The sequence below is a fragment of the Phascolarctos cinereus genome, unplaced genomic scaffold, assembly GCF_003287225.1.
Source record: "Phascolarctos cinereus isolate Bilbo 61053 unplaced genomic scaffold, phaCin_HiC Scaffold_726;HRSCAF=1367, whole genome shotgun sequence".
In the NCBI taxonomy this organism is placed as follows: Eukaryota; Metazoa; Chordata; class Mammalia; order Diprotodontia; family Phascolarctidae; genus Phascolarctos; species Phascolarctos cinereus.
In genome coordinates, this window is record NW_027556098.1 from 320496580 (window position 1) to 320568668 (window position 72089).

General features: G+C 40.2%; 1 protein-coding gene across 3 annotated transcripts; it reads right to left on the minus strand.

The window, feature by feature from the left end:
- Positions 1 to 15755: 15755 nt before the first annotated feature.
- On the minus strand, positions 15756 to 59677 carry ALG8 (ALG8 alpha-1,3-glucosyltransferase). Of its 3 annotated transcripts, XM_078156936.1 has the most exons (14): positions 59478 to 59670; positions 57286 to 57364; positions 51830 to 52023; positions 46575 to 46688; positions 42887 to 42950; positions 41319 to 41445; positions 38349 to 38452; positions 37610 to 37681; positions 34532 to 34652; positions 31331 to 31470; positions 23166 to 23305; positions 19271 to 19368; positions 17440 to 17512; positions 15756 to 16490 (listed from the first exon to the last, which is right to left on the minus strand). In XM_078156936.1, the coding sequence occupies exons 1-14, from the start codon at positions 59573 to 59575 to the stop codon at positions 16262 to 16264; spliced, it is 1653 nt and encodes a 550-aa protein (XP_078013062.1). In that variant the 5' UTR covers positions 59576 to 59670; the 3' UTR covers positions 15756 to 16261. The 3 variants fall into 3 exon arrangements, with proteins under 3 accessions (XP_078013062.1, XP_078013063.1, XP_078013064.1); XM_078156937.1 differs by lacking the exon at positions 37610 to 37681 and having other exon boundaries at positions 59478 to 59666; XM_078156938.1 differs by lacking the exon at positions 15756 to 16490 and having other exon boundaries at positions 17440 to 18300; positions 59478 to 59677.
- Between the last annotated feature and the right edge of the window lie 12412 nt (positions 59678 to 72089).

Below are 72089 nucleotides of genomic sequence, written 5' to 3' on the forward strand. Positions count from 1 at the left end.
AAGGTTTACAGAGGTAGAATATAGGCTTAAGGACTATATCTGTGACTTTATGGCTATAGGCCATTCCTGGGTGAGGAAACTCCCTCTCCCAGTGCAGGTCACCACCCTTCCCTATAGTCTTCCCAAGAGTCTTTGAGAGCTGCTTAGAGCACTGAGAAGTGAAGTAACTTGCCCCAAGCCAGTTTGTGTCAGAGGCAGGACTTTATCATGCTGCCTTCAGAGATAGGTGGTATTGTTTGTCCTTCATTCTGATTCTCAAAGAGTACCGATAACTTCACAAGGGTGATGTCTTGACTTGCAAGCATATTGGTTTTCAATGAGGTAGAGCTGTGCAAAGTCATCCACCTCGTTCTCTTTTCCAGAGTCATTGGAACCCAGTGGCAAGACATAGATCAGGGACAACTGGCGATGGCCCCAGATGCAGGGGGAGACCTTGGCCTTTTTAAGCTAGGTCTTTTAAGCTAAAGTCTTTCCCAGGTCTAAGTTTGTCTGACAGAGATAGGCAAGTAGAAAATAAATATGGGGTAATTTGGTGGGAGAAGGTACTGGTAGTTGGTGGGGTGGGGATGGAGAGGGAATTAGGAAAGGGCTCATGGGCTTTGAGCTGAGCTTTGAAGAAAAGTAGAAATGTTAAGAGGAGAGGTGAGCAGGGACTGCATTCAAGGCATGGGGGCAGGGAGGGGACAGCCTGTTCTAAGATACAGAGGCTGGAGATGGAAGGTTGTGGGAGAGCAACAGAAGGAAGGTTAATTAGGCTTAAATGAAGTATGTGTGAAGGAGAATAGTATATAATGAGGCCAGAAGGTAGGTTGGATTCGGGTTTAAATGCTAAACAAAGTAGTTTGTATTCAATCTTAGGGGAAATAGGGAGCCACTGCAGTTTATTGAGCAGAAGAGTGATATGGTCAGACCCAGGCTTTAGGAATAGCACTTTGGGTGTTATGTGGTGGGTAGACTGGTGAGAGGAGATACACAAGGCAGGAAGACCAACCAATTAGAAGATTTACTATAGTCCAGGCAAGAGGTAATGAGAGCTTGAAGTAGGCTGTTGGTCACGTCAATGAAGAGAAAGGGATGGATTTGAGAGATGTTATGGAGGTAGGATCAATGAGACTCAACATTTGATTGGAGATGAGGCAGACTGAACAATAGAGCATGGTGACAAGATTGAGATCCTGAGTAATTGGATGAATGATACTGTCCTCAACAGAAACAGGGAAGTGCAGAAGAGGGCTGTTATTGGGGGGTGGGGAGGATGACGATGAGTTCCGTTTTGGAGTCTGAGATGCCTATGGGACATCCAGGTGGAGGTGCGGGTGATGTGAGCTCAGGAGAGAGAGTAGGGCTGGACATAAAGATTTGGGAATCATCTACAGAGAGATGATCATTGACCCTATGGGAACTGAGTCACTAGGTAAGATGGCAGAGAGGGAAAGCAGAAGCTGGCCCGTGGGTCTGGAGGTATTCCTACTCAATTAGAGTTGAGACTATAATTTTAGTGTCTTCACTTACCAATGAGGGCTCTTTTCACCATGTGATGCTAATTCTTTCATCCTCATTAAAATAACCAGTCTGATTACACATCATTCTCACACAGTCTGTGATCCAGGAAGACCGGACTATGTCTTGTTCCCTTTACATCTCCCCATCTCCTGGGTTAGGGTTAGGGTCAGTGGTGCAATGGATAGAGCACTGGATTGGGAGTCAGGAAGACCTGAGTTCCAATTAAGCTCCTGATACTAACTAGCTGTGTGACCCTGAGCAAGTCACTTCACTTTTGTTTGCCTCAGTTTCCTCAATTATAAAATGGGGATAAGAATAGCACCTACCTTCTAGGATTTTTGTGAGCATCAAAACAGATAATATTTGTAAAGCACTTAGCACAGTGCCTGGCATGTAGTAGGTGCTATATAAATGCTTATTCCCCTTCCTCCATCACTCAAATATTCTTCTTCCTCACCTTCATCCCAAATGCCACTTCTTACAAGAGGCCTTTCCTAATTCCTGAAAGAATTATTTATTTCTTCTATTCATTCATTCATTCTTCTATTTCATTCATTCATTCATTCATTCATTCATTCATTTATTTATTTATCTAACCATTTATTTGTTTGTTTGTTTGTTTGTTTTAGGCAATTGGGGTTAAGCGACTTGCCTAGGGTCACACCACTAGTAAGTGTCAAGTGTTCGGTCTGAGGCCGGATTTGAACGCAAGTCCTCCTGACTTGAGGGCCAGTCCTCTATCCACTGCGCCACCTAGCTGCCCCAAGAATTATTTATTTGAATTAACTTAAAAAAATGAGAATAATTTTCCATTGCAGGTTTAAGGAACACTTCTCCCTTTGGGGTGAAGGAAAGAAAGAGAGAGAGAGAGAGAGAGAGAGAGAGAGAGAGAGAGAGAGAGAGAGAGAGAGAGAGAGAGAGAAACATATCTGAAGAGAAGAGTTGAGAAAGAGGGGCTCTACTTAAAGGAGAAAAGTGACTAGAGAGGAAATACAAAGTTTTCTTCTCCAAACAATTTCTAACCCCAGTCACTGCTACATAAATATAATGCAAAGTAGAATGAGATGGAGACAAATGACAGACCTAGACAACGTATAATAGAAAAATGTAATAACCTCTATTATCTGATTCAGTTCTCCATAATTTGGCTCCAACTTACCTTTCCAGCCTTATCTCATATTACTCTACATTCTACCTAATTAACAGAACTACTAGCCTTCCCCCTACCTTGTATTGCCCTCTCTTAGCTACATGCACTAGCCAAGCCCTCCCCCTACCTCTGCTCCCAGTCCCCCATACCCCACCACTATTTTGCCTTTTGAAATTCATTTCTTCTTTCAAGCTCCAACACAAGAGTAACATTCCCCCAAGAAACCTTCCCTGATCTCCCCAGATGAAAGTGACCGCTCTCTCAATTTTCTTATAATACCTGACCTAGACTTTTTCTTTATTCCTGTTGAAAAGGATGGGATATTTGTTCCTTCCCCCTCACTTTCCTACCTGAGTAACCGGGAAGAGCACCAGATGGAGTATTCATCAGAAAATCCAAAGAGAAAACACAATCATTTTTCTAGCCCATGGAAGAGGAATAGCATTTGGGCTTGGAAGGGGATCTGCAGCTAGGTGTGGAGCTGACATGTGGCTATCTTCCTGGGTGGGGAGCAATGTCAAACCCAACAGGGACAGGGCATGACTGTCCAGGAAGTGAGAATTTTAGCCAACATGTAGCTGGGCCTCTCTGATCCCATGCTGGGTTGCCGACCCAGTGTGGATTTAAGAGGGGACCTGCAGCGAGGTGCCACCATGACATACCTGGTAAATTCAGCTCAGATTTGGTCTGAGGCTATGTAGTAGGGAAAGAGCAGGAACAGAAGAAGTGAGTGCAACTGCAGAGTACTGACCCTAAAGTGAGGTCTCCATTTCAGTCTCCATCCCATCCTGAGGGATCTCGCTAAGTGACAAAGAAAGGATGTTCAGGCCAATTTTGTTGCACTGAAACTGCAGAGCCTTCCAGCTGGCTGATAGGGGCTGGGGCTCAGTGTACTGGAGCTCCAATCAGGTTCAGCTTTACAGTTATATCACCCAAACTCAAACTGGAATCAGGGAATCACAAAGCTCAGACTAAGAGCAGCAACCAGATTTTGCCCTAGATCAGACAACTTAAGGCATACTGAAAGTTTACAGATGCCTAGCATGAGCTGTCTCTCAGATCCTTGAACATAATGCCTGGAGAAAGCACTAATAGGATTCCTGATAATACAAAATAGAATCAAATAAGGCCCTGATATTCTTTCCAGAAGAATGTAGAGTCCAGGCTCCAACACAAAGTCCTAATTCAAGAAGTAAGGCTAGAAGAATGATTAACCAAAAAAAAAAAAAGACTCCCATAATAAACAACTTTTATGGTGCCAGGAACTCCTAAGACATAAACCCAGAAAAGATGGACTGAAAAACATCTACAGGCAAAGCCACAAAAGAAAAATAGCTTGACCATAAGACCAATAAGAATTTCTGAAAGAAATGAAGGAGTCAAAAAAATTTCATAAATGTAATGAACTCTAAAGGAAAGAATTGGAAAAGAAATGAGAGTTTGGAAAGTCTTAGTTGAATTAAGAATTGAATAAATAAGTAGCAGCTTAGTAGAAGATATGCAAAACCTTTCCCTACTAAGTAACCATCATAAGTGTAAATGTGAACATGATGAATTCACCCACAAAATGGAAGCAGTTTAAAAAAGGATTAGAAAGTATAATTCAACAATATGTTGTTTGTAAGAAATATCCTTGAAACAAAGATTCACATATGAAATGCAGTCTCTCTAGACTTGTCACTTCTGTTGCATCTCAGTAACATAACATCAGCTAGGGTCCAAATTTCTCATTTTCTTCTAAGGTGCAACAACATATTCTGAGAAAAATGGCAACTTCCTCGGGATTCACTCAGAGTGACTTAAACGTGTTTCAGTTCTTGGATAAAGATTTATGACTCTGGGTGATATGGGCTTAAAAAAGTTTTATCTACACCTTTCGTTTTTTATACCACAGTTATTTTCCAATATATCTCCACTCCCTTAAAGCCTTATGTTGTAATAAAGAAAAATAGCCAAGACAAGCCAAATGTCAAAATAACTCTGGCAGTATATAGAACATTTCATAACCATGGTCCTCTACCTCTAAATAGAGAGGAAAGAGGCATGTATCTCAGAATTCATCCCAGTGCACAGCTCTAATGTACCATAAAGCATCTCTTAGGCTCATCTTCTCTCCACCATGCCCTGCCCACTAAGCATATGTCCAAATGTTTTCAAAGAGTACTACTGAGATTCAGCTTCCACAAATGCAAATGATAAACATTCGAATGAGCAATCCTAGAAAACTCGTGTGTCAGAGACTCTTCCATGACATAAAGGGCTCATTAACATTTGGGGGCATTTTCTCATTGCACTGGCTCATAATCCCCATGCAGGAAACCTGGCGAACCAGGTGCATAGTAAAACTCTCTTCTTTGAAGTACATAGTAATGCAGAGGAAAGATTTTTTTTCCTCTGGATTTTGTTAGGCAATTTTTTCTTCAATAAACAAACATTTGTTTTCTCTCCTTTCCACTTTTCCCTCCTCCATTGTAAAAAGAAAAACAAAACCCTTGTAAGAAATCTGCATGGTCAAGCAAAATGAACTCCTACACTGAATGTTTAAAAGTGTATGCTTCTCTGTACATCTTGAGCCCATTACTCCTCTGTCAGGAGGGATCAATACAGTGACCCAGAGGTTATCAATGCAGTGATCAATACAATGAGTTCAGAGTTCAATGTAGGGCAGCTAGGTGGTGCAGTGGATAGAGCACCAGCCCTGAAGTCAGGAGGACCTGAGTTCAAATCCGGCCTCAGACCAAACACTTGACACAACCAGCTGTGTGACCCTGGGCAAGTCACTTAACCCAAATGCCTAGAAAAACAAAAAACAAAAGAAATGCAGAGTTCAGTGTAAAATGCCAAAGAAAGCTTCATAAAAAAGGGAAGAAATAGAAATCCTAGAATAAATAACTATTAGTTCTAACAATGTATATAGAGCCTCAAAGTTATCTATAGTACTGAATATAGATTTCTTTGACAGAGTCACAGGTCGTGTCTTAGCCCATTCCTTCCTTTTTGTTCCCTTTTGCTTAGAGGAAAGGGAAATTAAGGAGATGTTTCAGTCTTCTTTTTTCTCCATAAACCTTATGGCACTATAGAATGATCACCTATCATGCTTATCTCAGGCCAGTGCTATTAGTCTTTATATAGAATTCTCTAATCCTTTGATGCCATCTCTCAGTGCAAGATGTGGGAAAAAATATCTTCAAGAATTCTCTTCAGGTTACCATCACTCTTCTTTGCAAGCCTCTTCCCCCTCTTCTCTCCCTCTCCCCCCAACCTTGTTCAGGTTTTCTAGGTTACCAGCCTCAGCTATCACTGTGTATATCCCTTGTGGCAGATATACTTATATTTTCCACCTACTCAAATGGGAAAGTGGTGATGGCAGGAGATGGGGCAAATATCCCAGCTTTTACTATACCATATTTTACCTTGTATTGTTTTTGTATATATCTTATTTCCTTTAATGAATCATAAGCTCTTTGAGGATAGGGACTATATTGTTTTCGATTTTTGTATCTCTAGCACATGAAAAGTGGGTGCTTAACAAATGTATGTCGAATTGGATATGGCAAGTTATGGTTTCTTAGATACTTAGCCTTTGCATTAGTCAGCCATTCTGAAGATGCCAGTAATAATGGGCCTCTCAGAATATATGTTTTCTTTGCTTAAGATCTTTGTTGAAAGGAAGAGTATTGGACTAGAAGACCACTATGCCTATGGAAAATTACTCATTGAAATACTGTAGAATGCTACAGATAGAGGGCACTTTAGAAATTTAGTCCAACCCTGCCCCCTCCCATTTTACATGTAAGGGAATGATCCTTGACAATTCACTTGTTTGGGATAGAAGTTGGCCTTGAGAAAAGCAGTTGCTGAGTTGTCTGCCTTGACAGTTTATTTGTCTGGGATATAGATCTGCTCAGAGTTCTAAGAAAAGCAGGTCCTGAAGTTGTTTTATTCAGAATTCTAAAGCAGCAATTGCCCAACTGAATATGACAAGCTATAGAACATTGGAGTGAATGAGCTCATTATCCTTCAGTGATTTGCATATGAAGAATTTGAGAGCTTTTAGGTTAATAACTAGGGAAATGTAAATATCAGAACTGTTCTGTGATATAGAACAAATGTAATTTACCTGATCATGAACAGAAAATGAAAATTCGGTTACCAACCATAAGACAGAGCTGTTTGCAGAGAACTCAGAGTCTGAATCAATCAATCACACATTTATTAAGCACCTACTATGTGCCTGGCACTATAAGTGCTGAAGATACAAAAAAGAGCAAAAGATAGTGCCTGCCCTCAAAGAGCTTACAATCTAATAAGAGACACAACATGCAAACAGATATACATAAAGCAAGCTATATGCAGGATAAATATGAAATAATTTACAGAGAGAAGGCACTAGAATTAAGAGGGGATGAGGAAGGTTTTCTGTAGAAGGTAAGATTTTAGTTGAGACTTAAAGGAAACCAGGGAGGGAAGTGAATAGTTGAAGCAGAGGAGGGAGAGTGTTCTAGGCATGGGGCACAGCCAGAAAGAATGTCTCGAGCCAAGAAATGGAGTGTCTTTTTTGTGGAATGTCTACAGGCAACTTGTGTCACTGGATCAAAGAGTGTCAGAGAATAAATTGTAAGAAGAGTGGAAAAGTAGATAAGGGCTAGGGTATGAAGGGCTTTGAGTGCCAGAGTGTTTTGTATTTGCTCCTAGAGGCAACAGGGAACCAGTGGAGTTTGCTAAGCCTGGGTGGGCATGGGGGGAGGGACATGATAGGCCCTTGAGTTTTAAGAAACCAAAAAAGAGGTAACCTTCTCCCTGTCATAGTCACTTGTCAAGCAGATTGCTTGCCCAATAAGACTAGTGTAGTCTTTAAGTAGAGAGACTATACTCTAGTATGATTTTCTGCTGAGAAGAAAAAGATACTTCTCTGCATTGTCATCTTTTCCTGCTGAGAGGTAAAGGAGAAGAAGAATCCTGAAAAGTAGCAGAGTTGGAGAGGCGTTTGCCAGCTTTAGGACAAAGGCTGTCACCTTTTCCCAAAAGAGCGTAACAAAATGTCAACTGAAGGTAATGAGCTAAGTCTGAAGCTGGACACACTACATACTGGTTGGTTGGGTGGCTGTTGTCCTTCGTTCTCAAAGAGTCAAGTGTCAATGTGTCCAGCTGTGGCTGATCAGACCAACACGAGCTCGGAATGCTCTTCTACCACAAGACAGGCACAAATTGTCCTTGTGAACATCTGGGGGGGATTCTCTAAATTTGCACATCCTGCATTTCCTTTGAGCTATTTCAATTCTGCTTTGCTCATGGAGCACAGCACCTTCTCTGATGTGGGTGCACCATGCTGAGTGGTCCTGTGCCAATGTCTCCCATGTCACACACTCAATTCAGTTCTTAAGAGAGACCTTGTCCTTATATCGCTTCTTCTGACCACCATGTGAGCACTTGCCCTGTGTGAGCTCTTCATAAAACAGTCTTTTTGGCAAGCCTACATTTTGCATTGGAGCAATGTGGCCAGCCCATTGGAGTTGTGCTCTCTGAAGCAGAGTTTGAATGCTTTGGTGAGACATACCCAGTGAGGTGGTAGTAAAGAACAGTATGAATCAGCTCATCTCAGTGGAAGCATCTGTTCAACATAGAAGCTACAGTCATCAATGGACTCTTGTGGACAGTTCCTTTAACAGAAAGGGGATACTGAAGTTTACAATTCCAGAGCTGAGTTATCCAAGGAGATGCATTTTCCTCACTCACTTCTTTCCCTGCCAGGTTTCTGTGTGTGCCCACTTTTCCCCACAGATACTGAGGGCATTGGTAGGAGAGCATGATCCAGATTCATATGTGGACTGTAATGTATTTAATATTCCTATACATATGCCTTATATGGATACCTGTGATGTGATTATTATTGCTTTTACCTTATTCCTTGTTGTTAAGTGAATGGTTATGTATGATTGCTGTGATGGGTTTAGTTTTTGTAAATGGGGACTGGAGAGTTATGATAGTGACTAGGGCAAGTGCATTTCTTTACAATAGGGCTACTTGGGGCTGCTAGGTGGCGCAGTGGATAGAGCACCGGCCCTGGATTCAAGAGGACCTGAGTTCAAATGCGGCCTCAGACACATAACACTTTACTAGCTGTGTGACCCTGGGCAAGTCACTTAACCCCAATGGCCTCACAAAAAAAAAAAGTAGGTTACAATAGGGCTACTCCTAGGGCCCTGAGAGAGTCTGAGTGGTGATGGGCTCTCTCTGGGAACCTAGACCTGCCAGTGAGTGCAGGTTGGGGAGAGTAAACCATTTCAGAAAGTGAATATGGGGGTCCACAACAGAGGTACCCAATGCAGACAAGAAAACTGAAACCTAGGGGGAAATGACTTGTTCAAGGTCACAGTTTGAGTTAGTAAACAGGGCCGGAACAAGAACCCATTTCTCCTGACTCACAGTCCAATGTTCTTTTTATTGTGCTACATTTGGGTCTTTTTCCTCCTCTATAAAAAAGGGATATTTGTTGCTGTTTAGTCATTTCAGTTATGTCTGACTCTTCATGAATTTTGGGGTTTTCTTGGCAAAGACACTGGAGTGGTTTAATATTTCCTCCTCCAGCTCATTTTACAGATGAGAAACTGAGGCAAACAGGGTTAAGTGACTTGCCCAGGGTCACACAACTGGTAAGTATCTGAGGCCAGATCTGAACTCATGAAGATGAGTCTTCCTGACTCCACTAACACCACCTAGCTTCCCTGCGCTACCGACCTAAGTTGTTAGTTTTTCTTTCAGACATAATTTCACGGGTGTGGAGAACTCCCACTGAGAAAATTCCCCCTATAAGGCAGACTGACAACTGTTCTTTCAGTCTTATATGATTGCCAGTGACACTGAGAGGTTAGGTGATTTGCATAGTTAGAATATCACAGAGGTGGGACTTACAAGTCTTCCTTGACTCTGAGGCTACCGCCCTAATCATGGCAGGCTGCCTCCCTGAATTATCAAGAATACCAAATGACAAAGTATCTAAAGCACTTTGCAACCAAAAAGCACTAAAGGTTAGCTGCTACTATTAATGAAAAAAATTTGTGACCAGTGCACTCTTCCAGGAGCAGAATGGATCAATACTTTTCCAGTCACCACCAACCACAATGGAAGTATGTATTCTTTCAGCTGCTCCGGAGATGTTATAGTGGCCACATCCTGGTCGGTATGATTTTTTTCTTTAATTGATAGTAGACAAGTTTTGGAGATGACAGTGGTGCAGTTCCATTTGGTGCTGAAACATCATTCATAGAGACTGATTTCAAAGTGGAAATCCATTGCACAAGAAATTGGAATTAAAGCATTGTGTTGGGTAGGTAATTAAGTCTGTGATATACACAACACCCTTCACATATACTCTGTTGTAGTACTGCTTGTAACATTTGAAATTGATCCAATCAGGGAAATTTCACAGATGCATTTATCATTCTGCTTATCAACTTGATTGGATAAACCCCACTGACAAGATTTTGGCCAGCTGACAGAACATTTTTACCCTGATAAAGATACTCCATAAGGGTGTGCTGGACAAACTCCAGCAATGCGAACCAATGAACCACAGGTTTTAAGTTGGAAGGGCCTTCAGTGGCCATTTAGACCAACTGACACACAAAAGGAAATACCCAACAAAGAGTCATCAAGCCTTGAGGAAGATTCTGCTGGAAGAACTCCAAGAAGGGAAAACCTCCCAAGGAAGGTCACATAAAGTGCCAGCCCTAGAGTAAGGAGGACTCATCTTGCCAAGTTCAAATCCGGCCTCAGATGCTTGCTAGCTGTATGACCCTGGGCAAGTCACTTCACCCTGGTTGCCTCAGTTCCTCATCTATAAAGTGAGCTGGAGAAGGAAATGGCAAACCACTCCTGTATCTTTGCCAAGAAAACCATTTTCAAATGGGGTCACAAAGAGCCTTGGACATGACTGAATATAACTAAACAACAAGAACAACAATTGCTAGGAAATTTTTCCCATGCCTACATTTGCCTCTTTTACCCATTGTACTGTTATGCTCTCTGGGGCATAACAGAACAAGGCCAGTGCCTCCTCTATGTGATGGTCCTTTGTACACTTGAAAACAGTGACTATGTCTCCTGTGTCTTCTCTTCTCCAAGCTTAATATCCCCACTTCCTTCAATTAATCCTCATAAGACCCGGCCCCTTCATCAGGCCCTCTTGTGCTAGTACATTTTCACTATAATATTCTGTCTGTTCTAAACCAGTGTTAAGATTGGTAGGACAGCTGGAAAGAAGTTTGGCAGAAACTTATTTTAGACCAACACCTCACACCATTTACCAAGATAAGTTCCAAATGGATACATGACCTAGCTGTAAGAGGTCACATTAGAAATATATTAGAGGAGCAAAGAAATCACCTCTCAGAGCTATGAATAGGTAATGAATTCATGAGCAAACACAGGGTAGAGAAGATTACAGATAACAGGGAGGGGGAGGAAGGGAAGAAGCATTTATGCTTCTTCTATGTGGTAGGCATTGTTCTAAGCACTTTACAAATATCTCATCTGATCTTTATAACAACCCTGATAATCATAAAATAGATGATTTTAATAACAAAGTTTAAGTTTTTGCACAAACAAAACCAATACAGTTAAAATTAGAAATGGAACAAGTAACTGGGACAAATCTTTGCATCAGCTTTCTCTGATGAAAGTTCCATTTAAATATGCGTAAAAGACAGATTCAAGGCAGCTAGATGGCACAGTGGATAGAGCACAGGGCCTGAGTCAGGAAGGCTCATCTTCCTGAGTTCAAATGTGGCCTCAGGCACTTACTGGCTATCTGACCCTGGGCAAGTCACTTAACTTTATTTGCCTCAGTTCCTCATCTATAAAATGATTTGGAGAAGGAAACGGCAAACCACTTCAGTATCTTTGCCAAGAACACCTCACAAGGGGTCACAAAGACTCAGACACGACTGAAACACAAGGATAAGAAGGAACAGATTCAAATTTATAAGAACAGCAATTTGCCAACTGATACATGATGAAAGGATATGGACAGGTGGTTTTCATAGGAAGAAATCCAAGCTATTGATAGCCATATGAAAAAATTCTCCAAATCTAATTAAATCCAATACATCCAACCAGAAACAAAAAGAATATGACTATATAAATAAGGAGGAAAATGCACCACTGTGAAAGTGATGGGAATTACCCTAGACTGGCAAAAAAAAAAGAAGGTATAAAAGAATCACGTTTGTATGTGAGAACCAGAAAAATTTTAGCTTCTAGGGTATATCTGAATTCAGGATTGAAAAGTAATGGGAAACATCTACATCATTGAGGAATGAGCTTCAGAGAAAATTGCGTTAGAGATGCCAGCATAAATACAAAGAAGGTTCCACAGTATACTGAAGCTGCAAAGAGGTTGTTGTCTTTTACATTAGCTTGTCCACAGGAGTTAAGCATCTCTGGCTAAATCATCCACAAATCAATCATAATCAGAAAATTTTAGAGCTGGTTGTACATTTTAGAGGTTGTTGCTCATTCTTTGCACAAACACTTTTAGTGACAGAGTATTTGCTGTTTCACAAAGCAATCATGAGAACCACAATGGTTGGAATGTGTGTTGGGGTAGAGGGTTAAATTAATTAAATATATCATTTGCAAGTTTGGAATCATTTTACTGTATTAATGGTGCTGTCTCAACCATAGAATTTCATTTAACATTATTTGGTACTTTCATATGTATAGAACAAGTAGAAACAAGAGATGTGAGAGGGGCAGCTAGGTGATGCAGTAGATAGAGCACCAGCCCTGGATTCAGGAAGGACCTGAGTTCAAATTCGGCCTCAGACACATAACACTTACTAGCTGTGTGACCCTGGGCAAGTCACTTAACCCCACTGCCTAGCCAAAAGAAAAAAAAGACTTGAAAAGAGGCATCAGATACTAAATACTTTTTACTAGGAATTATCCAAGTTGTCTGTGTCTTGGAGCAGCTAGGTGGCACCAGGCCCAAGTCAGGAAGACTCATCTTCCCGGGTCCATTGCTGGAGGATGTCTGTCAGCCTGAAGCTTTACCTCTTGGAGCTGTGCTTCCCAGAGTTGTGCTGAGGCACCAGGAGATTTGGCTGCTGGAGAACACCGTTGCACATGATGGTTTTCCAAGCTGTTGTCTACAGGTTCCCTGGCTTGTACTCAGATGCTCAGGAGTCCTGGTGTTGGCGCTTGCCTGCTCCATCACCCTGGGACTCGGGACCTCCTCCTGGTATGCCAAGGTGGGGGTTTGTTGCTGGCTTGCTGGGACACCTCCTGATCTATACTGCTCCCCTTCCCCAGAAGTGACAGGGGCCTTTCCCACTAATCCCTCAAGCTTCCTGGGCCACAAAATTGCTGTACCCTGTCTTTCTGCTGGTTCAGCTGTTCCAGGGTTTTTCCTGGGTCAATATTTTCTGGGCTTTCAGAGGTCAGTAAGGGAGGGTGAGAGTGACTTCTCACTCCACCATCTCGGCTCCCAGAAGCAGAAGTCCTTCCTGGGTTCAAATGCAGCCTCAGACACTTACTAGCTGTGTGATCCTGGGCAAATCACCTAACCTTGTTTGCCTCAGTTCCTCATCAACACCAAATGGGATCACAAAGATTTGCACACCACTCAAATAACTCAATACTACGTAGCACCATGTCTATGCCACTGGGCAGAAATGAGTCATAACTGCCATGGTTTCTGGAGACACTAGAGTCATCTCTGTGTTGCTTAGGGTTAGAGGTAACACATGAAAACTAAGTAATAGAGGAGGTAGGGCTATGAATGGGGAACAGTGCAGAACTATTAGCATCATGTCAATGGAAGATTGACATGATATCAGCCAAGGACTATAACTCAGATTCATGAGGTCCAAAAGCAGAGGTCATATTGAAGACAGGACAAGATATCAAGGAAACCTAAATCTAGCTGAATGGGGCGCAAACAGTCAACTGAAAGGACAATTTAGTATAACAGAAAGAGCATTAAACTAAGGTAGCCCAGGCAAAAACAGGGTTCTAGTCCCAAGTCTGCCACTAACAGGCTTCAGTTATATCCTCTGTAAAATGAAAGCTTTAAGCTAGAACACGTCAGAGGTCCCGTCCAGCTCAATCAGCAATGAAAGCCGTTATTTGACATACTTCATGCCAACCTTCTGGTGTTGTGGTAGATAAACCTTCATCTTCTTTTGTTCTTTCTCTTTATTTATGTATTTGTAAGGCAATCAGAGTTAAGTGACTTGCCAAGGATCACACAGCTAGTATCACGTGTCTGAGGCCAGATTTGAACTCAGGTCCTCCTGACTCCAGGGCTGGTGCTGTATCCACTGTGCCACTTAGCTGCCCCTTTCTTCTGTTCTTTAAAAAAAAATACTCTCAAATGTAAGGGCCCAGTTTCACTGAGTATGGATGATTTCTTGTTCTAGATTTTGCTCAGCCCTGTAAAGTTCAAAATATAAATTGGAGATGAGCATCCTAATTTAATCATTTTCACTAATTTTTTTTTTCTGGGAGGGGAGAGGAAGAGGAGGAGGAGGAAGGGAAGGCTGAAAGCCATCTGTTCTTTTCAGCAATGACAGGATGAGACATTCATCAATATCTTGTTACTCTTCTCTAACATAAGTTGTAAAACATAATTATAATTTGGCTTTGTCAGAAAAATGAATCCAGATGCAGTTTATGACACAATCATCTTTTTCAGTTGGGTTTTGGCATCTGGGCACTCATTGGCAAAAATGCGACCAACCAAAATAGGCACAGGCCTCTTGCCTGGCAATGTGCATGCTGGTTGACATTTAAGGGGCAGCCATGTGTTCTGGGTAGTTCTCTTCAAATCAAAGTTCAAACTTCTCCAATTGGCAAAATATCCTTCTTTATGCCATCTGTGGCTGGCAGGCAAGAAACTCCTTTGGGACATTTTAATAGGTTTGGGTCCTTGGAAACCTGTGACCTCTTCACATACATACTAGATGAGGTAAAGTTTGGCTATGCTCTTTCAGAGGTTTATGACAGGAAGTGTGGTGGATGGAACGCCAGTCTTAGAAGTCACGCAGACCTGGGTTCAAGGACTGCCTCTGAGATATTAGCTATGTGACCAAGGGCAAGTAGTTAACCTTTCAGGGTCTCAGGGAATTCAACGTCTTATAGGGGAGTTTTGGGTGTGTGTATTGTTTTTACATCAGAAGGGTCCCACATGAATGAAATCACAGATCCAGACTGAAAGGAAAAATCCAAAGACATTCAAAAGCTTCAGGAGGAAGGAATATGAAGGTAGAAAAGAGAGTAGGCAAGACAAAATCACAGAACTTGAGGAAGGGACTATCTACGCCAACAATACACACTACATTCCTAAGTCTTCCAAGTTTCATAGTGGGGACCTACTACGTCTGAAGGCAATCCTTTTTGGGTCCCATGTTGCGCCTAAAGCTGCCTCTATATACTTTCCAACCACTGTTCCTACCTTTGCCCTCTGGGGATAAGGAGAACACGCTGAATCCCTCTTCCATATTCTAGTCCTTCAAATACTTAAAGGCAACAATGAAGTGACACCTCTGCCCCCCATTTCCTATGCTATGGATAACTTTAGTTGTTTTATAGTTGATTCAGACTATTTTAGTCTCTCCTTTGCCAATTAACAGCTGTGTCACCTTGGATAAGTCACTTAACTTCTATAGACTGCCCCCAAATCTCTCATCTGTAAAATGAAGGATTCCTTCCAGCCCCAACATTCTGTGTTCTCAAGTGCTTTTTCGCTCTACTGTTTTATGATTCAATGATCATCGTCAGCAGACTATGTAAATGTTTTGAGAAGACGACTGCTTCTACAATGTGCTCCCTCTGCTGGCAGCATTACCAAAAAGCAAACCACATTTTTGATTTTACATAAGCAGAAAGACAAACTGGACCCGATTTATTTCCTGCCACTCGTCTCCTGGCTAACCAGTTTATTTAAGAAAGCCCCCTTCCCCCACCACATAACCCCTGCCCCATACACACACCCTTCATTTAGATCATGCTATTATTTCACTTAAAAAGACTCCTAGAACAAGGGGTACCCAGTGTGACCAGGCCACCATCTGCTTCTATGTATCCCAATGGGAAACCTAGCTGCCAGCGAGCCAAAAACTTTATTGTAGAAATATAAAGTAGCATTTTATTTACATCTGCCCCCAGCGTGTGGTTGTAATTATGTTTTCTATCCTGACAGAGATTATTTGGTGGGCTATAAATAACTAAGCTGCTTGGATTTGAAACCTATTATTTATCTTGGGCAAGATTTATCTTCAGCATAGCAATCTGCATCTCTCCAACAGACAATTTTTAAGGGTGGCAGGGTTTCTGTTTCATAGCTTCAGAAGGGCAAGTGATTTCTCACCATGGTGACAATCAGGCTGTTGTGGTGGGCAACACCAGTATTTTCTAATTTAAAAAAAAGAAAGGAAAAAAAGCCTCTGTGAATGAAAAACATCAGTGGGTAGTCTGGAAGAATAGTGCAGACATGTTCAAAACAGGGCCCACTGAAATGAATGGCTTCTGCCACCAGCAGCCGTTTTCGAATGCTGGTTAATTTTCCATGAGGTAATTGCCTGGAAGTCATCCAAGCAGTCCCTTTATTCATTGTAGCTTTGCCTTGCCAACAGCAGGGCCAGGCAACATTGAAACAGACAGTCTGAACCAAGCATATGTGATGCCTGCTGCACAATATACTGAAGTCAGGAACAAAGGAATGAAGGGGTACTTTAGCTTCCAGGGGGTGAAAGGAAATACAAGTTCGCAGCAGATTTCCAGGGGCACCAAGCCAATGAGGTAGATGGTTTCCATCCAATTAAGAAGTTTTTCTTGTCTACAGAAAAAAAAAGAAAAGCCTGGTTTAGGGCTGTGAAAATTTAGAGTGAATATTTTTCTGGTTCAAATCTCCAAACTCCATTATATGGAGAAATAAAATAGGAGAAATCTGTGGTGTGATGCAAGGATGACTAGGGTAGGAGCCAGGGCTTCTATTCTAGGCACTTCTGTCCTCTACCAACTTCAGTCAATTACTTCCCCTCTTTCAGCCTCCATTTCCTCTTTTATAAAATAAAAATGTTAGATTAAATCTCTAAGATTCCCTTCCAACTCTGTGGGTCTGTGAAAATAATAATATACATTTATATAACATATTAATGTTTTAAAAAGTACTTCCTCACAACAGCTCTATGAGGTAGGTAAAAATAAGCATTATTGTCCCCATTTTACAGATAAGGATGCTGAGGCTCAGTGAAGGCACTTACTCAGCACCACACGAGTATTGGTGCTGAGACTCTAACCTAGCTTTCCTCACTTCAAGTCTAATGATCTCTATAAAACACCAAGCTGACTCTGGTTTCACATATGGAAAAATAGATGACAGAATAATATTGTCAATAGCAAATCATAAATACTCCTCAGCACTCTCAATTTAATCCCCATATCTCCCAAGCCTGGTTTATTGCAGTTCTGCTGAGATGCTAATAAGGGGGTTGGCTGTGAGCTACAGAGATGGAGAAGTCTAATGACGATCACAGATACTAGATCAGACATAACCACCTCATTTCACAATCACTTACCTACTTCGTGAAATATGCATTTTGATATATATGGGTCAAAGCTAAGCTTATGATTCACTAAAGGAGCATGTCCCTCCAAACTCTCTGCTTCAAAACTGCTCTAATTCATAATGCATTGATTTTGGGAGAGGATAAATTCAATCACCTAAGAAGCAGCATATTTTATAAAAGTAAATGCTATTTCAAATAATTTTTTTTTCAGATTACCTGAACAAAGTTTTCAGCGATGAAAAACTATAAACAGTGAACAGTAGCATGAGTAACACTTTAATCGGGAATTCTAAAAAACAAAAGTACAGATTACATTCATTCATTCATCAATAAATATTTATTAAATGTCTACTGTATATAACATATTGCTACTTTTGGAGAAAAAGTTCAGAAAAGCGAGATCTCTACACTTAAAGAATTTATAATCTAATGGAGAGATAAAACACAAAAACTTAAGCATAATATACAATACACTATTATAAGAGCATTAGAAAGGTAACAAAGCATTATGTGAGGTCTGAAGGGAAAAACCGTAGTAACTGTAGGGAGAGTGAATCAGGACAGGCTTCCTAGAGGAGACAGCATTTGAACTGGGCTTTAAAGGACAGGCAGGAATTCAAAACGGGCATTCCAGGTATAGGTTCTGAGCCAAGGCTAGAAACAGGAAAATACAGGGTATGTTTGGCAGGTGGAGCAGATCCCTTTGGGCTGGAGGGGTCTGGAGGAGAGGGATAAGATAAGGTTGGAAAGTCAAACTACTATCAAACTGTGGGAGTTCTAAATGCTTTTGTTGTTGCTGGTCAGTTGTTTCAGTTGTGACAGACTCTTCATGACCCCATCTGGGGTTTTCTTGGCAGAGACACTGGAGTGGTTGGCTATTTCCTTCTCCAGTGGATCCATTTTGTTAGGCAATCAGAATCAGTGACTTGCCCAGGGTCACAAAGATAAGAAGCGTCTGAGGCCAGATCTTGACTCTGGGCCTGGAGCTCCATTCACTGCGCCACCTAGCTGCCCCCATCTGAATGCTAAGGGAATTTGGACTTTATTCTGGAGACAACAGAAAGCCAGTGAAGGTTCCTAAGTGGAGGAAAGACTAGTTTAGGTGGTTAGATATTTGTTATAATCAATAAAACAATACAATGATGGGAATATTGCTCTAGATATACAGTGATACACTGCAGATAGATATACTGCTAGTTGTACTTTCAGTAACACTACCTCTACAAACATAATTTCATAAGATATTGTGTTAGTATACATTATAAGTATAATTGGAGATAGTCTAAGTAAAATTTGCCATGACTTTGTGATAACTACTCTAGGACATTGCTCTGGATGGTAGCTGGCTCCTTCAGCTGTCACCACAAACCCTCTATTTGATGAATGGAAGAGTGGGGATTCTGTCCAATTAGAAAATGGATGCTGCATAGACATTTTACCTCTGTCCACCCTTGTAAGGAAGAGGATGCAAAAGGACTTTCCAGCATGGCAGAATCTCTTAATTTTTCCACTCTCCTCTTAGTTTTAACTTTTTTAGTTTAAATTTTGATCACCCAGAAATGGAACTTTTGGTTTAATTACCCTCTAGAATGTTGTTTTATCTAAAATATGAGACTATCTCTTGAGTCAAGACGAAGTGAGCTCAAATTCTGACACCACTTGTGTGACCTTAGGCAAATCTATTAACTTCTTTGGGTCTCAGAAGGTTGGAATGAACAGCCCCTGAGATGCCTCCCAGTGCTAGATCTATGATCTTAAAGGAGGGTTTTCATAAAGCACATTTCACATTGCTGGATGGGGGCAATGACTACCATTTTAATTATGCATTTCTATGGAATTACAAGGTCTTAAAGGTTAAAGATAAACTAGAGGGTGTGCTAGCACTGCAGGGAATGAATGATTCACCACTGAAGACAGTAGCCAGACTTCTTTGTAATGCCCGGGGACTGGCCATTTATATTAAGTGAAGACAGAACATGAAGCCAGAAACGAGCCTTACTGCAAAGTGGAGGGTAGCCAAATCACTAGAAGCAGGAAGCCCACTTACCTGGGGCCGTGAAGAGCAATGGGAAGAGGGAATAATGGCCGGCTGTGGTTAGAAGCAGATAAATCGCAGCATCTTGTGGCTTTCCCACAGACAAAAGGCTGGAATAAAAATCCTCATGTTGATTAACTGTCCTGCAAACAATCCCCCAAAACCACTTTTAAAGAACGTGAATAAAGAGTGTTCTACTCAGAGTCTGGTCACGTGGTCTAGGGTCCTGGCCCCACATCGACTAGAGCTAACTCTTAAATTTTCTTAAACTTCTCAGATCTGCATCTCCTTCATCTGTGAAATGAGGATGAAAATGCTTGCCTCACATGGTTGTTGTGAGGAAAGTGCTCTAATCAATGTGAGTTGTTATTACTTTCTGTTGAGTGATGCAAACAGATAACAATTTTTTTCAATTTAAGTGACAAGTTCAGGATAGTAATTTTTCATTTATTCAAACATTTACTGATTGTTGACTGTTTACCACTTCCTGCTCTTTCTCCTCCATGAAGCCTTTTCTGATCTCCTTGGCCAATAACCATCTTTGTTTTTTTAACCTCTCTAATGCACTCATCATATAATGTTGTCTATCACAGCCTCTACTAGAAAGCAGGGATCCCATTTTATTGAAGCTTTGTATTCTCCGTCACCCCCAATCATGCCTAACAGGGGGGTCTGTACACAGCAGGCAGTCAGTAAATGCTTGCTGGGTTGTGCTGTAAGATCTTGTGTCAGGTGGTGGTGGTAGTGGGGATAACTGAGGATGATGCAAAAATGGACTTGCCATCTAGCAAGGGAAGTAAGCCACACGTACAAACATAATATAAGGCGGAGCATAACAGATTCATAAGAGAGTTACAAAGAATTCAGAAAATGCTTTTTGTTGTTGACGTTTCTGGGTAGGGCTACACAGGACTGGGGATAGGCAAGATGACAGGCTAACAGAAAGATAACTGATTTCATGACCACTGTCTATAATGTATACAACAAAGAGAAAGTTTCCCTTCCCCTCCCCACCCCCTATTATCATAGTATCATAGCTCTAGAGCTATAGGGGGCCTTACAGGACATCTACCCCAATCTCCTCATTTTAAAGAAGAGGAAACTGGGCCCCCAAAGATTAAGCAACATTCCAAAGGTCACACAAGCAGTAAGTGATAGGGGTGAGATTTGAACTCATTTCTAGCCCACTAGCAGCTCAGTGCTACTGCTTCCAGGGGAAACTTGATAAATTGATAAAGTCACACTGGCTAATTTAGACCAAGTGGAACAGAATGGAAAGTACATTAAAGTACACAGCCCTTCAATCTTTTGAGATGATCTGTTTTCAGCCAGTTCAGCATGTACAAGATAGACATGACCTTCCCCTCCTCTGAAAGACTGAAGGGGAGAATCTGGAGGTGGGAAGACAAGTCAGGAAGTTATTGCATAGTCTAGGAAAGAAGGCAACAAAGGGCCTGTACTAGGGAATAAAGAGGAGATGGATGACAGACTAACAGACAAATAGGACAAATTGTCTTCAGAATACTGAGAATCAGTAACTCAAGTGAATTTTCAATTCTCATAGATATTATTTATCCATAAAGTACGCATCACTACAGAACCTCTTTACTGTGTCTGAATGTTGTACTCAAAGCTTCTATAATAGAAAGTTGTGGGACAGCTAGGTGGTGCAGTGGACAGAGCACCAGCCCTGGATTCAGGAGGACCTGAGTTCAAATCTGGCCTCAGACACATAACACTTGCGAGCTGTGTGACCCTGGGCAAGTCACTTAACCCCAACGCCTTGCCAAAAAAAAAAAGCTGCCAATGTTTCCTTACGTGCCTCACAGTATTTTGAACATGTACTTAATTTTCCCTTAGTTATGTTATCCACATGCACTCACAGAAAATGCTTCATCCCAGTATAACATTTTACAGTATTCAAAGTACTTTTATATCCGTTATCTTATTTGGTTCCTGAATTTTACAGCTAGTGAAGGGTTAAGCGACTTATCTTAGAAAGCTGATGGCAGAGCTAGAACTAGATTGAAGGCTATCAAATCTTCACTCCCACTTGAAGGAGCAGAGGATGGTTTAGAAATAAACTGGAAAAGGAAGAAGAAGTAGAAAATGGCCTGCACATTTCTGTTGATGAAGGTAACACAAAATACCAGGCACAATGCAGGAAGAATATCCACAGGGATAATCAGAAATCCATAGGAGTTAATATCTAAGAAGATATCTAGGAATAAAAGCCATGGCTTCAAATGCATATAAAAGATCAACAATACTTGTGTTTTAATCTAACAAGATGAATGATCTTTAGACTGGATAAAATAAACTTTGGAAGGATAAGACATAATGGTGAACTGTCAAGTCAACAAGCATTGATTAAATACCTACTCTATGTCACACATATTGTTAAGTGCTGGAGATATAAAAGAAAGCAAAAGTCAGTCCTCATTCACAAGGAGCTCATAGTCTAATGGAGACAGCCTACAAGCAGCCATGTACAAACAAGATCTAGACAAGATAAGTTGGAGATCATTTCAGAGGGATGATACTAAAATGAAGGAGGATCACGAAAGGTTTCTTGTAGAAGGTGAGACTTCTGCTAAGACTTGAAGGAAGACAGGGAGGCCAGGAGTCTGAGATGAAGAGGGAGTTGAAAACTAAGATAAGCTTCTCTGAATGAGCTCAAGCCACCAGAAGCAAGTGAAAAACATTTTAAGGTACTGAAAAAACTGGTAGACATGATTCCTGGGCTTTTACCAGTGACCCCTGAACAATCATGGAGAATAAGAGATACTACAGCATCCAAAAAGGGGAAATATTCTGATTTTCAAAAATGTTTAGAAGAAGGTAAAATCTTCAAACTGTAGGTTAGTGAGATTGATTTCTGATGAAATGGCAAACAGATGAAGAATCAGCATGACTTCAAGAACATTTCATACCAGATTAACCAAATTTCCTTTTCTGTCAGGGTTTCCATACTGGTAGATCAGTCTACAACTTGGTTTCTCCCCTCATACCCCCCCCCATATTAACTGGTGTAAGTATAGCTGGACAAGAATTCATGTGAAATAGATCTGATGGTTTTACCCGCTTGACTGCTTCATATGGGCTAACAGTGGGACCTCGCAGTCAAAAACATCAATGTGATCTTAAAATGCATCAAGACAGGTATAACGTTCAGAAAAAGGGAGCTGGTAATTCCACCATACAGTGCCCTCTGTAAGCTATATCTGGAATATCGTTTTTAATTCTGGTGATCAGATTTTAGGAATGATACGAAATTGGAATCTGCCTAAAGGAGGGTAACTAGGGTGGTAGAAGGTCAGGAAATCATTCCATCTCATTGAAGGCTAGAGAAACTAGTAATGTTTAGCTTAAAGAAGCAATAATCATAGTCAAAAAGTATAAAGAGTTGTCCCCAGGAAGTAGTAGGAAGATTTATTACCGAAGGTCTTCAATCAGTGGCTGTCTAACTACTTGATAGAAATGCTCTTGAGGAGATCCTGTTTAGGAAAGTATCAAACTAAACGCCTTTTGAGTATTCCTCCAACTCAAAGACTTATTGCCTTTCAACCCCTTGCAACACTGTGTGAACTTCTCTTATGATTTATAGTTGTATTCTTATCTTACCCACTGTATTAGGCTGTTAGCTACATGAGGGTAGGGATGTTTTATTCATCAACATGTATCCCCAAAAAATGCCTAGGACAGAATAAAGACTCAATAAATATTTGTTGAATGAATTATTGAATGAACTGTAGATTAACTATTGGGAGAAGTCTGTCTTTGTATGTTCTAAGATATATATTTGGAATAAGCAAATCAAACCAAGGATTATAGTTACATTATGAATTGTGGCAACAACAATATGAATAAAGGGGTGGGTGGTGGAAGAGATGTGAAGTTTGCTTACCTCATTGGAAGAATTGCTAGGAGTATTGCTTTTTCATGAACATGCCATCCAAACATGAAGGAGCTTAGTGCACAAACAATTAGACATCGAAGAAAGCCTCTGGGTCCTTGGGGTTTAAACCAAAGACAGAAAACAGAGGGCTAGAAACAATAGGCAAAAATGAGACTTCAGTATTATTTTCAATAGGCTTTTAAGATACATTTTTCAAGCTGGTTAAATGTTTGCATCATCAATGAGATACTGTATAATTCAGAGACAATCGTCATCCACTAGGAAAACCGATCACAATTTCAACAATTTGTTACCACAGAACCAAAACCAAAACCCCATGCAAGGGAAAAAGGTTTTATTTTATAAGAGCAATATACTTGTCAAAAGTCAATTATAATCCACTATCATTAATGTTTGAGAAGGCTAGTGCCTTTGCCACATGTCCAATTTTATTTATTAAATCCCAGCTGAGCTCAAAGGCTCCTAGGTAGCTTAAAGGAATAATAATATAGGAATTAAAAGTTATAAGGGCAGCTAGGTGGCATAGTGGATAGAGCACCGGCCCTGGATTCAGGAGGACCTGAGTTCAAATCCGGCCTCAGTCACATAACACTTACTAGCTGTGTGACCCTGGGCAAGTCACTTAACCCCATTGCCTAGAAAAAACAAAAAACAAACCAAAAAAAGTTATAACAACTCATTTCTACAGTACATTAAGGTTTACAAAGCACTTTCCTCACAAAAACACTGTAAGGTAGATAATGCCCACTTATGATTCTCCATTTTCTCAATGAGGGAACTGAGAGGTTCAGAAAAGTGCCTTGTCCTTGGTCACATAGCTAGAAAGTGTTGGAGGCAGGGAAGAAACTCTAGAAATTTATAGATTAGTTGGGTAAGAATTACTGAGGACCTATGACATAGGAATACTAGATTTGGAGTCACTAAACCTAGCTTCAAGTCCTAGCCCCGTTATTCACCAGTTATGTGATGTTGGGCAAGTCATAACCTAAATTTTCTTTTCCATTTGGCCAACTGTACTTTCCAAGGAATTGTTGTCTTCAGTGGACTTTGATATCTCCTTCTCCATTTGGCCAATTCTACTTTTTAAGCAGTTTTCCAAACTGCTGGCTTTTTCATAACTTTCTTGCATCACCCTCATTTCTCTTCCCATTTTTTTCTCCTGCCTCTCTTATGATTTTTAAGCTCCTTTTTGAGCTCTTCCGCAAGTTCTTTCTGGGCTTGAGGCCACTTCCCGTTTTTCTCTAGGGTTGTGCCCGTAGCTGTTTTGACACTGCTGTCCTCTTCTGAGTTTGCTCTTGCTCTTCCTTGTCACTGTAACTTTCTATGGTCAGATTCTTTTTTTGTTGTTTTTTGCTCATCTTTTTTTGGGAGGCCTTTTCCCTTCTTTTAAATTTGAGCTCTGCACCAGGGGTGGAAGGGGCACTGCCTCAGGTTTCTTGTGCTAGTGGTTATAGGCCCTGGCTGTTTACCTGGTGCTGCGGTGCTGTTGCCTCGAGGCCCACCAGGGTCCCTTGTGTCTGGTACTGCATTGACAGGGTGGGGTGGGAGTCGGCTGGCGCTGCTAGAGGCCGTAGGGGTCTGGCAGTTTACGTGGTGCCAATCTGGGGTCCTAGTGGTGGTATCTGGCAAATGCTGAGGCCCGGTGGGGTGTTTCTTTGTTTCCCTGTAGCTACATGGAGGTCTGGCCTCTACAGGCTGCCTGTTTGCCTGTGGCTAGGCTGAAGCATGGTGGAGGTGGTGCTGGCTGGTGGCTGACTGTTTGCTTAGGCACCCCTAGGGTTGGCATGCACTTGTTTGCCTGGGGCTATGCTGAAGCACATGGTGGTTCTCTGAGCTGGAGCCTGGCAGTTCCTCTGGCTACGCTAAGGCATGTGAGGGGTCTTGGTGTTGGTGTCTGCCTGCTCCACCAAACTGGGGCTCAGGATCTCCCATGAGTTTGCTGAGGTGGGGCTTGCTGGGACGCTTTCCGTCCTGGACTATGCTCCCCTTTCACTGAGTGAGATGGACCTTTCTTGCCGATCCTCCAAGTTTCCTGGGCTGAAAGATTGTTTCACCCCATCTTTTTTGCTGGTTCTGCTGTTCCAGGATTTGTTTTGGGGCTCTATTTTATGGTTGTTTGGAGGTGAGTATGGGAGGGTTACAGTAATTTATTGCTTACTCCACCATCTTTAGATTATGGTATTTCCCAATTCACAGCCACACTGCATCACCTAAAAAACATTAGTTAAAAATATGGGTCTGTGTTTCAAGAAAAATGCTCTACAATTTCCCAAGTGCGATCCAGCCTGCTCCTTTCCCCCAACTTGACGTGGGCCCAGTTCATTTTCTGTTTGCAGCATGTGGCTAAGATACATGTTCTTTTGGATCAGCTCAAGGGGATGCACCTATACCTCCTAGTCCAGATTAGGGCCCTCTGCCTTCTTTTGATTTCTTTTATGTAGATTGTTAGTATTGACTCCCTAAAAATGGTTATAGAGGTCAGATAAAGATGTTCTTAACACTGTTTGTATTCTGGGGCTTGATGCAATCAGTACAATATCATCTTCCAGTTGAAGACATCCTCACTTATCTTTCACTTGGATTCTAGGCTGAACATCCTCCATAGCAGTGTCAAACAGCTTTGCCTGGGCACATATATCTCCATTTCTTATGCACTGTCTGATATTGATAATCTCAGGATCACTGATTAAAGTTATTTGTTATTTAATCGATCAAAGAATCTTAAATGATCTTAACACATGTATAGGTAACAATCTGTAGACGCAACGTGGTATAGCAAAAAGAACATTGAAGTTGAAGTCAGTGCACACCTGGGTTTGAATTCTACCTCTGACACTTACTAATTATATGACTATGGACAAACCATAGCTTCTCTAAGTCTTTGTTTTCTCATCTGTAAAATGGAGCTAATATTTGTAGAACCTACCTCATGAGGTTACTTGAAAATCAAATGATAGAGTTAATGTAAAGTACTTTGCAGACCTTAAATATACTATGCAAATGTCAGTATTACTATTAAGGCTGCATTTTACTGTACAATTGGTCACATACTTGTAGAATACTAGAAAAATCAATAAATAATAGACCAGTGGGATCTTGTATTTTTCGTACCTTTCAGCTAACTAACTCACTACCCACAGAAGTTATTTCTTCTTTTTTTTTTTTTAAAGGCAACTGGGGTTAAGTGACTTGCTCAGGGTCACAGAGTTATTAGTAAGTGTCAAGTGTTTGGTCTGAGGCCGGATTTGAACTCCGGTACTCCTGACTTCAGGGCTGGTGCTCTATCTTAGCTGCCCCCCAACAGAAGCTATTTCTAAACCTTCTCTCAAGTCTCCCACACTCTCTCTTCTCTTAGGCTGAACACTTTTCCTCTTATTTACTGAGAAAAATTTGATATAAGTTCCCTCTTTTCTCAGTCTATTCATCTTATAATAACGATAGCATTTATGTAGCACTTTAAAGTTTGCAAAGTGCTTTTCATCTATTATCTCATTTAATCCTCAAAAATCCTTTGACATTATCTCCCTCACTCCTTCTTCCCCCACCCCAGTTTCTGACAAAGAAACGGCCCTTCTGCCGTTACCCTTGATCTTATCCTCTCCATCTTCTTCATCAGACTGTATCTTCAATCACCCCCTTCTGCCTCTCTTGAATACTTCCTATTGCCAAAATCTCTCCTCTCCTTAAAAAAACTCCTTCATTAGATTCTGCCAACCCCTATATATCTCCTCCATTTCCCTTTCCCAGGCAGTCTCCATGAAAAAGCTGTCTCCACTTGCTCTCATCTCTCTCATTCCTCAACTCTTTGCAATCTAGTTTCTGACCTAATCATTCAATTGATGATGTGATGTCTCCAAAGTTACTAGAGATCTCTTAAGTAACAAATCTGATCTGTTTTCTTTTTTCATTCTTCTTGACCTATCTGCTGCATTTGACACTGCTGACCACCCACTTTCTCATGTATACTCTTTCCTAGTTTTTGTGACACTGTTCTCTCCTGGTTCTCGTCCTACTCAACTGTCTGCTCCTTAACAGTTTCCTTTCCTGGCTCATTATCCATCTCATGCTCCTTAAACCGTGGGTGTTCACTAAGGTCCTCCTAGACCTCTTGTTTTCTCTGTCTACACTCTCCTTGCACTTCATCGGTCTCCATGAATTTAATTATCATCTGTTTGCGGATAACACCCAGCTCTAAATACTGAACCCCAGTCTCCCCCTTGGCCTTTGGTCTTGTATCACCAAATGCTTACCTGACATCTCAAACTGAAAATCCTGAAGACATCTTAAACTCAGCATGTCCAAAACTGAATTATCTTTTCCCCAAAATATCCCCCTGCTCTAAAGTTCACTATTTCTGTCAAAAATACCACCATCCTGCCAGTCTCCCAGATTAATAACCCAGGTATTATCTTTGACTATTTATTCTCCCATACCTCATATGACCAATGAGTTGTCAAATCTTGCCATTTATACCTCTAAAATCTCTCTCAAATACCACTTTCACATTACTCATACAGGTACCATCTTAGTTCTGGCCCCTATCAACTGGTCTTCTAATTCGCTCTCTATTTGAGTTCACTCAATACGCTGCTGCCAAAGTGATTCAGATCTGGCCATATGATTCCTCTATACAATCAACTTCAGGCTTCCTATTACCTTTAGGATCAAATAAAAACTCCTTTGTTTAATTCGTAAAGCCCTATATAAACTGACCTCAATCTATCTTTCATCATCACTAGGTGTTACTCTCCTCCCCTCCTCTTGATCCTTGACCAACCAGACTGGCCTTTTCTCTGTTCTTGACATGACACCCCATATACTGTTTCCATACTTTCACACTTGCCACCTCCATGACTGGCACACACTTCCTCCTCACCTTTGTCTCAGAGGGTCCTTCTTTTACTTTAAGATACAGAACAAGCATCATCTTTTGAATGAAATTTTTCCTCATTACCCTAACTGCTAGTGTCATCCCTCCCAAACTACCTTACTTTGTATACATTCTCTTTATATTTATATCTCTACATATGTCCTTGTTGTCTCTTTCATTAGAATGGGAGCTCCTTCAGGGTAGGGCTTGTTTCATTCTTTGTACTTGTATTCCTAGCGCTTGTTATGGTGCCTGGCATATAGTAGGAGCTTGATAAATGATTGCTGATTGATTGAATTGTGTAATTGTAAAGGTATGGTCTGCTCAGGAAAATTTTTTAAAAATCATAGTATTCTTTCCTCATATTTTCATCAAGGTTAAACTTCAATAACTTCATTTTCAAATTTTATAGAGATAAATATGGGTTAGTGGGTACTGTCTTCTCAATCATTACTGAGAACTGATCCATTAATGAATTCAAAATGTTGTCACCTTCACTACACACTGCCTTTGCATACAGCTGGTCTTGTCTTGTTACTCCTCCTAATCTTCTTCTTCTTCCTTTTTTTTTTTAAAGGCAATTGGGATTAAGTGACTTGCCCAGGGTCACACAGCTAGTAAGGGTCAAGTGTTTGGTCTGAGGCCGGATTTGAACTCAGGTCCTCCTGACTTCAGGGCCAGTGCTCTATCCACTGTGCCACCTAGCTGACCCTTCTATCTTCATTTTTAAGGGCATTTCCACTTCCATCAATAACTGAGAGGTTATAGCTCAAATACAGAGTTCCTGTTGTCATCAATAAAGATATTAAGTTTGTTATAGACAATGCTAACAGATCTATTAAATTTTTCATCTATTTTCTTTCCAATATATCTTGAAAAGCTCTTGGGATGACCTCATCTTGGTCCTAATACTAAGCTTTCTGAAAACTCTTCTTTCCTCTCTGTGGTTTTTCATTGTCTTATGGGGTGATACTTCCACAAAATTCCTTTATAAAGTTTTAAAATGCCTTTCTGTTCTAGATAGTGGCTGAACTTGGCTGCCATGTCTCCCTGCCTGGCAAAGATATCAAGTGTTTGCTGGCAAAGGAAGCTTCTGGCCTCTTCTGGTCTTTCCATAGCTACTGCTTTATATTTAGTTAAATTTCCATTAGAAATCATGACAATGCCTGGACTCAAAGAGTAGCTATTAATGGTTCAATGTTAATTTGGCAGAAAATCTCTAGTGCAGTGCCCAGGGACCTGTGCTTAGCCCTGTGCTATTTAATATAATCAGTGGCATGGATCAAGGCATAAATGACAAGCTCATCAAATTTGCTGATGACATAAATCTAGGAGGAACAGTAAACAAACTGGATGACAGAATTCAAAAAGATAGTGAAAGGCTAGAAATCAGGCTAAATCTAGTAAGACAAAAGTCACAAATCGCTAAATGTAAGATCTTGCTCTTAGATTCAAAAAATCAGCTTCACAAGTGCAGGACAGCAGAGGCACGATTAAATTCAAGTTTGTCTCAAACTGATGCGGATTTTTTAGCGGGCTGCAGGCTTAATGGGTCAATATGAAAGCCAAAAAAGCCGTGATTTTGAGCTTTGGTGAGAGACACAGCTTCCAGGAATAAGGAAGCGTTAGTCCCTCTGCACCTTACCCTAGTCAGACAACATCTGAAGTAGTGTGTTGTTTTCTGGGCATGCTAGTTTAAGAATAATATTGATAAACTAGAAAGGGTCCAGAAGAGGGTAACCAGGAAGGTGAAAGGCCTTGAGTCCATTTCATTAGTTAATGAAACTGGGGATGTTTAGCTCATAGTGGAGAAGACCCAGGGGGAATATGATAATTGCCATCAAGTAATTAAAGGGGTGTCACACAGAACTGGAATTAGACTAACTCTCTGATGCCAAAGGGCCAATCCAGGAACAAAAGGTGGAAGTTGCAAGGAACCCTTAGGCTTGATATAAGAAAAAACTTTCTAGAGCTGCCTTACAGTGGAAGGGGCTACCTGGGAAGTGGTGTATTCTCTCTTTTTTGAGGTCAGTGGTCTCACTGAACATAAAGAGGTTCTTTAGAAATGACTCCCGTAATTTTCTGTGTGTGGTTTGATTTCCACCATGTCTAGTGCCTTCTGACTTTCTTCTGGAAAAAAAAATATTCAAGAAGCTTTTGTATAATCTACAAACCTTTGGACTCTCTGATTTCTTAATCTTGAAATACACTTTTTAACATTTTTCACTATCTTCCCATATCACCATCTTTGATGGTTTGAAGGGTTTTACTGAATTCTTTGTGAATTCCTCTACTGCTTCTTTTCCTGTGTTAGATTTTAGCACATAAGGCATAACTGCCTTCATGGTGGTCTGTTGGTTATGTTCATCTTGACCACTGTGAGTCTAAAGGACCGAGTGTCTCATGAAATTATGTTTTGTGCTGCGTTTAGGTATAAAACAAAAGCAATTCTTTCAAATACTTTATTTGTCTCTCTAAGGAGACCTCCTTTTACCTTCTGTTTCAATTATAATGAGAATGACAATATTGATGATTCAGTCCTTTATGTAAAATGTCAACAAACTGGTCCTTAGACAAGCATCTCCCAATATGACTATTAGTAATTAAGTTAATGTTTAAAGACAGTCTAAAAACTGTAATTCTAAAAATCCTCTGCCCCCTGCTGTTATTGTTATTGCAGACATGGAAGGATGCTCCATACGACTGCGGACTATTTTAATTTTTTTTCTTTGTTTCATGAGTGTCATGGCCAAAGAATTCATCACCTAGTGGCTAGTCTATTGGAGACGAACCTCTCTGTACACAGATAAGCTGGTCCCCATGCAGCAGACACAGTCTGTTACTAGGACCATGCCCACAGCCTTTCCAGCTTGGCAGATCACGTAATAGCTCGTACTCCATAGGTGTAGTATTCAAGATCTCAGGGTCACCTCTCTTCCACACTAAGATGTTGGGGTAGAACTTTTCTACTACCAATTAATAAATATTTATGAAATGCTACTAATTACCAGGCACCATATGCTACATTCATGGGAACTTTTTCTGCATATATTACATGACTGAAATGTAATACAACAAAGCTGTGCTATCCTTAGAGATATTTTTCTCTACAAACAAGACTATTGCTTGGGTATTTGCCCCAGATAGCTAGTAAGACAGATCCATATAAATATCTTGTTTCAGGGAGCAAAAACAAATAAGTGTCTTAGAGTTGAAGTTTAATCAAATAAATAAAATGGACAGAAAAAACTCAAGAAATTAGTATTATCTATTCAATGCTTACCAACATAGCTATCATAGTGCAAATGAGGGCTGCTAATGGAGTCACAGAGGGCAGGACTACGTGCTGGAATTGTTGAACCAAACCACTTGTCATGGAGGCCTTGGCAATCTTCTTGGGATCAAGAAGATTACATTTCAAGCCTGTGAAGGATATAAAGCATTTCTCTGAAAACAGGAATCACAGCATCTAAGAAAACAATCCATTTCTTGAAGAAACAATTTTGTTTCTTAATGATGTTCTACAGCCAAAATTTCATAGATAACTGAATTTGAAACTATATTACCTAGTTAACTGCATCATCACTGTGTTGAATACCCGTGGAATAGAGCAATGTAAAGCCCATGCTACCTAGGTATCCATGGTAGACTCCAGGGAGCTGGCTGAATGAATGGCAATCTACCCTAGCCACTACTTGCGCCATCCTTCTCCAATACCCATCATCTAAAACCAAAGCCCAGGATAATTAAGAACTTCTTTCTGCCTCATTCCAGACAAACTAGCAACATAAGGGGAAAGGCAAGAGAATATGGGATATTCTGTAGACCTGTTCTGCTCCCCTGCCTGTGGAACTGAAAACCAATAATGAATCGGAAGAAGCTAGACAAGTAATCAAAGAACAGTAGCATAATCTCCACAGTTCTTGACATTTTATAGCGTGCCACAGATCTGTGAAGTACATAGCACAGTATCTATATTTTATACATAAGGAAACTAAAGTCCAGAGAGATGAATAACTCGCCCCAGGATCACAAAGTTAGGACCTGAACCCTGATCTTGCCTAATTTTTCTGCTCTTTCCCCTGGCCTCAGTGTCCTCAACACTGTGCTCTTTTCCTGAACTGTCACATGAATACTCATGGGCCTCTCTGACTTCCTTTACAGCAACATCTCACTAAGTTCTTGAAGATGCAGTATACAATAGGTCTGAAAAACTAGGATCCCCTACAAGTGCAGGAGTCATAACAGTAATCATGAATAAATCTCCTAACATTTAAGATCATTACTGCAGAATATTAATGTATGAAACCTAGAATCCTGAGTATAAATCCACTGCATCACAACAGACCAATCTAAACTACAGGGGAGTGTGGGAGTCAGCACAGATGCATGATTAAATACACGAGGGGGAGCATTTTAATGTGTAGCTGTGAAGGAGTTACTGAATTTGGCAGAAGACAGCGTTATCCAAGATCATGCTTGACAGAATAATAATAAGAACATACATCAAAGCTCAGGATCTAGGGTAAACCCCAGGACTTGCTTTGATCACTGGGGTTGGTAAGCCAGCCGACAATGATCAGGTCATGCCAGACTAACCTCATTTCCTTTTTTGACTAGGTAACTAGACTCAGAACAGGGGAATGTTATACACACAGTACACTCAGAGTACAGGACAGGATCTGATAAAATCTCTCGTGTTCTCCTCCTGGACAAGGGAGATTGCTATGGGGTAACTAACAGTACAGTTAAGTGTACTAGAATCTTGTTGAATGACTAGATTCAAATGTAACTATCAACAGGTCCATGTCAGCTCAGAAGGAGGTATCAGGAAGAAAGCTGCAAGGATTCCCAAGAAGTAGCAATGTCAAATGGCTCAACATCAGAAATGGATATGGCTTTATCGGTAGAAATAACATTACAGATGCATTATCATCTGCTTTACCAATGTACTGCAAGGACCATGGGATCTTTCCTTCTGACTCCTATATGTGTTGCCTCACCACTAGAATGTGAGTTCCTTCAGAGCAGGAATTATTTTTCTATTTGTACCCTCAATGCTTAACACAGTGCTTTGTATACAGTAAGGAATAAATGCTTCCCTCCTTCTTCCTCCCTCCCTCTTTCCCCACTTTCCTCTTCCCTCTCTCCCTTCCAACAGAGCTACCCAAAAATGTAACCAGCTGCCTTGGGAGGTAGTAGGCTCCTTCTTCACAGGAGATCTGTAAGCAAAAGCAGCAAGACTGCTTGTTGGGTATGGCATGTTGTAGGAGGGATTCTTGTTTGGGCATGAGTTGGACTAGATGACCTCTGGGGTCCCCTCCAACTCAAATTTCGTGATATTAGCAACTGTCACTATGGAGGTGTTCTGAGCTATTCCACTGAAATTAACTGAAGACAGGGCTGCCTTTGCTTCATTAGGAGCAGGGGGCAGCCCCATCAATGAGTACACACTGTGAGTGATGGAAAGAAGGAAACAAGCATTTATTAAGTACCTCCCACAAGCCACACACTTCTCAAATATGGTTCTCAAATATTATCTCATTTAACACTCTAAACAATCCTGGGAGGTAGGTGCTATTATTATCCCCAATTTACAGTTGCAGAAACTGAGGCAGACAGGTCAAGTGTCTATAGCAGCAAGTGTCTGAGGCTGGATTTGAACTCAAGTCTTCTTGACTCCAGGCCCAGTGCTCTATGCAATACACAACCTAGCTGCCTGAATCAAGGTAGATCATTTTAAAAAGTTGGTATTATCTCACCTCTCTCATCTCTCAGTTTTTTTTAGGATCAATACTTCTTGACTCAAGCAATAGTTTATCACTGTCCTTTTTCACTGTGTTGGCTAGTAAAAGTTTTCTGGTGGTAGTAAATTGAGAGAACTTATTTGTAAATAGTTATATAGAGACTGAGTACACAGGTACACAGGTACTATAAGATATCTAGCCAATGACATCCTTATCAAGTATAAATCACCTTTACCTCACAAACCCAAATTTAAACACATTGTTCAACTTTCCTGTTTCTTCTCGTCTCATGCTTTAGGACAGCTTAAATTCTACACATGTTTGGGAAAATTACATAGAACCACAATTTAAATTATTTGAATTCCATTCATTCTCTCTTTTTGATTCTTCATTTATTAAGGCTTAGAAGCAGAGTTCACTTAGTCTGAATATTTGTTTCTTCAACCAAAAATTGGCTTTTAAAAGAATCTTACAAATTGCTTTATTCCCCCAAACCTCATTTCTATGAAGAACGACAGTAGGGATGTTTCTCAGTGTGTTGTTTACTGCACCCCCTTCTCAGTTCTAGGAGCCATTTCCCCCGATAATCCTCTTGCTTTGTCTGGACACTTGTAATTCGGTTCATGCTCCTGCACTGTGCCAGGAAACAAATGCTTGGCACCCTCTCCCAGACCACAGCATTCCTCCCATCGGACAGGCACGAGTGCTAAGCAGCAAGACTTTTAAGTGAACTATACCGATAATGGAGAGCATCTTGTCCAAAGCATTGTACAAAGCCCAGAAGTTTGGAGCCCAGTAGGCATGGCAGAGGCCCCTCTTGAAAGGGAAAAGCCTTGAAATTACTTGAGGCAGTTGGTTCTATGAAAAGGAGCAAGAAATTGATTAAAAATAGAGGAAAAAATGTAAAGACTGCTGACAGACTGATGAGGTGAAAAGACATGAAGTTGGGAAATCTGGTTTCTAGTCATGGCTTTACTTTGGGCATCCAAATTCTTTTTGCCTCAGTATCCTCTTCTTTTGAATACTGACAACGGTATTTGCCTTGCCTATTCCTTGGGTTGAACAGAAGCAGGATGTACAGGGAAGAGAGCTGGACATGGAGTTAGGAGACCCAGGCTCACGTCATGATTTCTGCACCATGTGACTATGGGAGCTACTGCCTTAGTCTCCTCTGTATACCAGGAATGACACTCACTGGGCTGCTGAGAGGGAGTTCTTTCTAGTGCTACAGTGATGGAGTTAGAGGGCCACTTCAATGAGTTAACACATGGGAATTCTCTAAGGAGGAGTGCTATGAAAAGGTAAAGGCTCATTCCTCTTCCCTGGACTTCAGGGTCGTCAAGATAAGGACTCAATGTCCACCACCTCTCAAGGGAGGGGACTAAGAGGGCCAAAGAGGCTAGATGCCATCACCATCAGTGCTCCCAAGATGCTTGGCCTCTCAGCAGAGGAACAGTCAGTGAGCAATGTGCACAATGTTGCAATCTACCAGGATGGAATGAGTACACAAAAGCTGGAGTGATGATGAACTCAGTAATAAGGACAACAAATGCTACCACCAAGGATAATGCCTGGCTGGTAGGCCCCCAGCCATCCTCAAGACTGGAATCCTTAGCACAGCCTGCCTGCCAGGTGGTCTTCCAGGCTCTGCTCGAGGCCCTGTGAGGAAGGAAAGCTTCACTGCTGTCCAGGTATCTGGTCCCCTATGAGGTGGCTCTTCCTGTTAGGAACATGTTCTCATCATGAAGCCTAAATGTGCTCCTAGTTCTGCCCTCTGGAGCCAAATCTAATCCCTCTTCCATGCAACAGCCCTTCTATGAGTTCTTGTATTCATTACTGCACTGGACCCACATACACTGGAATAAGTGAAGAAACATGGAGATTTCATTGGTGTAGCACTTCCTCCATGAATGCGGATCAAAGCCCCTCCATGGTTTCATTACTATCTTCATAAAATGCTTTGGTCAAAAAACCTTCAACCCTTGTGGTGAGCCTCTCTGCACTTTGCGTGATTGGCCCTCAGAGGACACACATTCCTGCTCCCGGCTTAGTCCTCAAAGCCTTTTCCAGATTGGTAGGACCTTTCCTAAATGGCATGGTGGTTAGAGCACTGAGCTTAGGAAGATCTGAGTTCAAATCCTTATTCAGACATTTATAGCTGTGTGACCCTGGGTAGTCACCTTATCTCTCTGTGCTTCAGTTTCCACATCTTTAAAATTAAACGGTTAGACTCAATGGCCTGTAAGATCTCTTCCAGCTCTACATCTACGATCCTATGATCAATGCCACAATGAAGCATCAGAGACTTTCATTGTAGCTTGTAATATTCCCAGGGGAACACATGTCTATTTGATGAAGAAAGAGACACAGAGAGGTTAAATAATGTGCCATGGTTATAAAACTATTGTCAGAGCCAGGGCTAGATTCCAGACTTCCTAAATATTAGTTCAGTTAGCTTTTTCTGCTAAACCCATCTCTATAGGAAGGCTTCCTGGAGGCAGGTTTTGAGTCAGTTTTTGAAGGCAAATGGAGTATGGTAATTGAAATTCCTCCCCTGATCATCTCTATTATTATTAAGGATCATTTATTATGGGCCATCTATCTACCACGGTGTAAAGCATACCAAAAATTTTTTTCCCAAGTAGAAATGGACAACATAACATTAACATCAACAAGGTTCTCCAGAATATCTGAACAAACAACGACTAACAAATTAATACTGGGAACAAGCCATGGCTCATATGCCCTTTACTGGGTGGTAAAAGAGAGAGGAACTACTAGATAGGTTAAGCATGATCAAGGGTCATCTACTTCCTTTCTGCCTCAGGAATTACTCAGAAAAAGCCTGATATAGATCACTATACTAGAAACAGAAGGTTCCATGTTCTAGCCAACTACCTACCAACACATTGCAAGAGTTATTAAAAAAAAATTATCACATCTTTTGACTCAAACCTCCACATTATTTGGAATATAGCCATGATTTAGAAGAGCCAGCCTCATGTAATGAAAATAATCCTTGTCCAGGAGTCAGAACAACCAGCTTCAAGGCCTGGCTTCATCATCTACTAGCTGTGTGACCTTGTGCAAGTCAACCAGCACCCTGGGGCTCTGTTTTCTGGACTCTAAAACAGGAATAACAAGATTTCAATTACCAATTTCATAGGGCTGTTGGGAGAAAAAACAAGACATCCTAGAGAAATGTGAGTATTGTTCACTCCTCCTAAGAATACTATCCAACTTGGGAGTGATGGTGTTTTAGAGGGCAGACATGTAGACTCACAAATGATGTGAGGAAAGCAGAAGCACAAGATTAACAGAAACATGAATTGCACCTATAAAACAGAACAACACAGGCACAAATTTGGGGGGAATGGGCAAAGACAATGAAAGTTGAAACATAAGGGAATAAATGATAGCTTACAGAAATCTGTGTTAGGAAGGTCTTTTAAAAAAAGTTAAATTAGTTGTATTTATTTAACTACTAAATTATAAATTTATATCAAATTTTTATTATTTTTAAAATTATGTATACATATAATATATAATATATAATTATAAAAGTTACCAAACCAAAGATCTATTTTCAACATGTTGCTACAGAAAGAATGAACAAAGACTCAAGAGTTAGGAGACCCAGGTTCAAAATTCTAGTTCTGGCAAGTTGCTGAACCTCTATAGCTTCAGTTTTCCTCATTTATAAAACAGGAATCAAAATATTTCCTTGCACTTGCCCAGTGTGGTTGTAAGGAAAATGTGAGATATTACTGGCACCATAGCAGTGGGAAGAAATGATATTAATGCTGGATCCTTACCATCGAGTTTGAGAGTTGAGACATCAGTGTAGGAGCCCCATTTGAGTCTGTTTTTGTACATATGCCAACGTTCTGTTAGACCGACGGATTCAGAGTCAGAGAGCTAGGTTTTAATCCCAGTTCTGCTACCTCCCCTGTGGGCCCTTAACTGCTCTGAGCCTGAAGCTCCTCATCTGTACAATTAAGGGACTGGATTAGATCAGTGGTGTCAAAATCAAATGGAAACAGGGCCACTTAGTGAGAACCATAGTTAGAAAACCACAAATTAGCATTATCTATGTTGTATCGCATTTTTATTTAATTTGTTTAATACTTTCCAATGTAATAAGCATTTGCATAATGCCTACCACATGCCAGGCACTGTGCTAAGTGCTTTATAAATATTATCTCATTTGATCCTCACAATAACCCTGAAAGGTAGGTGCTGTTAGCATCCTCATTTTACATTTGAGGAAACTAAGGCAATCATAGGGGAAACAACTTACTCAGGATCACACAACTATTATGTGTCTAAGGTCAAATTTAAACTCAGGTCTTCCTGACTTCAGGCCCAGCACTCTATGCATTGAGTCATACAGCTGATATCTAAGCTATCTATGCTATGATTCCAAGTAAACAAGTTTCACAGAATGATGTACTTAGGCAGACTTTACCCTTATATGTGTAATATACAAATCTTTACCTGTAGCTTTATATGTATATATGTGTAGTTTAAAAACAAGATAAGGAAGATACTTACCATGGCTATAAAAGGACCCAAAGAAAGGGCAGAAACAAAGCAAACAATGAAACCCAGGGCAATTAGTCGGAGAAAGCTGAAACTGCTCCATCTGACAGATCCACCTACAAAAAGAAACATTATCATTAACAAAGGGAAAGAGATGTCATATCACAGCATACACTAAAATGCTGCAACTTGTACTAAAATTATCTGTGTGCTCACCTTATCTCCCCTACTAGTCTAGAAGCTTCTTGCAGGTGACAGCCATGTCTTATTCATGTTTGTCATATCAGACACTTAATAAACATCTTCACAAAGCTTTTCATGATATCTCATTTGGGTAATGACGTTTCTCAGTCAGTTAATAAGTATTTAAGTACCTACTATGTGTCAGGTACTGTTCTAAGTGTGGAGAATACAAAGGAAGGCAAAAATAGTCCCTGCCCTCAAAAGTTGAAAGTTTAATGGGGGAGACAACATGCAAACAACTATTAACAAACAAATATATACAGGATAAACTGGAGATCATCAAGGCCAACCTGTGTGGGGCTTTAAATGCTAAATAGAGGATCTGACATATGAGCCTGGAGGCTTTAGGGAGCCACTGGCGTTTATTTAATAGAAGGGTGCAACGGTCAGACCTGAGCTTTTGGAAAATCAATTTGACAGCTGAAAGAAGGATAGACTGGAGTAGGGAGAGACTCGAGGCAAAACCAAAAGACCAGCCAAAGTTCACTGTGGTGATAGAGCTGTGAGGTGATGAAGGCCCACACCAGGGTGATTGGCAGCAGTAGAGGAGAGAAGAGGGCAGCTACACGAGATGTTCCAAAGGTGGAATTTACAGGGCTTGGCAACAGAACGGATAAGGGGGCGTAAGAGATAGTGAAGAGTCAAGGACGACAACTGAGTTTTGAGCTTGTGTGACTGGGAGGATGGTGGTGCCCTTAAGAGTAATGGGGAAGTTTGGAAGAGGGAAAGTTTGGGGGAAAGGTAAGGAGTTCTGTTTTGTACATTTTAAATTTAAGAAGCCCATGACATTCAGTTTGAAATGTCCAATAGTTGCTAGGAAAGATATAAGCCTAGAGGTGACTAGAGAGGTCAGGACTGAATAAGCAGTTTTGAAAATTACCAGCACAGAGATGGGAGCAAATGAGGTCACCAAATGAAAAAGAACAGAGTGAGAAGAGAAGAGGGTGAAGGACCTCCCATTGCAGAGCTATGTTCTACATAGAGTCTATATTTTTTAACACAATTACTACATGAATCATATAATTGAGAACTGGAAAAGACCTCTGAGGTAATCTAGTCTAAACTCTTCAGTTTACAGATGAGGAAACTGAGGCTTGGAGACATTAAGTGACTTGAGTAGGGTCATACAGGTTATAACCCACATAGATGGGATGATGATGGTGATATTTCTTTAGTATTTTAAGGCTGGCAAAGGTTTTTGCATGTATTATTGTATTTGATCCTCACAACAACTGTGTGAGGTAGGTACTATTATTATTCTCATTTTACAGATGGAGAAACTGAGACTGAGAGATGTTAAGTGGCTTGCTCAGAGCCATACATTTATGTAAATGACTGAGGCAGGATTTAAACTCAGGTTGTCTTAACTCCAAGTACAGTTTTGTATCCACTTGTCTATCTAGTTACTGGGATTTGTCCAAGGACCTCTGACAACAGATCTAGTACATAATTTTGTATAATTTTACTACCTATGTCTTATCCTCCTACTAGACAGTAAATTCCATGAATGTAAGCCTCAAATTTTATCTCAATTTCTATTAATATTATTATAATTAACTGGAAGTTATCTTTATTATTCAGCGATGCAAGGCTTACATAGCAGTTGCTTTTCCATTTCCTTTTATTTCTTAATTTATTTTTTGATTACATTTTAAGTTCTAAACTGTCTATCTCCTAATTCTTTCTCTGGAAGCATCTTCCTTCATAGATCCTTTGCAGTTGATTTGAGTATTTATAATATTCAGAATAACTTAGCTGTTCACAGTTATTCTCTGAACGATATTGTTGTTACTATAAACAATGTTCTCTTGGTTATGTACAAATAATACTTCATTCTTTCTTTCTTTCTTTTTTTTGGCAGGGCAATTGGGGTTGAGTGACTTGCCCAGGGTCACACAGCTAGTAAGTATCAAGTGTTTGAGGCCAGATTTGAACTCAGGTCCTCCTGACTCCAGGGCCAGTGCTCTATCCACTGCGCCATCTACCTGCCCCACTCTTTATTATTTCATGCAAGTCTTTCCATGTTTTTAAAAATCAACCTTGCTCATCATTTCTTATAGCACAGTAGTATTCCATTTACCTCAATTTTCTTCCTCCTCTAGGACAGTTTATAAGTAGATACCTGATGTTTACTGTTGTTGAAATGAAGCATGGCCTAATGGAAAGAATTAGAGGATTGTCAGGCCTGGGTCTGCTATTTAAAAACAGTAAAAATGATAATGATAGTAGCTCAATCACCACTTTTCTCAGTCAATCAACAAATTGGAAATTTATTAAGTGCTTACTACCTGCCAGTCCCTTACTACCTGTTCTAAGCACTGGGGATATGCAAGTACAGTACTGTTCTCTCCATTTTACAGATGAAGAAACTGAGACTCAGGGGTTTCATATGCCTATATATAGTAACAGTTCAAGCTCACAACTTAATGAATCCTACAGAACAATTACCATTCATGTGAACCTGGGCAAATCACTCTGAGGACCTTAGTTTCCTCTAGATCATCTCTAATATGCCACCTAGTTCCAAAATTCCATTTTTTCTCCCCTGTAACTATATTCCAGTTCCCATGATACAGAGGCGACAGAAGGAAGAAAGAGTGGATAAAAAGAGCAAAGAGTAGGTTGAGAGATTAAGTCCTGCCTGCAGGTAAAGTCTAATTCCTAGGCCAGAAGAAGTCAGTAAAAACCAAAAACCAACCCCCCCCCCAAAAACCCAATACTGATGGCTTGGAAACTTGCCTGGTTTATCTGCGGTGAAACAGTAAGATCTCAGCAAATAGATGCCATAAGCTGGGGCCACATAAAGGTAAATGTGCTTAAAATGCAGGAGAATGGCAAAGAGAAATGCTCCTTCCAAATGCCTTTTCTGGGAGATTTAAAAGAGAAAAGTCACCTGAATGTGTGCAGTAGTGGTTGGTGCAGTGTGATTTTAGTGGGTGCAGATTATGATTAATACCTTCTCAGTAGCGCAGAGAATCCAATCCCCCTCACTCCCTTTCCATGGCTGTAAAATGCCTAGAAGAGTTTACTCTGTACTGCTTATCACTGTGGTATCAAGTCTGGGGGACACGAGAGAAGGGAAACCATCCTGATGGCTGGGGGTATCCAAATGGCCTAACCCACAGAGGAGGCCTCCGCTGCAAGGAGAGTGGAAAGGCCCATGGTGAGGTCACACCTAACATGGTATTATTAAGGACCCATTACATTCTGTCTTTTCATCCTTCTTATTCTAGATACCGCCTGGCTGGGACCTGACACCAGTCACTAGCTCTGCCCCTCCATGCTGGTGCTTGCCAACCTTGCCCCCTGCTGTGAGTGCTCCAGAATGGATTTTCCATTCTCTTCCTCCTTCAGAAGTACCCCGTCCTCTACAGAGTCTTTTCAGATTTCCTCAGACAGAGATCACCTTGCCTCATTCCTCCCACAGCCCTCTGTAACCTGCTCATGCCCTTGCCAGGCTGTGTTTCTATTACAGCTGGGTAGGTGTCACATCTCCTTTCTGAGGATATAAATTCTTTCAGGGCAAAGATGACACTTGATCTTTGCCTAGCACACGGCACTGATTCAGAGGCAGAGAACATTACTAAACAATCTCCATAACCACCTGAAGCCCAAGGACTAGACTGGTACCTCGCTATGTTGGGAGTGAACTGAAGGTAATCTTTTTTTCCATTCTTTTTAACAAAGTTGATGGTTTCTAAAAGAGACATAAGTTAATATTCCTGAAACTCAACAGAGTTGTAACATGTGACAATGAGGCTTCTCATTTATTCTCACTCTCCTGTCAATCTGATCAAAATAATATGGAGAAGTACAATAGAGAAGAAACTGGCAAGCTTCCAATTCTCTCTTCACTAACTTTATGATTTAGACTCATAACCTAGTTTTACAGTCAAACCGTTATATTTATAAAAACAACTTTAAAAAAGATAGCTTTAACACTTTGTAGGGAATTTGGATAGGAAACCGCCAGGGTCTTGGTTTCTTCCAGTGTTCAACATCCCCTGAAGATGCTGAATGCGAAAGCAGCACAGGATCTTAAATCTGAATACTACACTATCAATGCTCAGGACCTGCCCTGGCATAAAAACCCTTTGTAGTTCAAATTCCTCTTCTCAAAAATGAGGAGTTGGTGCCAGTCTGAACATTGGGAAGGATAGCCATTAAGAGCTTTCCAAACTTTCTTGAATCCACTGACTAAATTTATTGAGCTTCCTCCTTACTGGAGCCTCTAAGAGTTAAAAAAAGACTTTTGTGTATTTAAAAAAGAAAAGAAAAATCCATTTCCATGTCCATTTTGTAGTTACCTGAAATAATCGGGCAATTGAAAGCAGCATTAATCCAAATAAAAAACCGTTGTACTGAAAGTGAATATCTGGATTTTGGGTTAAGGAAAAGTAGGAGAGATCCTGAATTCAAAACGAACTGTGCCATAATGCCCAAAATAATGGAGAGGAATATGAACAGAAATAACACAGGCTTTTAAAGATCATCTTAAACACAAAACTATTAGTAAGTATTGGACTTAAACCCAAGAAGACCTGACTTGGAGTCCTGGCTGACTAGTTTGTGTCTTATCACTGGGATGGCAGAAGAAAAAGTACTGGATTTGGACCTAAGTTCAAATCCTTACTCTGCTCTTTATAGACAGAAAACCCCCCAAAACAGTGTGACCTTGGGAAGGTCACTTAGCTTAGAGTAGATGGTGATTTCTAAGGTCCTCACATCTCTAATTCCTATGATCTCTCTGAACCCCACCTTCCATTTTTTTTTTCCAACATAATCTTTATCACAGGTCTGTAGTAAGGATGATGATGCTTTGTCAACTGTAAAAACTATATAAATGTGAGCTAAGATTAACTCTACTTTCTGAATTTCCTTGCAAAACATTTTGAATTCTGGCCAATTATCTGATAAACTCCTTAGATTTCAGTTCAGAGAAGAAAAAAACAAGGAGTCTCAATTCTGACTTTCTTAAATTCAGCATCAATAGATTTTGACTTGTCAAAGTCAAAAAGTATTTTCAGATTAATAATAAGCCTTTAATACACAAGTTGGCACAGTCTCATTTGACTCTTTATATATGGCCTCTTCAGATGCTTATTTAATAAATTTATATCATCATTTCTGCCTCCCATACTGTCCTCAAACTTACTGTTTCCTTCTAATTTCCATATTTTAACTGATTTGATTTGAAAGATCATTCCACTTGTCATTCAGTTTTGAGATTACAGGTTGGCCCACTGTCAAAACCTTACAGTGTAGTGGAAGAACTGGACTCAGGTGGGAAGATCTGAGTTTAAGATACCCTCTGCCCCAGGTAACACAGCTGGTAAATGGCAATTAACCTCTTCTTAGACTGATCACTCTCTACGGTAAATCACTTAGCTCTTCCCTTTCCTCTGGGCTGATCTAATAATGATAACAGCATGGGGACCAGGATGTCGAAGCAATTGCTCTCCTGGAAAATACACAGGAGTCAGGAGGGACACACTGAACAAAATTTCCCACTTTTTGCCAATGGTTTTAACAATTATGCCTCCATTAAGTCCTCCTCCAATGAATGATCATGGTGTGTAAGTTGCCCTGGAAGGCTAAGCCAAGTATAGCACAAGCTCTAGCAGGTCCTCCTCAGTGTGGAAAACCTTGAAAATGGAACCAGAAACAGAATGGCTTTCAACTGGTATCTGAGGAGTAACCTATGTAAACACAGATAAGCTCCTAACCAAAGAAGGGTTAGTCACAGCAATTTATGAAGACTCTGTTTTTCAGCAGTGTTTGACTCTTTGGGATCCCATTTGGGTTTTCTTGGCAAAGATACTGGAATGGTTTTCCCATTTCCTTCTCCAGCTCATTTTATAGATGAGGAAACTGAGGCAAATAGGGTTAAGTGACTTGCCCAGGGTCACACAGCTAGGTGTCTGAGGTCAGATTTCAACTTAGGAAGATGAGTCTTCCTGACTTCATGCCCAGCACTCTATACACTGTGCCACTTAGCCACCCACTGCTAAGGAGTGGAGAGAATGGCGAACTGCATTAATGGAAGGAAAGCCCAAAACTGATTAAATCAGGGAACCTTTAAGTATTAAACTGTGACATACGAGAAGCAAATAGACTGATTTTGCCAACACAAGCAAAATTCAGAGCAAAATGACTGCCTTCACAGGAAGGCTAAAATGCCACTCACACTAACAAACCCTATGGTGGTGTAGAAAGGGAGCTGAATGTAGAGACAGAAGAGACATGGTTTGAATCCTGCCTCTAACACTTAACAGATGTGTAACCGTGGGTAAATCACTTAATCCATCTGTGCCTCAATTTCCTCAGCTGCTGAACGAGACTAATAATACTTAAACTACCTATCTCACAGGGTTGTTGCCAACTTTAAAAGTGCTATAGAAGTGTTGTCTATTATTAACAGTATGGCACAGCAAAAAAACCCCAGGATTTGGAATCGGAAGACCTGCATTCTCTCTTGAGGCTGCTAGTCAAACCCTAGGCACACAACTGTATGGACTTCCCTACAATGAATGAATCTCTCTAAGCCTTAATTCCCTTTCTGGTATAATGAGGGCACTGGGTTCCATGATATCTAAGGTCCCTCCCAGCTCTAGATCCATAACTCTATGGATTCTATTTCAAAGGTTAGATAAAAGCTAACAACTGATACTAATAACCAACGTAGAAGAAAACACATTATTTTTAATCACAGTCAAATGCAGAAAAAGTAGCTCCATTCACTGTAAAATTTTGGTCCACACAGGAAATCATACAACTAGAGTTTTGCATTTAGATGCTGACATTTTACTTGCTATAGAATTAGACTCTAGCCTCACCACACATTCTTCAGCTCACATTTCTACTTCATTTTAAAGCTTACATTAAGAGCTTTCTTCATCATTTAGGTAGAGAGCTCAGATATTATCATCCACATTTCAAGCTGAGTTGCCAATGGCCAACTAGCCATTAAGTGTCACTGGTGGCCTTGGATCCCAGGTCTCCTTGCCTTAAGGCCTTAAACCTCATGTAAGGGGCCAGTGCAGCAGGGATACAATGCTCCTGACACTACCTCGTATTCCTCTCGTCGAAAGAACCAAAATATCTCTAGTGTACTCTTCCTCATAGTCCAACCACTCTTTGTCCTTAAAATTTAAAGACTAACTGAGAAGGGAAGTTTGTGTGTAGCTCTGCTCCAACAAGATAACATGGCATTACAACAGGATGACTCCCCTTCAACCCAGAAGGACAATGCAGGGGAACATCAGCAGGCCTCGGGACTGGAGAACAATATTAAGAGCTTATGTTGAGACAGCACTTCATAGTCACACTTTCCTCATGACAGCCCTGAGCGGCGAGGAGTACAAGTATTCATTATCTTTGTGCAGCGGACAAATCTAAGGCAATTTGCCCATGGTCACATAGCTACTAAGTGGGAGTTCAACTCAGACTGACTGAAATAAAATGCAGCGCTCTTCCTGCTGACAGCTAATCATAATAATAACAACTTATTAAGCTATATTTATATGCTACTTAGAGTTTGCAAAGCATTTTACATGCTATCTCATTTGATCTTCATGACAATCCTGGGAGGTAGGTGCTATTTATCTCCATTTTACAGATGAGAAAACTGAGGTTCAGAGTGGTTTTAAGTAGCTTGCCCAAAGTCACACCCCTCCAAGTCCAGCACTCTATTCACTATGCCCCACTAGATCAGAAGTTTTGACCTTGGACCTCTTCAGCCCACTTGACAGCAGGAGGAATACATACCCGCTCTACTTGCATTAGATTTCTTAATAAAATTTTAGACATAAACATAATGAATAATTACTATATTTTTTGGTGATGAGAGAAAACTGAAACTTACCCAACCCTACTAACCCTCAATAATCCAACAGAAAAAACTCAAATTTCACTATGATCATCAACAGAAAGTATTAATCTTATACCCAATGTGTGCATAAGATAAGTGAAGAAAACATATACAAAATTAAAAGGATATGGTCCACAATTAGCAATCCAAAATTCCATAGAAGTAAGACTGAAAGAATAAATGTTGGCTTCTCTGTAAGTTCTTTCCCAGCTTTTTTCCCCTCTATGCATTTGCAGCACCTACAGGAAAATATTCGGAAGGAACAAGGCAGAAATATCAATGACTTCATTATTATAAAGACAGGCTATTATTTTAGAATTTACAGGATGATAGGATTTTAGAATTAGAAGGAAAAACTTATGGCAACTCATATTTCTGAAAAGCTTTTGAGGTTTACTTCCTTTCAACAATCCTGTGTGGACAGTACAAATATTATTATTCCTATTTCGCAGATGAGGAAATTGAGTGATTTGCCCAAAGCAATAGAGTATGGAAATGTCCAAATTCAGAGGGGAACTCAGATATCCTGACTCTTAAGTCTACAACTGTTTCCATTATACCTCACTAAATCTCAGAGATTTTCCAGTCCAACTTCTACCCAAATCATAAATTCTGAACAAGGAGTCAACCAGCCTTTAATTAATTTACATTTAAATGCTTATATGGAAACATAAATGCTTAAGAGGTAGCCTGGCATAATGGAAAAGTCACTGGAATTGGAGTCAAATAATCAGAAAATTGAAGAGCAATAAGAGATTTTAGAGGTCACTTAATCCAACCTGTACGTGACCAATAAGAAAATATCCAGTCTTTGCTTGAAGACTTCCAATGAGGGGAAACTCACTGACTTCTGAGGTGGTCCATTTCAGTTTTGGATAGGTTAATTTTTAGAAAGTTTTTCCTTATATTAAACCCAAACTTTCCTCTTTGCAATTCCACCTATTACTCCTTTATAAACACCTAAGACAGCTATTATGATGTCCCCTCTGAGTCTTCAAGTTAAGTATCTCTAGTTCTTCCAGCCAATTCCAGGAACTGAAATCAGCTTATATGTTTAAAATTTATAGACTCAACTCTGTTCCCAGGACGTTTGTCCTTTTCAGTACCGTAGCACATCTCCTGTTCTCCATGATTTTTCAGCAATGAGCTACACCATGACCTTTGAAAGATCACTTGACAGAAGTTTAGTGATCACAACTATCAGTTTTTTCAGTACTCTGGGGTTCCGTTCATATTTACATAGAGAAAAGAGAAGCAAAATAAGACTTGAAGAGTTACTTCTTTTCTCCACCAACTGTTAAGGCCCACCCCTCTGAATAGGGTATTGTCAAATCTCTTCTTAGTTGAGTTTTCAAATCCCTTCTTTGACATCTTCCTTTGCCCAGTAGTTTAAAAAAAATGTGTTTTTCTATACTATATTCTACTCCATATATCTCCATTTAATCCACATGCATAAAAAGACTATATAAAATGTCTTGCTAAGATCTAAGCATTCTATTCTACATATGAGGTATTCTATTGACCTACCAGTTTGGTTACCTATCCCAAAAAGGAAATAAGATTAGTTTGGCTTGACTGGTTCTGGATAAAGCTATACTGACTTTTCATGACCATAGATTCCTCACTTTCTAAGTGCTTACAAATCATGGAAATACTATATTCTGGAATTCTACTAGGAAAAAGACAAGCTCCAACACCAAAGAAGAAAAAAGAAAAGGTGCCACCATCTCTTCTTTGCTCAATTCGTGGGGAATGTGAGTGTGAAACACTGAATGTACTATCAGATTGTCTCTTCCAGCTCTTCATCTAAGATATGATGCTCTAACGATACACTGGTTTGTTTTGTCAAACCGTCTTCTTTTTTATTCTTTGTTAAAGAGTATGGCTCTCTGGGGAGGGGAAAACATGAATGATAGATTTGGAAATGCAAATGATATCAATAAAAGTTTTTAAAAGTCAAACTCATAGGTCTATAATTTGTAGAGTTCACTTTGTATTCCTCTTTGGAGAAATGGGACATCTGCCCTTCTTAAGTCCTGTAGCATATGTGCCATTCTCAAAACCTTTCAGCAATTACCAACCAGCTCAGCAATCCCACGTAACTGTTTTTTCAGTACTCTAGCATGTAGTTTGTCTGGGCCAGTGCATAGATGGCAATATTCTTGTGGCTTTTCATTACTTGCTAACCATTTTTGTTCTGTTCTTTCTCAACTAAGGACCAATTTCCTTGCAAGAGAAACAGAAACAAAATAATAAGAGTTGAGTAGTTTCCTTTCTCACCATTTTCTATAATCTACTGTCCACCTAAAGCAACGATCCTGTCCTTTCTTTGATCTTTCTCTTACCTTTAATAAAAGTAAAACAAACAAACCAACCAGCCCTTACTGGTAGACTTCTTACCAGCTTCTGCTTTTTCTGTGGCTTAGCACTCATAACACAAGTTTCACAGGACTGTGTTACTACTTGTATTCACTCTTTGTTACTTCCCTTTACATCCATTTTCTCTACATATATTTTTAAAATCTCAGTTTGTTGATGGATCTCTTGTACATCCACACTGGTTTCTTTAGAGAGTTCATACTTTTCTCTCCTTAGTGGAATACTTTCTGCATGTGAATTCAGAATTCAATCTTGAGAGAACTTTTATTCGACCTGAATCAACTTCTTGTGTAAAATATTAGGCCAGAGGTACCAAAAAGTGGCCCCTAGGCTGCATATGATCCACTACACTGCCAAGTGTGACCCGTGCCAGATTAAAAGATAATGGGGGCAGGGAGAATAAATAAATAATACAAGAAAACACAAATAACATTAATATATGGTTTTCTAAGTTAAGAGGCAGCCCACAGAGATCCAAATGTATGGTTTAGTGGTCCCTGAATATATCTGGGTTTGACAGCATTGTATTAGGCATTAAGTCTTCCTTATCTTTATTTTGAACCCTTGGAAATCTGTTCTATCCAAATCTAGGATGCACATAAGACTATGCATAGCTTTTTACTCCTTCTCTATCATGAAATCTATGATACAGTGGTCACTTGCTTCCAAAATTCCTGTATTCAACAATTCTTCCTTAAACAACCAGTTTCTCCTCGTTAATGAAGAATAGGTCTTATTGATTCCTCTACCTCAAGGTAAGTCACAAATTTATGAACAGCTCCACTCTTTGGTGATAATTTGGGGAGATTTCAAGAAGATATAGGGATAGCTGAATCCTGGGACCTGGGTTCAAATATCAGGTCTGTTACTTTCTACTTGCATGATCTGTGGCAAATCATTCTTTTTATTAGGCTTCAATTTCCTGATTTGGAAAATGAACTACATGATTTCTAAGGTCTCTCACAGCACTCCTTTCCTTTTTTCTATTGATTGGACACATGGAGGCTCAAGGGTGATTTGAAAAAATGACTTAACACGTCCAATTAGTCAGTAATAGAGCCCAAGAAAGACCTCAGAAACAATTCTACTCTACCTTTTCTAAGCCATGTTGCCTCTAATGAATATTTTCAACATAGACCTCTTTTATTTTTAAACTAACCATAAAATTCTAAGAATTTGGAGGGCACAGTATGTTTCGTATCTTCTTAAAAGTGAAAATGTGGAAAAACAGGCTATCATGGGCTACTTTACAGTTATACTGACAAAATTAAGAACAGGACATACTGTCAACTCTTGATTATCTGAATAATATCCAAGTCGCTTATCCTTGAATGTAGAATGGATTTTTGTGGTTGTATATTCTAGAAACTTATATGTTTCAAACAAAATAATATTAAATTTTGGAGGCACTATACATTAACTTAATTATTTCCATTTTCTCCTTTGCTCAATTTATCCTAACTGTTGCGTAGAATAACATTTAAAGTTATTCAAGGTACAAAGGTCAGTACAACTACTACCTTCTCCATGAAAGCATTCCCTAGATCCCTCTAGCTAGTAGTAGTATATGACTTTTGATTTCCCCTTTTCATTATTCACTCATATTCTATTTTGCATTATAGCTAGCTGTGTATCTGTCTTAGCTTTCTTCTAGACTGTAAGCTCCTTGAGGGCACAGACCATATTTTATTTATCTTGTTTTCTTCCCCAGTGTCTAGTATAGGACTTTACACATAGTAGGTCTTTAAAATATCTGTTGAATAAAAATGAATGAGTATTTGCTGTCTGACGTACAATTTCCCAAGGAGGTAATCAAGATCTTTGGTTTAAATGAAATAATAGCTTGTATTTACATAGCGTTTTAAAGGTTTGTAAAGTATCATACATACTTTGTAATAACAATAATGATGATGATGATGATGATAATGATAGCTAACAATTATATAGCATCTACTATATGCTAGGCACTGTGCTAAGCTCTTTTTATAAATCTCATTTGATCCCCAAAATAACCCTGGGTGGTAGAAGTTATTATTATCATCCCCATTTTACAGATGAAGAAAAGAGGCAATGGGAGATTAAGTGGCTTGCCCAGGGTCACATAGCTAGTAAGTGTCTGAGGCTGGATTTGAACTCAATTTTTCCTTGGCTTCAGGCCTATGGCTGTAACCACTGTATCACCTACCTGCCTCAATCTCACTTGACTGAAGAAGGTTCAGACCCCACTCTCTTCCAGCTACTGAGAGACTGTATATTGTGCGGTAATTTCATAAGTTGAAAGGAAGATATCCCTCTAAAAAGCAGATGATGTCATTAGCCAAAGTAGACTGTACTTCACTTGTTCTTTTCCTTTGTCGTTTTCACTATAGTCCTCCATTAAAAAAAAATTCTTTTCCAGGAAGAGGCTGTATGGCATACTTGGAAAGGGTAATAGGTTTATAATTCTAACCTAGGCTCAAATTCTATCTCTGTTACTTACTATGTGTCCTTGGGCTGGATCATGGGTAATTTCCCTTTTCTGGGCCTCTGTTTTCTTCTCTGCAAAATGGGGGTGGTGGGAGTGTACTAGATGTTTTCTAAGGTCTCTTCCAGCTCTGACATTTTACACTTGAAGCTGAGATCAAACACTAATAATTTTCTTTTCTTAGACTTTACACAGCACTTCTTCCTCTACTTCTTTTAAGTCCTTGTGATTTTCTATTTTGAATATCATTACCTGAGTTTGTGTCACATCCTTCAACAGCTTGTTATTTTCACTTACATCTGATTTATTCAGGCAAATGCCTAGAGCAGGGCCCTACACCAAATACAAATTTGAGTCTTCACAAATTTTTTTTTCACTTCAACTACAAGCTCTGCATAATATACCACATAGTTTAGAATTTCTGGAGCTCTTGCTGCCACAGGAACTTTGTCATTAAAACATAAGACATTAGAACAAATTAAACCGTGAAACACTATTTTTCCCTCCACCACACAAGAATACAATCCTTAGACTTACTCATAGACTGCATATATAAAGAGGACATCTGTAAAGATGACAGAAAATCTCTGGAAAAGGACGGTTCTAGGACTGGCATAATTCAAGTTCTGTATATTCAGCATCTCCGGGTCAAAAACTTTGGCAATATGTGACAAAGCATATTCAAACCATGCAAAAAATGGAGGGTAATCCAAAGTCCACTCTGAAGTTGCCTACGGTCAAAGGGAGAGAGAACACACACACAAACGCACACTCAAAGTCAGAGATGAAAGAAATAAAAACGAAGTGGAAATCTTTTAAAAATACATCACTTTAAATCAAACTACCTTCAAATAGGATATAAACCAATACAATGCAAGCCCCTCATAGAGCCAAATGCAAACGCCATTTCCTCCAGGAAGCCTTCCCTGATCTCATTTAGTGACACTTTCCCTTTCAGACATCCGAGTACTTGTTTAGTACCCATGCACATCTCAAGCAAAACTGTGCTGTTGTAACAATAATCTTACATCCACAATATAGGGCATTTGTAAGATTTGTCAAGAGCATTCTCCTTCTAACTCTGTGAGGTAAGTAGTATAAACATTATTTTCCTCCTTTTATAGGTGAAAGAACTTTGTGGCCACTGTGACCTGACCACTGTCACAGAGCTGGTAAGTATCTGAAGCAGGGTTTGAACTTACTTCTGCTGACTCTAAGTCCAGTACTTTCCACTCTACTACACTTTCTTACACGACTTATGTTGACCTGTGCCTTACCCCACAACTAGACTTTAAATGCTGTGAAGGCAGAAACTATATCTTATCCAAACTCTGTATGGCTCCCAGTAACATCTTTAACATTCTAGGACCCTATGACATTTTTAAAAATTGAATTTTTTAAAAACTGATTTTTAGTTTTCAACATTCACCTCTGTAAGATTTTGAGTTCTCAACTTTCTCCCTCTTCTTCTCCCCCTTCCCTAAGACAGCATGCAATCTGACACAGGCTATAAATGTACACTCATATTAAACATATTTCCACATTAGTCATGCTGGTTAAAGAAGAATTAGAACCAAAGTGAAAAACTACGAGAAAGAAGAACATCCCCCTCCCCCAAAAAAAGAGAAAACAGTATGCTTCTATCTGCATTCAGACTCCATAGTTCTTTCTCTGGATGTGGATAGCATTTTCCATCATGAAGATCCTTGTCTATCAAAGTTGGTCATCATACAATGTTACTGTTATTGTGTATAATATTCTGGTTGTGCTCACTTCACTCAGCATCAGTTCATGTAAGTCTTTCCAGGTTTTTCTGAAGTCCCCTGCTCATCGTTTCTTATGGAACAATGGTATTCCATTACATTCATATGCTATAATTTATTCAGCCATACCCCAACTGATGGGCATCCCCTCAATTTCCAATTCTTGGCTACCACAAAAAGAGCTGCTATAAATATTTTTGTATATGTGGCTTCTTTTCCCATTTTTTTGTAAAATAGAATTTTAAAAAATTATCAAGAATTTTTCTGCCACCCACTTTCCCTCTCTTTGAAAAATTAAACAAACAAACCACCTTTTAACAAATATGAATAGTCAAGCAAAACAAATTTCCACACTGTCCATATCCAAAAATGTATGTCACTTATGCACTGTTGGTGGAGTTGTGAACTGGTCCAATCATTCCAAAGAACAATTTGGAGCTACGCTGACAAAACTACTAAATTGTGCATACCCTTAAATCCCATGACAATGCTACTAAGTCTATGCCCCAAAGAGATCAGAGAAAGACCCATATGTATAAAAATATTTATTACAGCTCTTTTTGTGGTACAAAAGAATTGGAAACTGAGGAGATGTCCATCAATTGGGGAATAGCTAAATAGGTTATGGCATAGGAATGTGACAGAATTCTATGGTGCTGTAAGAAATGACGAAAGGATAGTTTCTGAGAAACCTAGGACAACTTGTGTGAACTTATGCAAATAGATAATCAATTTTGAAAGACTTGGGATCTTTGATCAACACAATGGCCAACAACAATTTCAAAGGACTCCTAATGAAACATGCCATCTATCTCCAGACAGTTAATGGACTCAGTAAAAACTGAAATGTATTTTCTGTTCTTTCTTTCTCTCTTTTTTTGGACGTAGCTAATACAGGAATTTGTTCTGTATTACTACACATACTGTAACAAATTTTGTTTTTCTTGCCTTCTCAATGGGTTAGGAAAGGGATAAGGGAAGGGAAAGAATTCAGAACTGAAGGTAAAATAAAACTGAATTTTTAAAAAAGACAGTGTAAGTTTCAGAGTCGTGTTGAACTATATTGATATCAACAAATTGCTTGTTTTATGTTTATTAATTTAATTCTATCTTGTTAAAATGCTGAGGGTTTTATAGAAGATATTTTGTATGTTTCTTTTTGTTGACAAACTTAATTTGTTTAAATTTACAGTAAAAAAAAAGGTGTATATACTTCCAAACTGTGAAGAATGGTCATAGAACCACAGGTACAGGATGTCATAGGTTTAAGATCTATATGAATACAACCACAAAATACTGTTTACAGAATTAAAGACAGACCTAAATAACTACAGAAATGCTAATTGCTCATGGAGAAGCAAAGGCAACATATTAAAAAAGACAATGGTATCTAACTGATTATCTCTTTTAGGGAACAAAGTGGTATATTAGTACCTTAAAAAGTTTAATGCATGTAAAGCAAAATAAGTAGAACCTGAATTATATACACGTTACTTACAGATATATAGTTTATGTTAACTCTAGCTCTCTGTGTATGTGTGTGTGTGTGACAGAGAGAGAGAGTGAAAGAGAGAGTATATGAGAGAGAGAGGAAGAGAAAGAGAAATAAGAGATTTTGGACATTCTTACTATGGTTTATACTGTGCTCAGTTAATGGTTCTGATCTCACTTTGTAATCAGGGCTATTCCAGGTAGTACCCATGGTAATGTTTTACCAAGTGCTCTCTTGATGGTCATTGGTGTACTCAGGGGTCACCTTTGACCAACAGGTGGGAATGTTAATGAATATTCAGGGGTCCCCTGAACTTGTCCTTCTGAGTTGCCATATTTTCCAGAAACAGAAGACACAGAGTACGCAAGAGGCTCTGAATGTGTCAAGGATGAAGGCCCTCTCTCCCCCTAAGCTGCCATAATTTGATGTTTGTACCCCAAGCTGGACTCCCTGTATGTCCTTGAAAAAGAGAAAAATGACAAAAGTTGTAGGAGCTGCAAGAAAACAGGCATATGAAGGCACCGTTGGAGCTATGATGGCTCCAGTAGTTGTGTAGGAATTTGGAACTATGCTCCAAAAGTTACCACCAAATGTATGTGCCCTTTGACCCACCTATACTTCAACTTGGTTTATACCCCAAAGAAATCAAAGAAAGAGGAAAAGGACCTATATGTACAAAAATGTTTAAAGCAGCTCTTTCTCAAAGTAATCAAAAACTGGAAACTAAGGAGGTGTCCATCAATTGGGAAATGGCTGAAGAAACTGGTCACTTAATCTCTCAGTCTCAGTTTCCTCATCTGCAAAATGAAGATAATAACAGCACCTACTTCCCAGGGTTTTTGTGAGGATAAAATGAGATAATCTTTGTAAAGCACTTTGAAACCTATATAAATGCTAGCTATGATGATGCTGATGATAAAGGAATGCAATGGAATAATTGTGCTATAAGAAAGGAAGGTAATAGTTTCAGAGAAATTTTGGAATAACTGTGAAGTGATAGGAACTGATGCAGATTGAAGTGAGCAGAATTAGGAGAACAATTTATATAATAACAACATTTTCAAGGCAAACAACTTCAAAAGACTTAAAAAATCAGGTAAGTGTAATGAACAATCATAATTTCAAAGGATCTATGACAAAACACAGTACCTACCTCCTGAAAGATAGGTAATGGACTTAGGGTACAGACTGAGACATATAGTTTTTGGACAAGGCCAATAAAAGAATCTGGTTTACTTGATTCTGCATATTTGTTAAAGGGGTTTGGTTTCGCTCCTTTTCAATGCGGGAAGGGGGGTACAAAAGAGAGAAAATACATATTTGTTAATCAAAAATTTTCTTAAATTTTAAAATATACTACAAATGACCACACAGCTGCCTTAGGGGATATCTAATCCAACTGCCTGATTTTATAGGGTGAAAAGAGCCCTACAGTCGGAAGTGAAGTCCCCTGGGCCACCTCTGAGAAGAGAAGGTGGTTTCTTGGGACAGCCTTAGGCTTCTTTAAAATAAAGATGCCAAACACAGGAATACATAGAAGGGCAGTGAGGAAGAAGTGTTCTTCATGAAGGCTAGAGAGAGAAGGCAAACTGAAGCCCAGAAGAGTAAAGTAGCTTACTCAGTCATGCAGTTAGTTATTAGCAGCATCTGGACTAAAACCCAGGCCTCCTCATGTGTATAACATTGCTTTTTCCACTACAAGCTATCATACTTCAACCATAAAGTTCAAGGACAGTCCCCCTTATCCAAGAATGAAGACAGAATGCAAAATGTTACTACTCTTCCATTTTTTTTTTTTGGTGAGAAAACTGGGGTTAAGTGACCTGCCCAGAGTCACACAGCTATTGAGTGTTACATGTCTGAGGCAGGATTTGACTCTAACCACTCCACCACCTAGCTGCCCCTAATCTTTCAATTTTATGAATTAAGAAATTTTGAAATGATTTATTCAGTGATTTACTCAGAAGCAGAATCCTGAAAAGAACCAAATTAAACTTTTATTTTGTTATTTAATGGAAGAGAGACTGGATAACTAGAATAATGAAGGAAGTTGAATCCATGTCAAAAAAGAATTAGTTTAAGGCACGGGAGTCTGCCTGGCCTGGAGAAGAAAAGACTTGAGAGGATATAAAAGCATGCTAAACAGCAGCACATAAAGGGAAAGCCTACTGACTCCAAAGTCAGAAGACCTATTTCAAATTCTGCCTCTGGGGCTTAACTTGTGTGACCTTGGGCAAGTCATATAACGTCTTTGGGTCTCATTTGCCTCATCTGTAAAATGAACCAACTGGACTAGATTCAGGTCTCTTCCACTTCTAAAATTTATGATCTTACACAGATATTTGAAGGGCTGGCATGAAGGAATTAGAGTTGCTCTGTTTGGCCCCAAAGTGCAGAAGCAGGAACTAAACTTAAAAGTTGCATGGAGGCAAATTTAGGCTTGATGTTACGAAGAAATTTCTAAAAATCTGTCAAAAGTGGAATTGGCTGTCTTTGGAGTAAAGAGGTTTCCTCTCACTGGAAGTTTTCACATAGAGGCTCGGTGGCCATTTGTGGGTATTCTTGTTCAGGTATGAACTAGAGATCCCTTCCAACTCAGAAATTGTGAGGTTCTGTAATTGAATTAGGTATTCCTGGAAACTATTTTCTCCTTATTGATGCATATTTAGGTTGTATCAAATCCCCCTCTGGAAGAAAGATAACATATGCTTAACATTAAAAAACAAAACAAATTTTACCTCATAGTACCATTGCGATACTGGTAAGCTGTGAGTGATGGCAAGCCAGTTCCTGTGTACTTCAAAATCTGTAGAATAACTACAAAGCAGACAAATAAAAAAACCAACAACAAAACAAAACCATTTCATTAAGAAATTAGATCTATGATAAAGGATCTTGTATTGTACTTTGGTTTCATATTCCCATTATTAAGGGGCTATGATATTTCCTAATATAAAATTTATTCTCCTATAAAAAAGAAATTAATTATATCTATATCTATATATCTAGTTTTACAACTAGTTTTGCAATATAACACTATAACAATTCACTTATCTAAAGGTCACACTTGGGGCAAACTCAACATCCTAAAACCTAATCATAAACCCATGAGTAAGGGGTTTTTGCCTCTAATCAGGCAAAACAACAATCATAAATCCCAGGCATTTATTCCATTCCAAGTGAAGGGCTTTTACTCAAAGGCTAGTCACACTATTTTACACACAATTCTTACAAGCTTAGTTATTAGTTTTTTAGTATACAGTAAGCTAGGAATAAAAAAATCTTGTCGCACAGAGGAGTGTCAGGTGACAGTAAAAGGACAGCGAAAAGGACTACAAAATTAGATATAAGGACTAAAAGCATAGTGGTCTGGGGTTATCTTCATGTTGGAGCAAGCAGGCCTACATACTTCAAAAACCTCTAAAGACATAAGTTAAAAAAAGTTGTATAAGGCTTCAAGTAGGAAGCAGGCCCTTTTGAGGAAGTTAGGGATTCTAAGAGGAAGATGTTAGAAAGGAATTCATTCTACATATGGAGAACTGTTTGTTCAGAGGTATGAAGGCACAGGACAGAGTGTGGTACAGGGACATTAGCTAGCAGGCCAGTTTGACTGAAACAGATGCATGAGGAGTAATATGAAATAAGATTATAAATTCAGGGGGAGATGGACTGTGGAAGGCTTAAAATATGCCAACAATGAGACAGTTGTAATTTACCCTGGAGGGCAACAGAAGTGTGACATGGTCAGATACAGTTTTAGGAATGTCAGTATGACAGATAGCATGGAATCCAATTAGGATGCTACTGCAGTAGTACAGGCTGGAGGTGATGACGGGATGAGCTAGGGTGGTGGTGGCTGTCTAAATGAGGTAGACGGATTTAAGAGATAGATATGTAGGTTGAAAAGATTTGACAGCTCATTAGACGTAGGGGCTGTTGGAAAGAGAGAAAAGTCATGGATGATGCTAAGGCTGCAAAAGACCATCCGAGTCAACACAGTCACATTACAGAAGAAACTGTGGCCTAATGAGGTTAACTATATATACTCGGATCGACTCCAGGGTCAAATATGAACTCTTCTAGTTGGCATTTAAAGCCCTTGATGGTCTGGCTCTAACCCATCTCTTCTGGCTAATTAAAAATGCATTGCGGGCAGTTAGGTGGAGCAGTGGATAGAGCACCGGCCCTGAAGTCAGAAAGACCTGAGTTCAAATGCGGCCTCAGACCGAGTACTTGACACTTACTAGCTGTGTGACCCTGGGCAAGTCACTTAACCCCAACTGCCTAAAAAAAGAATTAAAAAATTAAAAAAGAATGTATTACTCCCCTTCAAGCATCCTACAATCCTATTAAACAAAGATGTTTAATAGACGCTTACTGACTGACTGGATAGTGCTGGAAGTACAGTGCTCTGAATACAGTGTCAGAGCCGGGAGGGACCTTAGAATGAGGAAGGTCAGAGTTGGTTTCGTCTGTAGCCGGGGCTTATCGCTGGCATACAGTAGGAGCTTAATAAAATGCTTGCAGGATTGCACAGAATTGAGGCAATTTGGTGTGGCCGCACTTGGAGTCAAGAAGACCCGGATTCAAACGCGGCCTCAGGCACTTAATAGCTGTGTGACCCTGGGCTTCATGGGTTACTTCACGAACTTCCTGCCTCAGTTTAAACCAAAGACTCGGGACTCGACAGCCTTTCGATCTGAACCCAAGACCTCCTCGGCAAGCGGCACGTGAGGCCAGGGAACACCGGGGGCAGACACTGGCCCCCCCCCCCCCCCCGAGCATGGAGGCTCTCCAGCCCCTCATCCGGATGTCCCTCCCCCTCCCTCCCCTGCCCAGGAGCCAGAGGTGAGGGTGGGGCAGGGCCGCCCCTCAGCCTCCAGCCTTCCCGCCCTCAGGACCCGGCCCGCTCTCCCTCCGAGCCCCTTACTAGGCGGGTATGAGGAGGCATTTGAGCAGAGACACCCCGAGCGCCAGCGACAAGAAAGCCCGGCCGCCGCCTCCGACAGCAGCCCCGGACACCGTCATCGTGGCCCGCTCCCGCTCTTTCAATCAACTTTATCAGCAGCTCCTAAGAACACAAACAGGCGCCCGGGAGCCAGCATGGACGCATGCGCAGAAACGTTCTTCGCGGACTTAGGGAGGAGGGGGGGATGGGCTGCTTTGAATTTCCTGCATTGACCAGCCCCCTCCCTTCTTTTCCTTCTTACCCCCATCCCCCACCTCCTTTCAGCTCCGTCAGAGAAGGGCTCCACTGCGCCTGCGCCTGGGTCTCCTCAGACTCTTGCGCAGTCCCTGGGCAGCAGCTGCATAAGCAAGGCGTCTCATTCTTCTCTGACGATGATTCCCATCCCCTTCTCTACTAACACAACCCCCGCCTTTACGGGGAGATCATAGATTTATTTCTGCAAGGGTCTTTAGAGGCCGTATGGTCCAACCACCTCATTTTACAAATGAGGAAACTGAGGCAAACAAAGTTAAGTGACTTGCCCAGGGTCACACAGCTAGGAAAGTGTCTGAGGCCAGATTTGAACTCAGGAAGATGAGTCTTCCTGATTCTAAGCCCAGTGTTCTATCCTCTGAGTCATCTAGCCCTTCCCAAAGCACTATATTAAATGGAACGTCTAATCACTTTCTTGAAGCTGCCATTATGTCATGGATTGCTACCAGGCATTATTTTAGAAAGCTTAGATCAACTAGCAATGGGGCAGACAGTGCTAGGCATTGTGCTAAGTGCTAAGGATACATATAACAAGCAAGAAGAAAGATAGCCCCTGCCCTCAAAGGAGCTTACATTCTAAAGTGGAAGACAACACCTAAAAGAGAGCTGAAAATCTGGGAGGTGGGTGAAGATACCCACATGGACGCAGAGAGGTCAAGTCAATGGAGTCAGAAGTACAGTAGGAAAAGGAATGAAGCATGACTAGCCTGGATCTATCCCTGAAATGGACTCTCCTCCTGCCCCAAGGAGCTCACCAATGGGAGAAGGCCTTGTCATGGTGGAGGAATGTTCCAAGAGAAGTCTGTAGAGTTAGAGGCACAACCTGTAGGAGAATAAAGAATTATAATCAAAGCTGAATGTAAGTAATTATGTAATTAAATTCATGCAGTCCAAATATATTTTTTTCTCTGATCATATGTGGCCCTGATGACCTTTCTCCCTTGTACTTCTCAGACATTTTATTTTTTTGTACCTCTTTAATGCATTGGCATTATAATATTGTACATTCTTCCCTGCAGTGGCCCTTCTTACTATGTAATTTTCCACTGGCTTCCTGGTGTAATTTTGTAGATGTCAGTACCCTGCAATAAAGCCCCAGTCACCTTATCTTAGTTATAGCTTTACTAGGCTATGAACTCTACAAGATAGGGACCATGTCTTAATTAAAATTTTGTTTTTCCTTCAGCTTAGCATAGAGCTTTGTACAGAACAATAATTTAATAATTTTTTAAAACATTGAAGGAATTTCTGATCACACAATCTAAAATTTAAAAACTTAGATGTCCTTGATATATAGCATTTCCATTTTTTCAACTCCATAAATGTTTATTGAATATCAATTATGTATACAGCGCTGTACTGTAGGGATCAGAAAAATGAGCTCCCTGATTTCAAGAAACTTGCTGTTAGAAAAGCCAGAGGGGAAAAAATAATGTTTTGTGCAAAATACGTATCTTAGACAATAGTCTTTGGGAAGGGATAGTCCTTCTTAGTGGTATTTGTAAAGAAGGTCAATATGGGCCATGCTTTCAGTGTGATGGATTGCTCTCAAAGGAACACTGCAAATGGAAAATTCAAATTCTAGCTTCCTCTAAATCCCTTTGGATAACGTACTCTAGAATATGACACCATTTTAAGGAGGTGGGCTGGCATTTCTATTGAAGCTGAAGACTGCTAAAAACCTTCATAAATAGTTCCCGTTTTCCAGTGCTTAAAGGTTTTTGAAAATCTTTTCTCAAAATGACCCAAGGAGGTAGGTCATGCAAACCTTATTATCTTCCTTTTATACATGAGGAATCTGAGGTTTGTAGCAGGAAAGAGTCTTGCTAGTAAATGACTGAGTCAGTATTCAAGCCCAGATCTCCTGACTTCAAATACAAGAATCTTTCCATTATAGCATGTTGCCCTCCTTATGTTCCTATTGCTTTATTGTGTACCGGAAATGATGCAAGACTTAGGGTTAAGGAAACCTGTGTTTGATTTCTGCTTCTGTTGTTTGCTAGCTGTGTAATCATGGGCAAACCACTTTATCTCTCAGAGCCTCAGTTTCTTCATCTGTAAAATGGTGATAATTGTGCTTGTACTAATATGCCGTACTGGGTTATTGTGAGTAAAACATCTTCGTAAACCTTAAAGCCCTAAGAAAATGGGAGTAATTAACATAAGTTTGAGGGTTTTGACGAAGTACCATGCATGATTCCATTTGAGGTGGCTGCTTAGTGGGAGACTGGCTTCTACACTGAGGAATCTCTCCTTTTGTCTTCTTCCCTCCTCGGCTGGGGCTGCCCAGAACTCAACCACACTGCTTAAACGTGGCAGTTCTGTTCCTTCCAGTGAGATGGTAGACCACCAGATCTGAGCATCTGCCCTGAGGTCCTCCAGGCCTTACCTACCATCTGCCCTGTGCTTGTGCCCTTTGGTCCTTGTGTTGCGGGCTGAGAGGTTGAGAGGTTGAGAGGTTGTGACCCCTCAAAGACCAGAATACGGGTTGGGTCCTCTGGAATGAATTCACAGACTCAAGCATTCTTTAAGTCAAGGTGGCAAAGATTTATTGTTATGCTTTTCAGTGGGCAAGGATTCTTAAAGGATCCTGCCACCTTAGAGAGGTACAGGTAAAGTTTATATGGGATAAAATGCAATAAAACATATTCAAATATGCTAACTAGGGGATTCAGGGTGGGATTAGGGAGTGGTTAAGGAGTGGTCAGTTCTCAATTGAAACTCAAGATAAGAAAAGTCCCAGTATTCAAGAGAGTATCTGGTCCCAGACATCCTGGGCCCAGTGGTAACAAACAGGAAGAATACTGATCAGCTCTATCTGGTCCTGGAATTTGCTGATACAGGAAGGGGTGTTTTTAGTTCACTCAGAGAGAAAAGGATTAATTTAGGATTTTGGCCCTTATTGGGGCTCAATTGATCTTAAATGATTATCAAGGGACAGTGTTTCTGAGGCTAGGGAGAAATTGGGGCCCGAGTACAAGCACCCAAACATAAGCGCCCAAGCATAAGCACTGAAGCACCCCAACACTTGGACCAAAGTCCATCTGACCCATAGAGGTAACTGAAGGGCTTGTCATTTGCCTCAGTGCTGAACCCTTAGCACGGCTGGGATCTTCCATCCATTATGTGTTGTCTCCCTCAGTTCAAGTGTGAGCTCCGTGAAAGCAGACACTGGTTTATTCTTCTCTAGTGTATCCCCAGCATTTAGTGTGGTGCTTGGTATATAGTAAGCACTTAATAAATACTCATTCATTCATTCCATGTGATGAGTTCAGGGTTCCATTGTGAAGTACCAAGTAGTCCAGTAATAGTTTTCTGCCAGCATTCTTCATGGTTAACAGGAGCCTGGAAGAGGGTGCTAGAAATCACAGAAACATAGACATGGAGGGTAGAAGGGACTTCAGAGGTCCAACCCTTTTGTTTTACAGAGAACTGCAAGGCCCAAAGAAGAAATGGACATATTTTATTGATTATTAATTAATTATTGATTTATAGATAAAAAAAAGGTTCTGCTTTCACCTATAGATCATCTATTACCAGAGCCAGGCCTACTACTCAGAAAATAGGGATCTGACGCAGGGAGTTAACATCTTTGTGGTCTGTGTATATTCCTGGGGACAGAGGCAGGGGAATCAGGGAATAAATATTTCTATTTCCCCTACTCTGTGCCAGGCACTGTGCTATGTGCTTTTATAAATACTACATCATTTGATCCTCACAATAACCCTGAAAGAGAGCTTCGATTATTATCTACATTTTATGGTTGAGGAAACTGAGGCAAATGGAGGTTAAAGGTCTGAGTGTATGAGGCCAGATTCAAACTTGGTTCCAGTGCTCTCTCTAAAGCAATTGACATCTCCCCATCAAGGAATCAGACCCTAGTCTCCCCTGTGACAGGCTGGGTTACTCACCACTGTAGTAATGAGAAGTCTGGACAACATACTTCCTAAGTGCAGTAACCACCATCCTTGCATTTTATCACCTTTCATTTAGAAGTGTAAAGTCATCAATCATTAGTGTCCTTCTCCCAGGCCTGTCTTCCTCCATAATTCCTTTGGGGTTGAAGGCAGTAATTTTCCAGCATGATTGCAACTGCAATGCGCCTGTCCTGGGTGCCTCCATCCTTGACTTTGGTGAGGTTGTGGCTGATTATGGCTGTATTACAGAAATACGGAATCATTTTTATATTCAGTGCAGGGCATTGGCTAATGAGAGTCTCATTCTTATATGTGTGATATGCTGCCTAATGTGAATCTATGTGAAAGGTTGGTGAATCTGCTTCTGGAAATGGGTGATGGAAGGGCCCTTTCTCCCCTGCTCAGAGCATGTGCAGATCTCCTCTGACATCATGTACTAACTACCTGGAAGAAAAGCCTTCTAACTGGCTGCCGATCTAGAATTGAGTGGGCATATTAAAGGCTTGAACACTCCTCCCTCTCTGCTCAGACAGCATTCAGTGAACCAGCAAGAAAGAGAGTACTTGTGCAGTGTCTGAAGGGGGGAGGGAGAGGGCCCCAGCATCACCTCTTTCTGAAAGCAGGCTTGCCAAGCCACCCTGTGGGTTGGTACCAGGCAGAGCCTAGTGAACATGCTTTAAAGCCCTCACTGCCCAATGTCCTCCATTGCATAGAGATTTTTGTTGTTGTTGTTTTTTAGGATTGGATCTAGCCTGTTTAGCCTGTGTAATAATTTTCCATGCCTCCTGCAGCATTCATTAAAAATGAGAGATGAGACTGCTTGAAAGTTATAGTCGACATATTTCCACTGCATCTAATTAATGCTGGCTGGCTTTCCTTCATTCACCTATCCTTTATTGAGCACCTACCATGTGCAAGGCAGTGCAGGAAGCGCTGCGGGGGATACAAAGAAGATGCCGTTGGCCCTACCCTCAGAGAGTTTAGGGTAATAGTTTTTATGATAAGCATTCTCATTTCTAAAATGCTCTAAAGACTGTCTTAAACAAATGCCTTAAAGTATAAAATAATATCCACAAAGGAAAGAGGAAAAAGGAAAGTAATCCTCAAAAGAAAAATATCACATGAAAATTAACAGGAAAAAATTAATTTAGTCAAGAGGCTCCAGTAGTCAATAAATATTATGGAGCAAAAGAATATAATAGTAATAGCTAGCATTTATATAGTGCTTACTATGTGCCAGGCATCGTGCAGAATGCTTTATAATTATTATCTCATTTGATTCTCACAACAATCCAGATGAGGAAACTGAGGCAAATCAGTTTAAGAGACTTGTCCAAGGTCATACAACTAGTAAGTGTCTAAAGCCACATTTGAACTTGGGTCTTCCTAACTTCAGGCCGGGCTCTATCCATTGTGCCACCTAGCTACCCCAAGGAGAAATATTCAGAAGGAAAAAACAAGACTGCCGCAGCAACAACTACATTTCTATTTTGATTTTTTTTTTTAGGCAATTGGAGTTAAGTGACTTGCCCAGGGTCACACAGCTAGTAAGTGTCAAGTGTTTGGTCTGAGGCCGCATTTGAACTCAGGTCTTCCTGACTTCAGGGCTGGTGCTCTACCACTGCGCCACCTAGCTGCCCCTAACAACTACATTTCTAGAAAAAGATAATGTACAGATTTCAAGGGATCTCCAGAGTGGTTTAGAATCACAATAAGAGATATAAAGATCTAGTATTTATAAGAGAAGAAGTAATATTGGTAGAGGGGAAATTCAAGAAGATGAACATGATAATTTGCAAAGTAGAAAACACAGTGGAAAGATCACAGTGAAGCAGGGAAGCACTCAGGAATAGCCTGGTCAAGCAGAATGAAGGAATACAGAAGTGAACAAATAGTGAAACAAACTTTTAAATGACAAAACTGAAAGGAGAGCTCAGATTGGTAGGAACCAAAGCAGCATTGCTAGAGGACAATCCTATCCAATCCAGTAAATATTTATTAAGCACCTGCTATGTGCCAGGTACTGTGCTAAGTGCTGAGGATGTAATTAATAAAGAGAAAGACAGTCCCTGCCCTGAAGGAGCTACAGTCTAATGGTGGAGGAGACCACACATAAAAAGAGGCAGGAAAACAGGGTGTGGGAGGCACTCAGGGGGTACCTGGCATGGGGGCATCTTGTTCTGTGAAGTTTTAGCTAGGCAGCGCAGCACATGCAAAATGGGGAAGTAGTAGAGTAGGGTAAAGCTCTAGGAAATGGTTTAAGAATAATTAGAATCCTGTTTATACAAAAATATTTAAACAACATTTTTTTTGGTGGTGGCAAAGAATTGGAAATTGAAGGGATGCCCGCCCAGCAATTGGGAAATAGCTGAAACAGTTGTGATGCATGATTGTGATGGATACTATTGTGCTCTAAGAAATGATGGGCAGGATGCTTTCAGAAAGACCGAGAAAGGCTTACATGAACTGGTAGTGAGTGAAGTGAGCAGAACCAGGAAAATATTTTACACAGTAACAGCAATACTGTATGATGATCAACTGTGAATGACTTAGCTGTTCTCAGCAAAACAGTGATCCAAGACAATTCCAAAGAACTCATGATGAAAAGTGCTATCCAGAGAAAGAACTGATGGAGTCTGAAGGCAGATCAAAACATATTATTTTTCACTTTCTTTTTCTTTTTTTTTTAATCTGTTTTCTTTCACAACACGACTAATGTAGAAATATGTTTTGCATGATTGCACATCAAGTTGCTTGTTGTGGGGCGGGGAGGGGAGAGAGAGAGGAAGAGAATTTGGAACACAAAAATTTTTAAATGAATGCTAAAAAAGTGTTTTTACATATGATTAGAAAAAATAAAATATTATTAAGAGAATTTATAAAAGGAATTATTGGTATCCTAGAAAATTATAAAGAAACAGACTGAATACAATATTCTAGGCAATAATAAAAGAAAACTGTTTAGAAATATTGGAAATAGAGGGAAGAGTGAAAATTGATTGGATCTGTAGGATTCTGAGAGGGAGGAATCTGAATCTCATCCAGAAATATAATCACCGATTTCTAGAACTTCATCGTCAATGAGGGAGTCTTATAAGCATCCAGAAGGAAGCAATTTTTATGTCCACTAACATTGATTTAAATGGCCCAAACACTTCTCAAGGAAGACAAGAAATGAAAGAAGTGGCTGGAAGGCCATATGTTAAAAAGTAAGGGAAATTTGCCTGCATCCCACTATAAATTAACTAACAAAATTAAGCATATTTTATCAGGATGAAAGCTGATTATTCAATAAAATCTGAAGCTTTAATATTTTTTTCCTCGTGAAAATTCTAGATAAGAACATAGGATCATAGATACAGAGCTGGAAGGAACTTCAGAGGCCACCTCAGTCAAAAAGCACTTACTGGGGCAGCGAAGGTGTAGATAGCCCTCTGGCCTTGGAGTCAGGAGGACCTGAGTTCAAATGGGATCACTTGACACTTACTAGCTGTGTGATTCGGGCAAGTCATTTAACTCCGATTGCCTAGACAAGCAAACAAACAAGCATTCATCAAGACCTAGCTATTGTCTGGGCAGTGTAGTCCATCCTCTCATTTTATGGATAAAGGAAACTGAGACCCAGTGAGGTTAAATGTCTTACCCTAGGTGATACAGATAGAGAGGAAACAAAGTAATCTAGAATTACAAAGTAAATAAAATGTAAAGCATGATTCAATGTTAAGGTGATATAAGGAAGTAATAAATCCATTGAAGCTTTCAAATTATACCTTGTAAAGGGGTCATTAAAAAGCAAAGTCTCTGGGGCAGCTAGGTGGTGCAGCACAGAGCAACAACCCTCAGGAGGACCTGAGTTCAAATGTGGCCTCAAACACTTACTAGCTGTGTGACCCTGGGCAAGTCACTTAACCCCAATTACCTTTAAAAAAAAGTCTAAAAATTTTGAAGGAAGAATTCTTTAAAAAAAAAAAAAGGAAAAGAAGCATACTGGAGTAAGTCATCTGAGGACTAAAGAGAAGATGGGAGGAGAAAAGTGAAATGATATCTTTTGAAGTCAGACACAAGATTACTCAAATAAGAAATTAAGGTGAGGAAAGAGAAAGTGATTTCTCTTTATAGTATCCCTGACAAGGGGCATCTAGGTAGTACAATGCATAGAATGCCAGGCCTGGAGTCAGGAAGACCTGAGTTCAAATTCAGCCATAGACACTTGCTAGCTGTGTTACCCCAGGCAAGCCACTTAATGCTGTTTGCCTCAGTTTCCTCATTTGTAAAATGAGCTAGAGAAGGAAGTGGCAAACTACTCCAGTGTTTCTGCCAAGAAAACCCCAAACGGGCTCACAAAGAGTCAGATATGACTAAAACAACTGAACAACGACAAAATCCCTGACGAGAAGTCACCTAAGCTCTGCATGAAGAACCCAAGTAAAGAGGAACTTACTACACTGAGGCAGTTTGCTCTTCTTTGGGGTAATTACTTTGGTAATTGTTAGCATTTTTTACTATTTTGAGTCAAAATCTGTGACTGCATCTGCTATCCATCATTACTAGTTCTTCCATATGGAGCCACAGAGAACAAATCTAAATACTTCTTCCATATAATAGCCCTTCAAATACTTGTAGACAACTATTATGGCCCCCTTAAATCTTCTGTACTCTAAGCATCCTTAGTTTCTTCAATTGATTCATGATTTCCGGTGCCCTTGACATCCTGGTTGTCCTCTTCTGTATGTCTTACAATTTGTCAATGTTCTTCTGAAACATGTGGCACCAGGTGGCACCAGGAACTGAATACAAAAGGATGATTACCGCTCCCTCACCCTCATTCTGCAGCCTAGCCTCTCATTCACTTTTTTGGCAGTCAAGGCTCCCTGCTGAATCGTGTTCAGCTTATGGTCCATTAAAACCTCCAGTACTTTGTCTAGATCTCTCCTTTGGCCACTATCACGTTCTATCTTTTGTCCTATCCATTTGTGTATATGGTTTTGTCCCTCCTGTTTAATTGTACACTCCTTCAAGGTCAGAGATTAAATCATTTTCCATCTTTGTATCTTTAGCACCAAACACAGGACTTGGCACAGAGTAGATTCTTAAAATATCATTATTTATTAGAATTGAATTAAAGAGATGAGTGATCATCCAACTTCTGTCTGAAGATATCCAGGAGGGGAAGGGGAAAAACATCAATATTTTTCAAGTCAACCTATTTCTAATTTTTAGGAAATTGTCCTGAGATGGAACCTAAACTTACCTTCTGTTAACTTTGAGGCATTTACTCCCAGTTCTGACCTCTGGGACAAAACTGAACATAATCCTTCTTCCTTAAGATAGCCTTTCAAGTGCTGAAAGACAGCTCTTCAGTTCCCCTGGCATTTTCTTTTCTCTAGGATAAACATACTTAGTTTTTTCATCTAATTTTTTTTATGATAGGAACTCAAAGCCAATCTGTTTTCTAGATGCCCTTCTCTAAAGGTTCTCCATCTTATCAATGGCCTTCCTAAAATGTGGTGTCCAGAATTAAATATAATACCTTAGATGTAGTTTGACCTGAGGAAAGTACAAAGAGACTAGCACCTCATTCCTGGAAGCAATCTCTCTTTCTCTCTCTCCCTCAGGTAGTCAGGGTTAAGTGACTTTCCCAGGGTCACACAGCTAGTAAGTGTCAAGTGTCTGAGGTCAGCTTTGAACTCAGGTCCTCCTGACTCTAGGGCCAGGGCTTGTCTCTCTTAATGTAGAGTAAGAAAGCATCGATGAGCTTAATCTGGCAGCGAGGTGGTACAGTGGATAGAGCACTGAGCATGGAGTCAGGAACACCTGAGCTCAAATCCAGCCTCAGATACTAGCTACATAAGCTTGGACAAGTCGCTTAACTTTTGTTTGCCTTTGTTTCCTCAATTTTTAAATTGGGATAACAGTAGCACCTACCTCCCAGGGTTGTTGTGAGAATCAAAACAGATAATATTTGTAAAGGGCTTAGCACAGTACCTGGAATATAGTAGGTTCCAAATAAATGCTAGCTGTTAGAAATAGGCTTGACACCAAAAATTTAGTATCAAGAAAATTTAATATAAAGAAAGTCCAGAGGATTTAGACATTTCTGGCCAGAAGCAGGCTCCACCCCTCTTCAGGAGGGGTGGGCCCTGAGTGTAAGGGGAAGTGTGCTTTTATGCAGTTGAATTCAGCGGGAAACCTCCCAGGCCGGGATTGGTCCATCCCTTCCCAGGCCACACCCCTCCTAACATGTTTCCCCTTGACATGCTCAAGTATGTTCCCCCTCCCCTGGTCATACATCCCATGACTCGTTAATGAGGCTCCAATTTTATGCGGGGTGTGTCAGATAATAGTAATGAAGCTCATTAAGCAGGCGCACTAGCTCTTTTCAGGTGTCCTCAGGTTGACCCCAACTGGTCTGAGCTGGCTTGACCCTTATCTTGATTTTGGGGTCTTCTTGGAACAATCCACTTACTTCCTATTGGTCAAGCCCCAGCCCACCTACAGTGTACCACTTCCTGGGACCTTTGTTCTTTAAATCTCTGCATTATTCTCTTTCTCTGTGGAAATTTAACCTTTACCTGACTCTCACACTAGCTATTAATAATAATAGTAATATTAATAACTATAATCTGTTCTGAGAAATTCTATCCTCGAAGGATGCATTGGTTTGCCCTACTTTCCCTTTGTTCTTTGAGTGTGTGTGGTTTTTTTCTGGTCCAGGAAACTGGTCCAATGTCTCATTCTTTGTGAGCTAGGAGAACATGAGTTCTTAGTGGGAGCCAGTTGGCTTATGTGTGTCTGGGGGAAGGTAGGAATAATTATCAGGGGTTGTTGATATGAGCTGGCTCAGAATAATTTGAGCAGTATCATTTCTGAAAGTATGCCTCTAAGGGATGTAGTTGAAAAAACATTGATCTTACAGACAAAACACCTACCTTTGCAAACTGACTCTGATATTTACTGTGTAACCCTAGTTAAGTCATTTAAACTCAGTTTCCATACTTGAGAAATGAGATAATAATAATTTTAAATTGCATTGTCAATATGCAAAGAATTGTGAGAAAATTGAACTGTCCAGCAATAAAAAAGGTGAGCTATGATTAAGGCTCTGATTACATCTAGTAGTAATCTCACAGCATACTGTAAATTTCCTGAGTGTAGAAACTGACATATTTCATTATATGGGCCAAGATCAGTTCTAGTCTTTAGAAGAGCTCAGTAAATTCTTGAAAATGACATGAAACTGAAAGGGATAACTAAATCACTAGAAAATAATACCAAGATCTGAAAAAAATCTCAACAGGAAAAAAAAACCAATGGGCCAAATATAAGAAGATTCTACTTAATAGCAAAAATAGTAAAGTTTTATGCTGGGGCTCAAAACATTAGCTTCAAATACAAGATGGAGGAGATGGCTAGATAACAGTTTGTATGAAAAATATCTGGGAACTTTAGTGGAATGTAAGCTCAAAACGAATTGAATTCATACGGTAGCTACCAAAGCTAATGCTGTCAAAGCTGCATTTAGAGACATATAATGTCCTGAAGAAAAGAGGTGACATCTTCCCTGTATTCTGCCTTCCTCAGACCACAACTGGAGTATTTTGTTTAGTCAAATTTTAGGGAAGATATTGATATGATGAACAATGTTAAGTGAGGATAACCAGGATGCTACAGATATTCATAAAAAGAACATTTGAAGTGATTATTGGGATATTTTGATAAGCTGAGCTTAATTCAGTTAACCTCTGTCTAGCAGAGGTCATCAGGATGATGAAAGACTTTAAGACCATGCCATCTGAAGATTGGTTGGAGGAACTATAAATGTTTACCTCCAAGAGGAAAAGGCTTGGGGTTTTGAATTTGAAGTTATCTCCAAGTATCTGAGGAATTTTCCAGAGGAAAACAGAGTAGAATTTTCTACCTACACATTTTCTCCCACTATCTTCTCTAGCAGATTGCCCCTACTATCATCCCCACTGTTATCTCCAACTTCTTCCTATCTACTTCCTTCTTCCCCCCTAACTACAATAATGCCCATGCCTCCCCATCCTTAAGAAACTCTAATTTGATCTGATAGTTCCAGCTAGCTATCATCCTATGTCTCTCAGAGGAGAGATAAAATTTTAGCTAAAATTGAGAAATCGATCTGCACTAGGTGCTTCCACTTCCTGTCCTTTCACTTGATTCTAAATCCTTTGTGATCTGACTTCTGACCTCACCATTCAACTGAAACTGTTCTATTCAAAGTTTGCAATGATTGGGGGCAGGTAGGTGGCACAGTAGATAGAGCACTGGCCCTGATGTCAGAAGGACCTGAGTTCAAATCTGGACTCAGACCAAACACTTGACACTTACTAGCTGTGTGACCTGGGCAAGTCACTTAACCCCAATTGCCTTAAAAAAAATT

Coding starts and splice junctions, on each gene's coding strand:
- ALG8 (XM_078156936.1), bottom strand. CDS start 59,575: ATGACGGTGTCCGGGGCTGCTGTCGGAGGCGGCGGCCGGGCTTTCTTG. Junction 31,471..34,531: donor CAAGATGCTCTCCATTATCG/GTATAGTTCACT, acceptor TATCCTTCACAG/GCTTGAAATGTAATCTTCTT. Junction 19,369..23,165: donor CTAGCAATTCTTCCAATGAG/GTAAGCAAACTT, acceptor TTTTTATTCCAG/CCTTTTGTCTGTGGGAAAGC.